A 71,848-nucleotide genomic window follows, 5' to 3' on the forward strand; every position below is an offset into this window, starting at 1 on the left:
AAAGGTCGCTTGTTCTGTCTTTCAACCCAGCGGAGGCTGGTGGCTCCGATGTCAGTGGGGCGGTGAATCCACTCTGGGTTTCAGAATCAGTCAGAACTCTAAAGGAGCTATCCAAGGTGCTGAACCCCATGGGGGCAGTGGCTTAGATAGCTGCTTCAGATTTCTGACTGCTTCTGACTGAAACCCAGAGTGGATTCACCGCCCCACTGAAATTGCAACCACCAGCCTCCACTGTTTCAACCTTTTCACAAGACCGACCGCACACGGAAAAGCAAAGCTGAGATGCTCAAGCTCTGCTCTCAATCCTCCTAATGTGCAGACATGAGGTACAGGCCTCCCCCACTATTGGTTTAGGGCTACAGTTCAGGGTATGGCCCATGGCTCGATGTTAGAGCCTCTGCTTTGCAGGCCAAAGGTCCCAGGTTCGAGCCCGGCATCTCTAGGTAGGGCTGGAAAAACTCCCTGGAGAGCCATTGCTGCCAGTCGGTGTCGACAATACTGAGTTAGATGGACCCAGGGTCTGACTTGGTAGAAGGCAGCTTCTGAAACTCCTATACTAAACTAGAAGGCATAAGAACATGAGAAGAGGCCTATTGGATCCGACCAAACGTCCAATGTAGTCCATCATCCTGTTTCCCCGAGTGGCCTTGCCAGAAGCCAAAAGCAGGGCATGCCACATTTCAAGATGAACAGATTTATTATGGCATAAGCTAGTTGGTTTGTCTTTAAGGCGCCAAATTCCTGAAACTAGCACTGCCTGGAACTGGGTGAGACAAGCCCCTGGGCTTCTCACTGCTGATGTTCATCCTGTCATGTTGGGAGGTAGGAATAGTGATGGATGAAGCAGTCAGTTTTACTTCCTCCCACATTACATTCCCTAGTTCCTTCTCTCCTGAATATGACGTACTTTGAGAATTTTGGTAAACCTTCTCAAAAACAAACTGAAGCAGAATTCCCATCCATTTGCACCAGCCAATTTCAAGAGGTACGCTATTCCCAGCACGGAGAGGGCCATGATGAACCATATAGCTAAGCGTTGCTAGGCACTTAAAAGGTCTTGGGCACATTTAACTATTTTTATTATTTCTTTATTATTACATTTATATCCCACTTTTTTCCTCTCACAAGGAACCCAAGGCAGCTTACAAGGTTCTCCTCCTCTCCATTTTATCCTCACAACAACCCTGTGAGGTAGGTTAGTCTGGGAGTCAGTGACTAGCCCAAAGTCATCCAGTGAACTTCTTGGCCAGATGGAGACTTGAACCCAGATCTCCTGAGTCCTGGCCCAACACTCTAACCACTAGACCACATGTGACACAAAATTGCATATGCTTATGCGTGCAAATTTAGAATGCCTGGAATTTATTTACATTTCACCAATGTTAGCAACAAAAAATAGTGAAATAAAAAGTGCCCCTGAGCATATGCAGAATGCTTTTCTCTCACCACTGAGTAATTTCAGCTCCCTCCACCCCACACACTTCATAGTGAGGGAATATATTCTACAGACATTAAAACCTTCTGAAAGATTAAGCACTGACCACGCCTGTTGCAAGAAAGCAACAACCAGATCACATATATTCTGTTCCCCGACACACAACAATACCTCCTCATTTTTTGCATTCTCCAGCAACTCTTCATAAGAACAGATGTTTTGTTTTTTGCAACCCTACTCGATCTCCTCTTTATGTGCAAGCCCTGTAACTTTTAATTTGTGCCAAGACTTCACCAGAATTCAGTAAGGAGTCTGTTTTCAATAGTATGGCTAAGTTATAGAGAAAACACCTCTGGCCATGTACCAAGTGCCTTTCCTTCACCTTCAAACATGCATAGGATTGGGATGGAAGGGTGGCCACATCAGTGGGGTGGAATGGGGTTGGGTGGGCAGTTTATGAAAGCTGTAATTCCATGCTCACAACTCAGGGCTTACTTGTGAGAAAACAGGCGGGGGATCCGGCTGCAAACCTCCCCACCAAAGTAGCTTGGGTTGGAATCTCATGTCCACTTTCCTGGGAATCAGTCCCATAAGGGCTCTTACTTCTGAGTAGACATACATAGGATTGTATAAGTGAGCAGTATCTATATCCCCCTACAAACACACATACACACACCCCTCTCCTATTTTTATTAAAGCTTGTCATTGCCTCACTTGATAAGGGCAACTGAGAAACAAAAATGCCCCAGACGCCTTCCTCTGCAACCACCATGTGAACCCACTTTTCTCAAAGAGTTGGGGGAGGAGGAGGAGGAGAAAAACAAACCCTCTTGTCTGTATATATAGTCAAATACAGTTCAGAACTTCTCTTACCCACCACTTTCCAGAGCCCAGTGGTCGTAGCTCAGTGTGCTTTCCATGCAGAAGGACCCAGGTTCGATCCCCGGCAGCATCTCCAGATAGGACTGGAGAAACCCCTGCCTGAAACCCTGAAAGCCATTGCTGCCAGCCAGTGTTGACAATACTGGGCTAGATGGGCCCAGGGTCTGGCTCAGGAGAAGGCAGCTTCCAGTGTCCTGTGCTCCCCTCTTGAGAATTGCCTAAGATTTGTTCTAGATCTGTGGATCATAGAATGATAGAATAGTAGGGTTGGACGGGGCCTACAAGGCCATCGAGTCCAACCCCCTGCTCAATGCAGGAATCCAGGTCAGAGCATCCCTGACAGAGGGCTGTCCAGCCTCGTCTTGAATGCCTCCAGTGTGGGAGAGCCCACCACCTCCCTGGGGAATGGGTTCCGTTGTCATATTGCTCTAACAGTCAGGAGGTTTTTCTCTGCCTGCAAGGCCAGGCTGAGGCACCCACCTAGTGACTTCCCCATATCTGCAAGTGAATGGAGCTATTCCTCCATTCACTTGTACAGCGGGGGGAGTCTTCCTTGCCTAAAAAAGGTTGGAGTCGGGGGGGGGGAACCCAAGATCACCAAAGATCCTGTTGCCCCAAGGTGGTGGTGAAAATTGGCTCCAGTCCATTTTCAGCTGATTTTCTTGCCACATCCATGGGGGTGGGGGAAGAGAGAGAGAGAAGCCAGAGAGAGAAGCCAGAGTGGAGGAAGGAGAGAAAGAGAGAAGCCAGAGGGAGAGAGAAGGCAGAGGAGAGAGAGAGAGAGAGCAGAGAGAGAGGTAAGCTGGGGTGGGGTGTGCGGGAAGAGCCAGAAGGGAGACACACACACATACAGAGAGAGAGAGGGAGAGAGAGAGAGAGAGAGAGAGGAGCCAGAGGGAGGGAGAGATAAACCAGAGGTTGCACATTTATACACACACACAAACATAAAAAGGGGGCACTCTCAACATTTTTATGATTGCCCCCCTCACCCCCTTACAGTAGCCAATTTGTGCTGGTGCCTAGGGCACTTTTTCAAAATGCCAAATGTGCCCACAGGCCCACAGAGGGTGGGGACCCCTGCTCCAGATGGAACAAAGAAGAGACAGAAAGATGGGGGAGGGATGACAAGAAAACGAAGAATGGTGACCGTAAATGGAGGTGGGGGAGAGAATTCCCCAAGTGGTTCCTTCCAGAGGGGTAGCACTTCAGATGATTTTGGGAGGAGTGGAAGGGATGGGAGAATTGTACATACCTTAATGGCTTGTATGGGGGTGAGGTGATTTTATTATGTTTTTATCATGTTGTATCTTCAATTTTAATTTCTGTGAACTGCCCAGAGAGCTTTGGCTATTGGGCAATCTAGAAATAAAATAAATGAATGAATAGGTGGCTGAGAGCTTTTTCTTGCTCTTTTTCTTTCTTTTTTTACACCATAAAATAACTCTGCATGCAGCCTCCCCAGCACTTCCTGGAAGTGAGAGAGAGAGGAGCCAGAGGCTAAGAGAGAGAGAGGAGCCACAGAGAAAGAATGAGACGGAGAGAGACAGAGAGTAACCAGACAGAGAAAGAAGAGTCAGAGGGCCAGAAAAAGGTGTGTGTGGGGGGGGGGGTGAATAGGTGGCTGAGGGCTTTTTCTTGCTCTTTTTTTTTTTTTTGTTACACCGTAAAATGTATGGAAAAGCCCCATACCTGCTGGCAGAGCCATGAAGCCCTCTGCATGCAACCTCCCCAGCACATCCTGGAAAATGATGTCCTAATCCTCCGTTTGGCATAATCTGTTGCCTGCAGCTATATGGGAGAAGTTAAAGGTGGAGGGGTAAAGAAGCTGGTGGAGGCTAATTAATCCTTTTCTGTGCTGAAGCGACTGAGCTTCTGCAGAAGCCAAAAAAGTTTCAGTTTGGCGCAGTAAAATCAGATGCTGTGCGAAATACCAGCGTTTCACAGGAAGCTCTAACTGTTCCCCTCCCTCTTCAGACCTTCGTTGCAGGCAAGCAACGAAGCCAGCAGTGGGCATGTAATAGAACATATTATAGAAGAAAGGTAGGGAGAGAAAACAAAACCCAATGAGCAGACTGTGGACGGAAAGGTGGCAGTGCAGTTTATCCTTTCCTATACTTCAGACGGCTGCTGTCTCCATGCTACACCCCCTGTTGGTCTGCTGAGGGGCTGAGTCTTACGGCCTCCTAGTCACCACAAGGTGACTGAGCTCAGAGGAAAGAGGCAGGCTTCTATTACGACATATGATTGCTTTTGCAATTAATTTCTTATTAGAACATTTCAGCAAAACAGAAAAGAGAAAAGAAAAATGTAGCTATATGTGTTTAAATGTATCACTTTCACTGCATGGGTATTAAGGCAGATGATGTCATGGGGGGAGCTCAAAAGATCTGGGGCACAGCTCAAAAAGATCTGGGGCACATGCCCTGGTGTACCTGGCATAACAACGCCCATGACAACAACCCTGTGAGGTAGGTCAAGCTGAGAGTCAGCGTCTGGCCCAAAGTCACCCACTGAGCTTCATGGCCAAGAGCGGACTTGAGCCCGGATCTCTCAAATCCCAGTCCAACACTCTAACCACTACACCACACTGCCTCTTATCAAAACCAAACTGAAATGAGCTCTTCACCTATCACTAGATAGGAAGCATGTGGCTAAAAGGAGCAGGATGCCGGCATGACTGGGCCTTCGGTCTGAGCCCCCAGAGCTCTTCTTATGTTTTGAACCAGAGCTGCATTTTCATTTTTATTTCTTACTGCTAAAGGAAACTGCTACAGCTGGCGCGAGCAGCATCCGGCGCGGGTGTTGCGCAAACCAGCCCTGGTATCCAGCAATCCAGCTCTCAGGCTGAAACTATTCTGGCTGCCCGGCCTCCCTTCCCCGCTCTTTCTCTCTCTGCATCGCATCCATTCGAAGCAGCCTGGAAGCCCGCAACCCAAGGGCAAAGAGCGTTGGAAACTTAACCCCTTCAAAACTCCCGCTGATGTGGCAGGCAGAGAGAGAGAGAGCGCGCATCAGGATGGGCAGATTTCATGCATTTCCATGGTGGAGTAGTCTCGAAACAAGAATGGGACATGGGTGCATGCGTGCGGTGGAGGGAGGACAAGAAAGCTTGAAAGTCTTTTGACATTCCACAGGGGCAGGTTGTGTGTCGGGGGGGGCTCTAATTTCCTTTGCTTCCACCCCTCTGTCTCCCCATAACTCACCCAATTGTGTGGAGTTGCAATGGGTTCGTTTCCAGAGCAGCTACCTCAAGTAAGGGAGAGGCTGTAGCTCGGTGGTAGAGCCCTGCCTTGTGTGCAGAAAGTCCCAGGTTCGATCCCCAGCAGCATCTCCAGGTAGGGCTGGGAAAATGCCTGCCTGAAACCCTGGAGAGCCGTTGCTGCCAGTCAGTGTCGACAATACTGGGCTAGATGGACCAAGGTCTTCCTTCGTGTAAGGCAGCTTCCTATGTTCCCACTTAAATCACCCCTTTTTCAGAACTATGAGGACTAGAATCTTGCTTTATTTTTAGGGGAAGATCCATAGCTCATTGGCAGAGCCCCCGCTTTGCAGGCAGAAGGTCCCTGGTTCAATCCCTGGTGTCTCCAGATAGGGCTAGGAAACAATCCTGCCTGAAACCATGGAGACCCATTGCTGCCAGTCAGTGTTGACAATACTGGCCCTGATGGACCCAGGGTCTGTCTTAGTAGAAGGCAGCTTCCGGTGTTCCTATCACCGAGCTTTTTAGGAGGGATTAAGATGGCCACGTGATGTGTCCTGTATTACAGTGGAATGTCCTCTGTTTTGAAGCTGTCCTCTGTTTGAATGGCCATCCAGTCCAAGTCCAATAGAAAGATAAAGAACCCTCTGAAGGAAGAGGTAAAGGGCCTCCAAGTTCCCCATCAATATTTCACACCTGGCCAGCAGACTGAGCAAGGCACACAGGTCACCTGGCCACACTCTTCCCCACGGAGCTAGGATTCACAGCGCTTCTATTTAAATTGCAAGGCTTATTTCTAAATGTGCAACCCTTCCTATAAATTAGCATTTGTATGCGAACTGGCATCCTCTTCGTTTTGAGTGGGGGCGATGCTCATCCTCGCTTGAGGTGATCCATATCTGGCCACCCTGGACGGCAAGTGCTTGGCCACTCCATCCCACATCCCATCCCCATCCCACGCTGAAGACACTGGCCATCTGCACCTCAAAGCAAGGAGTGTGCTTGACTCAACGTCAGCCCATGGGTCCATAGTGCAGGTCTTTCCAGATATTGTCCTCCACACATGGAACAGTCGTGTTGAGAATGGGGTGTTCCTTCCACCCCTGGCACCGCCACACCCCAGTAGCCCTGGCCCCAGAACAAAGTTCAGAAAAGGATGCCCTGGAAGCATGCAGATTTCTGTCCGTAGGGGTGTCACACAATTGGTAACCAGGAATGTAGCAATCCATTTTGAACTGCAGACAACTCATCCTGACAATCCCTGTAGATGCACCCCCAAGGAGAGTCCAAAAATGCAGGCAGCTGTGCTGATCCACTCAAACAAACCTGTTCTAACAGTTTTCATCTCCATCAGGAGCAGGTCTTTCCTGATTCTGAAGGGTCTTGGTTGCCCATTCAAGACCAAGAGACCCCAACATACTTTGCGCTACAACAAAGACCGTTCAGAACTTGCTGCTGGAAACATCCTTCTTCGCCAGTCAGCTACCGTGAGGATTCATTTCATTTCATTTATTCCATTTCATGTATTTATTTATTTGTTCATTCATTTATTTTCATTTCATTGATTACACTTATTATTACATTTTTATTACATTTATTTCATTTATCACATTTCATTTATTGCATTTACATTTTTTAGTGATTTCTCTACCGCCCAATACCCAAAGCTCTCTGGGTGGTTTACAGAGATAAAAAATCTGAAAAATGCAGTAATTGTACATACATACAGACATATAAACAGACAACAGACACACACACTCACACACATATCCAAACGATTCTAACCATCAACAATAAGGAATCCCATAACAGATTAAAAACCTTTTCTGCCAAATGCCTGAGAGTAGTGGAAGGTCTTAACCTCATGCCAAAAAGATAACAATGTTGGCGCCAGGCAGGCCTCGCTTGGGAGTTTATTATTATTATTATTCCAGAATTGGAGGGCCACCACTGAGAAGGCCCTGTCCCTTGTTGCTGCCTTCTGAGCCTCCCTCAGCAGAGGCACCTGGAGGAGGGACTTAGACAATAAGCATAGTGTATGGGTAGGTTCATGCCAAGAGAGGCACTCCATCAGGAATTGCAGTCCTGAGCCATGCACACCTTTATAGGTCACCTTGAATAGACCTTCGAAACTTACAGGCAGCCAGTGCAGGTGGACCAGAATCAGTGTTACTGTATATATTCGGATCTTCTTGTCCCTTTCATCAGTCTGGCTGCTACATTTTGCACAAGCTGCAACTTCTGGACTGTCTTCAGATTGCAGCTAACCTCCAAGGGAACAGGGAAGCCTGAGAGAGGGGTGTCAACCCTGCTAATAAACTGTCCCTGCGCTTTATCCCTGTGAGCCCTGACTCCACTACATCACTCTCAGTAGCCCTGAGCACATAGGAGCACCTATGCATGTTAGTGCTCCCTTTCTCATGTTCAGGTGCAGAGACACTGGGGCAGGGCTTGCAGGCATGATCCCGCTCCCCTCTCTAAATGTCTGCTTTATACATTCGGGAATTTGTGGACAGGGTTTACATGTCCTCTGGAGATCAATGTCCTTTTCACCTCCAAAGGGAGAAGGAGGACACATTGGATTGCCTTCTGTGATTGATAGACCTCTTGTGTTGTACTGAGGGTGTGAATGTGTCTGTGAACATCCTGCATCAGTGCATCAACAGAATCAGTGGGAAAGCATCCCCCAGCTCTGCCCCGGCCCCCAAAAGCAGGAGTGATGTGGTTAAGGTCGGAACCACACAACGTATGAGGGGAAACTCACAGGGGAAACATCTTACAGTATATCAAACTGTTCACAATGCTGAATGTTATCAGAGGACAAGAGGAGAAAGAGACATTTTGGCAGGGCGGTGGGTGGGATTTTGTTTCATCCACAATTATAAGTGAACCAACCTAATTTGCACTTTCTGAACAAATACTTGGACCCCATTCTGTGCTCCCTTGAGTCTTGCAGAGAAGCTGGTAGCAAGATCAAGGCAGGGACAAAGTAGGACCTTGAATAGCAGCCTGCTGGCTGGAACTCTCTCCCACTAGGGCAATAGAAGGATGTTGTCTTAGCAGGGAGCTGAGGCCAACTGAAGCCTTATATAGGCTGCCAAGACCTGCAGCATGGTCGGCTCTGCCCCTACCAGAGGAGCTGACAGGACTGTTAAAGGGCCCTAGCCTGAGATTTCTGCAAGGCTGGAGAGATGGAGGTTCTACAGGGGACTCATCCTCTAAGCCAGAGGACAATGGCAGTGCTGTGACTTCTGGCCAAGGCGGCCCTGAAAAAGGTAGTGACTAGCCTCTGCTGCACACTGGAAGGCCCCAGGGGTGGGGGTCACAACCCCACACAGGGAAATGCACTTATTCTTTGGACTGTGCACTTCTCCAGAGATTTTGCAATGCATTTCTCAGCTCTAGAATTGTGTGCCAAAATGCATAGTGGGGGAGATTCATACAAGAAACTGCAAGGAAGTTTCAGAAGGAAATTGCACACAAAAAGGCATCTCTTAGGGAAAATGTGTGTGTATTAGGGGAAATGTGTACTAAAATATATGTGATTTTTTGTGTGGGTGCTATTAAAAAAGAATATTTGTGGACTGGTGCAGAAGAGGGACGGAATGGACCTATGACCTGAACACATGAGAAACTGACACAGAGTGAAATATACAACTTCTGCCATCCCTACTTTCACGTAGAGCCACACTTGGGCCATAACATCTACTTCCAGCCAAATGAACGGACAGACTTAATTTTTTTTTCCCTCTTCCCTCCCCATCCCTTTTTCCTTGTGTGTCGTGTCTTTTTAGATTGTAAGCCTGCTGGTAGTAGAGAATGTTTGGGCGTACTGACTGCATGTAAGCCCCCTGTGAGCCTTTTTGGATGAGAAATGGAATAACAACAACAACAACAACAACAACAATAATATCGCAATTGCTATCACTCTGCAGACCACACAAATATGTCCATCAGCCATGGGGGTGGAGGGGTGGGGACAGCCCTAGGCCAAACATATCCTGCATGACTCACAGGGCTGGGATGCGTTCAGAAGAGCCCCCCGGATTCTCTTCACCTCCTCCACTCCCAAAACTGGGCATTTGCAACCCCATCTGTGGGGAGAGTAGAGGGCCCCTTACCCAATTCATTCCACCACTGCCTCCACCCCTAAAAAAAAAGAAAAGAAAGAGGAGAATCTCACACTGCTCTCTGCCAAGAGGCCAAACACTCCAGGAAAAAAAAAACGCCACCAAATGAACAAAACTGAGCTGCAGCAGGGAGATAAGACGAAGGAACTGTGCCGAAGGAAGTCCGTGACAGAATCTCAGCTCCTCTATTAATTTCAGCTAATTTCCTGCAAGCTCTGCCTTCATTTGAGTTTTTTTTCCCCTCCCTTTCCCCACCAGCAGATACAGGACCCAGAAAGGTTAACGCGTAACCTTGTCTGGCTGCTTTGCGATTCGTTTCATGCAAATATCTACCTACAGCCTGGTAATTATATGCATTTCCAGAGAGCCAATCAGCTGTCCGCTTGACAGATACCAATCTTCCTGTTTTATTTTTAGCTCTGTGCTTCCCCCTCTAGATCCCCCCCAAAAATTCCTGTTTGTTCCATCTCTCTCCCTTTTTTTCCTTCTCGCCCTTTTTGCTGCAGTCTCTTGCCTTCGTTCCTCCCCCCACAGTGCTCGAGCAAAGCTTGAGTCAGCACGGGCGAGCGGAGAGGAGCAATGCGGGCGAGCGGGAGCCCCTGCAAAGCGGGAGACCTTCACGGCTCCCACCCAAGGTGGAAAATACTCCACCCCGCACCACCCATGGAGAGGTGGGCGGGGAGAGAAAGGACGCTTCCTGCATGAGCATAAGACAAGCTGAGTCCAAAAGGTATCTGTTCAAATTCAGCACATGCATGCCCTTTTCTGACCAAGACAACCCCCCCCCCCCCGCGTGCAAAAAAAGACGGTGGAAAACGGACGGGAGAGGAACAAGGGAGGGGAAATATCCCAGTTTGGGCCTTTAACACCAGTTGGAGTGGCAGCCATCAGCAGGAGAAGGTCTGCATAGATCAGCCTTCTCCAAACTGGTGCCCTCCACATGTTTTGGGCTCCAGCACCGAGCATTCCTGGCCATTGGCCATGCTGTCTGGGGCTGATGGGAGTTGAAGTCCAAAACACCTGGAGGGCACTTGGCTGGGGAAATACAGCGTAGACTGGGGCGCGTGGAACAGAAGATCTCCAGATGTTTGGGACTTCAGCTCCCAGAAGCCCCCGCCAGCCAGTCCTCAGGCATGATGGGAGTTGAAGGCCAAAGCATATGGGGATCTCTGTCCTGCCCACTCCTGGGGCTGATGACCAAATTCACCAGCTGTTATCTGCACACCACGTTCTAAGTGCACAGGAGCACAATTCTTTTTTTAAAAAAATGGCTGGCGACTGCGAGACACATGGCTTCCAGAGGAAGCATGGCTCTGTGGCTTCAAGACCCATGCTCGGCCTCTGAGGCTCACTGTGGCTTCAAATCACCCATTCGAGGGGAGAGCGGAGACTCTGTCTTTATGTTCTTGGTGTTTTAAAAAAAAGGAAAAGATTTGGCACATTTGCAGTGCACTAAACTACAAGCAATGGCTAAAACGTTCACACACACACACACATACACACTCACACACACACACACACTTCCTGCCCTGTGTGTGGTCTTTCTGGAAGCACTTGTCAGACCACCGTGGTAAACAGGATGTTGGACTGGATCAGGGGCATTGTACCTCTCTCAGCCCAGGGGCTGGATTCCGTTTCAGAGGAACTCTCAGGGGACCACATTCCAGGAAGCCAGCTTGGCCCCATCTCACAGGCCCCCCTTCACCCTCCCTCACCGGATGGACAGACAGAAACGGGGGAGGCCGATCGAGTGTGAACTGCAACAAAGCATTGCAGTAGGTCCTCAGCCCCTAACACAGGAGTGTCAAACAACTCTTAGCTCAAGAGTTTGAATTCCATTTCGAAGAAGCTCGGGGCGGGTGCATTCCAGTGGTAGGCAAGGCTGAAGGCAAAGAGGGCGTGGTAAAAGGCAAAAGGGGGTGGGGCAAATACCAAAAACACCAGCATGTTTTAGTGCAAAACTCTTACTGCTGGGGACTAAGCCTTAGGAGAGGCAAGCCAACCTTTCAGAAGGGGGGAGGACGTGCAAAAGCCGAGAAATCAATGGTGTAGTGGAGTCAGGGCTCAGAGGGACGCAGTCCTGACACGTTTTCATTAGCAGGGGCGCTGATGTCATCTGCCATAACCCTCAGACTTCCCTGTCCCCTCGGAGCTTAGCTACAATCCTCGCGGTAGCTGGAGGGGGGGAATTTTCAAATGCGGTTCAGTGTCAGCAAGCGTAAAGTTATACACGCTGGCCATAAAAGCCCAGCTTCAAGTATAGCCAGATGGGATCCGAGCTAGCGGTGACCAGCCAGGAAAGAGGTCTTGGGGTTGTGGTGGACAGCTCGATGAAGATGCCCACCCAGTGTGCAGCCGCTGTAAAAAGGGCAAACTCCATTTTAGGCTTAATAAGAAAAGGGATTGAGAATAACACTGCCGAGATCATGCTGCCCTTATACAAATCTGTGGTGCAGCCACACTTGGAATGCTGTGTCCAGTTCTGATCACCACACCTAAAAAAGGATATTGAAGAGCTGGAAAAAGTGCACTAAAATGATCAAGGGGCTGGAGCATCTCCCCTCTGAGAGCAGGTTACAACAGCTGGGATTATTTCGCTTGGAAAAAAGGAGGGGAAGGGGAGACACGGTAGAGGTGTACAAAATTATACCTGGTGTGGAGAATGTGGAGAGGGAGACATTTCTCTCCCTCTCTCAAAATACTAGAACCCAGAGGGGTCATTCCATGACACTGAGTGGTGGGAGATTCAGGACAGACAAAAGGAAGGGCTTCTTTACACAGGGCAGAGTTAAACTAGGGAATTTGCTACCACAGGATGTAGCGATGGCCACCAGTTTGGATGGTTTTAAAAGGGGGTTGGGCAAATTCCTGGGGGAGAAGGCTATCGATGGCTACTAGTCCTGATGGCTATGTGCTACCTCCAGAACTAGGGGCAGTCAGCCTATGTACACCACTTGCTGGGGAACATGGGCAGGAGGGTGCTGTTGCACTCGTGCCCTGCTTGTGGGTTCCTGGTTGGTCACTGTGGGAACAGAACACTGGGCTAGATGGACCCTGGGTCTGATCCAGCAGGGCTCTTCTGATGTTATGTTGTAATGCAAAGGGTTTGGGACACCTCGATCGTGAATGGGCAGTTAAGGCCCATTTGCTTTTTTTAAAAAAAACTGCTCCTGGTAGAGAGGAAAACTGCTAGAAGGGTTGGTAGATACGGATCAACACAGCTGCCTGTGCTTTTGGACTCTCCTCGAGGGCGTAGCTACGGGGCACCCACACGTCAAAATTTGCCACTACACCACTGCAGGAAACCACCAGGCAATTGATAGTCAGAGGCAAGGTAGGGTCTCCTCCACCTCCAGTGGCATCTGGTTGTCTGCTCTGGGAAACAGGATGCCGGACTCAGTAGGCCTTCTGTTGGATCGAGAAGGCGTTTTCATTAAAGAAGAGGTCCTGCTCCGTAGGACATGCTAATAAAAACCCACAGCTTTATTCGTATAAAGATTTGCATATGTTTGCTTAACCTTGCATTATTTAACATGTTCCTGTTGCAGTCTTTTCCCACCAAAATCATTTTGAATCTTCAAGCAAGGAAAGAATGCTGGAAGGGGAACAGCACGGAGAAGTTTGTAAGCATTGCTGCATAACCATGAGGACTAGTAACAGCTTTTGAAAAATGAACGCAGAGGATCTCTTAACCAATACTCTGCACCAGCCCTGAGGTCTGACAGTCAGGCAGCAAACTTGCAAGCTGAATCTTGGAGAGCTCCTTTAGAGTTCTGACTGAAACCCAGAGCAGATTTACCATCCCACTGACATTGGAGCCACCAGCCTCCACTGGACTACACATCCATTTCCAGTCATATCTAGGGTGGGGAAGGGTGCAGCAAAAAATCTGGATGTTTCTGTAATCTGAAAGTTTCTGTCACCTTGTGGGCCTTCTCTGAAACCTGCTCTTTCATGCCATAAACAAATGCAGAGTTCCTAGAGTTCAGGGAACTTCTCCTATTTTAGACTCCTCCTTCGTACAGGGCAAACTCTTGATTATGAACATCTCCGCATTGAGTCCCTGTCCGGGGGCGGGGGGGGGGAGTTTGGCTGCCAATCCACAATTTTTGCAACACCCAGAAAAGAACAAGCCACTCTATTAAACCAGCTCAGCACCATCTAACTGGCACGCCCATCCCCGAACGGATGGTGAGATCCAAACCTCCCCCAAAAGGAAAGGCAACGGGAGGGAGGGACGCCCCTCCAGTGGGAACCGCCAACTCAAGGAAAACCCTGAAGCGCTCGTTCTGAAGGTTTCTCTCACTCCTAGCCATTATTGACGAGAAAGAGGGCAAGTCTGTTGTGTTTCTGAGCTGCACGGGGAGAGATGGGGGGTATATGTGTGTCTGTCTTGGCCCCACCCCCTTTTTGATTTGGCCCCACCCACTGATGGTATCCAGCCCCTAGCCCCTTTCCCCTGAGGGAATGTGGCCTGAGTGTGAAAAAAGCGTCCCTGCCCTTCGAGAAACTTACTGGCTCCAGCAAGGCCATTCTCCCTCACGTTTTACTTTTCCAAAGACGACTCAATCTTCCGTAGCTGCTAGTTAGCACTCAGCAATTCGAATACTCTTTGGACTGTTGGAGGGGGGGGGCTTTTTGCTCCCTTTGGGTTTTTTTTAAATGTTTCATACTTCTGCATACCTCAGAGCATACTGATAACTGAACAAGCACACCTCTTGTTTCACAGCAGCCCCATTTTGGCTTCATTTTTGTTGGCACGGAGGCACCAAGTTTGCTGTTAGAAGGAGTGGTCAATATGCGTGGAGGTGTGGCCGCACATGTCTAGCTTAGCTTTTTACTTTAATCTTGGGAGCGGGCAGCCTACCCAGAGGTTATTGTCTGGGGGCCATGCATTCATTTCATTTCTTTTATTTCTATACCACCCCATAGCCAAAGCTCTCTGGGCGGTTCACAAAAATTAAAAACCATTAAAATACATTATATAAAATATACAAACTATTCACATAATGACCTAAAACAAATAATATGCACAACAACAACATATATCTAAAACAATGCAAAGCAATCAGCCGGAGACTATCAAGACACTCATTCTACGCTGCCAAATGCCTGAGAGAAGAGGTCAGTCTTAACCTGGCGCTGAAAAATCACAATGTTGGCTCCAGGCAGGCCTTGTCAGGAAGATTATTCCAGAGACGGGGAGCCGCCACCAAGAAGGCCCTCTCCCTTGTTGCCACCCTCCAAGCCTCCCTCAGAGGAGGCTCCCAGAGGAGGGCTTCAGATGCAGAGTGTAGTGTGCGGGTCGGTTCATGCTGGGAGAGGTGTTCTGTCAGGTACTGTGGTCCCGAGCTATGTAGGGCTTTATAGGTCAAAACCAGCACTTTGAATTGGGCTCAGAAGCATATAGGCAGCCAGTGCATGTGGGCCAGAGTCTGTCTTGTATGTTTTAGTTGTGTAACGTTAATGGAAAACTGTATAAATATTTATGAAATTATTTAGACACATTTCCCTAGTGTCCTCCATCTGAAAAACATATGTGTGTTTTTCTTAGCCTGTCTTCTAAAGACAAATTACCTGTTTTACAAATGCTTAATTCCTTGACAATATGCCACTTGATGGGTAGTTTGTGGATAAGGTCATGTGCTTCATTTCATTTCATTCATTTCAATTATTACATTTCTATACCTCTCAATAGCCAAGGCTCTCTTGGCGGATTACAAAGATTACAAACCTTACAAATAGAGTATTATGCATAATATAAAAACAGTTTAGCCACAAACATATAAACAGAGCAGAGACGCATGCACACACATATCCAGTGACCTGGGGAGTTCATTCCATAATTGCTTGAGTTCTTGGTGATGTGTCCAGGTGTCGTATTTTACAGAGGACGTTTGTATTTGAAGAGCTGTCAGAGGACAACTTGCTATTTCAAGTCATCCTCTATTTGATACGCTGCCCCATGGAATATTTGAATGTTCCCAGTGAACGATACATTGTTCCTTGTAATGCAAAGTATTGGGGGGTCGCTTTGTCTCTAATGGGCAATTCAGACCCTTCCGGTTTCCGCAAGACCTGCTCCTGGTGGAGATGAAAACAATTACATCTGGTTTGTTGATCTGGATCCTCTCATCTTCCTGCAGTTTTTGACTCTTCTTGGGTGTGTGGCGAAGGTGCTGGCTTGCTGACCGCCTGCACTTCCAAATCATAGACACTTTGCAACTGCTTCTGTACTTATGATATGTTGGAGGAGCAGGCAAACAAAAACGTTTGCCAGCCATGAATGAGAATAGCAATGTGTGAAGGAGCAAAGCCTGAGCTTGTAGAAATTCACCAAATTCCACCTGATATGGACACCGACTCGTGTCCATATCAGATGGCGAGCTTTGAGGTTCGGTTGGTTTTCCTTTTCCCACGAGAACCTGCGCACACTTCCGTCTGTATTTCCCCAACTGTACGCATCAGTTAAAGCGTCTGTGTGCATGTTTTTCAGAAGTACATGCGCGCCTTACAGATGTATGTGTTTTTTGGAGGCATTTGCTTGCTTGTTCCCCGAATCACATCACAAGCTTGGAAATTGCGTTTGGTTCCGGCAGGGTGAATTCTGGTCAAAAACCAATTGAAACAAATTTCTCATGTGTCCCTGATTAAGAAGGAAATACTCAGAGCGTGTGCAGTTTCACATTTTAAACCCCATTAAATCCTAGCACCATCATGAGTACAGGAATGAAGTCAAGGTCACCCACCTAACCACCCATATTTTTGCAATGTTTATTTTCTACATAAGGAAGGGTGCTGCAGCAAGAAGCATAAGGGCCTTGAAGGACAATGCTGGGTTTGTTTGTCACTGTCCCCGGAGCTGGTGTCAAGGGTGGGTATGGTGGGGCACCTGCCAAGGGCCCACCCCCCAACAGGGGCCCCCTGACCAGAGTCCCCTGGACTTGCTTCTCCTCTTCTTCATTGCAACCTGCTTGCTCCCCTGCCTCTCGCTCTGGCCCAGACAGAGGAGCCGACCCAACGGCAGGATTTTTATTGGGGCTGGTAGGGTCAGATGAGAGGATTCGAGCTGGTGCTGGCGCTAAGGGGGGGGCTCTTGCACTATTAGATGGCCAGGCTTGGAGGGGAGGCCGAATGCTTGCTGATGATATAGACATTTCAGGGATGCTCTGCTCAGGGCCAGCATCAAGGATCAGCATGGCCAGGCACCTGCCAAGGGCCCGCGCCCCATCAGGGGCCCACTGGCAAGAGCCCATTGAAGTTGCGCCTCCTTTTCCCCATTGCAACCTACTTGTTCACCAGCCTCTCGCTCTGGCCCAGACGATGGCGGTGGGGACAAGGAGGAGCAGGAGATGTCACTGCTCCTTGCTCCCTGGCTCTCTGCCTGTCAAGCGAGTGAGTGGGAGCCATGATGAGGAAGAGGAGGGGGAGCAAGAGAAGCTGGTGATGATGGCAGAGAGAAGGGAGACTCCCTGAGGGAGGGGCCCTACTGGGGATGTCTTGCCCAAGGGCCCTCCAAAACCTGAAACCAGCACTGACTGCACCCCATTACCTGCCACTCTCTGGTGGTTAGTTGGAGGTCCTCTGATCTGCTGGGCCCTTATTTGGCCCTGAGATCCTGCCCTCCTTTCACCATTTTGTACTTTTCAGAGATGCTACATATCAAGCTTTTGACCTCCTCTGAGTCTTTATTTTCAAGCAGGATGTGGGCAATTGTGCCGGGAAGGATGGGGTTTTCCACCCCTGAGATGTGAGGAGCAGAGTTCACATTGCTGTAGTAACCCTAACAAAGATGCCCCCCCATTCCATTTTCACTCCCGCCCTCGTTGGCACCTGGGAAAGCCACACAAGGGATCAACCAACAAACATCTTTCTTAGATGTCAACATGGACATTGCTTGTGATACAGCGGGGGTGCAGAAATTCAGGCCCAGGGGCCAAATCCAGCCAGCCAAATCCAGCCCTCCCAGGTTCCACAGATGGCCACACCCCCTTCCCCTAGCTCCACCCCCTTTCCCCGACTGCTGATCGTTTGGTACTTTCCCGGCTTTTGCGCAGTTTCTTCCCTCATTCTAAAAGGATGAAATGAGAAGCCCTAAGGCTTCATTGCTGGCAGGAAGGGCTTCAGGCTCAAAGATGCTGGCATTGTTTTTATTTCCACCCCATTCCTTAGGCTTGGGCCCCATTCCTTTTGCCCCACGGTTTGCTAAGCTGTGTTCATGGAGACTGGGGTGGTAAGATTTAAGCCAGAACGGCAGTAGCTAGGGAAGAAATCACATCTGCAGTTGCTGGGCAACCAACCACACAAGCATCCCCTATTTGTTTGTTTGTTTGTTTGTTTGTTTATTTTTCCTAGGGTAACAAAAAGCCATGAGACCCTTTCTAGATTAATGCCTCCTAGTCAACTCATCATCGGGAAGGTTACAGAGCCACCACCTCCACCATTCCTTCATTCAGGGGTGGGTGCCATGTGTTTTTGGACTACAGCTCCCAGCATCCCTTACTGGATGGGGCTGATGGGACCTGTAGTCCAAAACATCTGGAGGGAGCTGGGTTGCTGCTGGGTTCCAGTGGATGCGGTGGGTGGATCGACAAGAGAGACGGGTTCTCCCCCAAATAATTTGACACAGCAGCAATGGTGGGTTTGGGTTTCTTTTCTTTCTTTCTTTCTTTCTTTCTTTCTTTCTTTCTTTCTTTCTTTCTGATGAAGCGGTTGCTCTGGATGTCCAATGGCCCAGTCCAATGGCACAAGGCCACAGTTACAGCAACGTTCTGTCCAGTCGGGCTCCTGTTCAGTGCAGGGTGAGGGAAAGACAGAAGGTATCCGGCCGGAAACGTTTTTATAAGGCCTGAGCAAGGTCCATGTGACCTGCCCTGGCCAATAGCTGTGGAGGTTTCCTTATTGGCCAGCAGTTTCCTCCTTTGGGCACACTTGAGGCCGCTGAAGTGACATCTCATGGGTCCAGACTCCTGGAGGTAAGAATCTTGATTCTCCTTGGCTCATAGAACCATGTTCTTAATTGCCATGCTTTCTGGTTGCCATGGGCTATAATTCATCTTCCCCATGAAGGTAATTCTGCTCTAAGTGGGAATAGGCTTCTGCCCTGAAAGGTGGCCAAGAAATATTTTAAATAAACAAACAGATTAAAAAATAGGCCTGGATGTCCCCAGACTAGGGATAAGCAGATACCCCCTGTTCCTTTCCTTTGTTGTCCGGTGGGTTCACACTCCACCCTGCATGCCAGTCCTTGTGATTCAGATTGGGACCCGAGTGTGTTGGTGGTGAGTGCTGGGGAGGGGGGCTTTTAAGATCTAGATCGAGGGCCCTGCACCTGCTCTAGAGTAAAGATGAACGAAGGCACAAAGGCACATATTTAAAGGAATGTTTATTTTGGCCATCAGGAGGATCTTAGTTTACTGGCAAGTTCATGTGTTGGCTGGCATTGTCCCTGCACCACAGTCACCGCTCTTGATGCCAGCCAGGCTCCCTTCTGGATTTCTGGGCCATGGACATCCCTACTACGGGGACTGTCATGATGAGTGGCTGCACTTCAGAATCAGCACTACACCACTAGCTGTGTGCTGGAAGCGCTGCGCCCATCTAGATGTTTCCTTGGAGCTCTGCTTGGGCCTTGCTTATGGCATGGGTAGGGCCTTGCACAAGCTGACCACAGCACACCAGCATCCTCTGCTAAATCGTGCGTAATATAAAGGTACAACTTCGAGGATCGCATACAGCAAGGGTGCAGAACCTCTTTCATCCCGAGGGCCGAATTCCATTTCAGAGAAGCTCTCGGGGGCCACATGTCTGTGGTGGGCGGGGACAAAGGCAAAAGGGGCGGGGCAAAAATACCAGCCACTTTTAGCATAAAGCTCTTACGGCCAGTAACTAAACCTTAGGAGACATATTTTGGACAAAAGCCTGGAAGCCACCAAGTGATCAGTGGTTAGGGGAAAGGGGTGTGGCCATTTGAGGGACCCTGGAGGGCTGGATTGGGACCCCGAGTGGGCCTCATTCAGCCTCCATGCCTGAAGTCCTGCACCCCTGACATACAGCAACGTGGCCCCTCTGCAGTGCTTCTGGAATATCCATGCGAGGGTTGGGGCCAAAACTCAAAGCAAAGGTGCTTGACTACATGAACACCCCCTGCTTAAATTGTCATGCGCAGAACTGAGGCTGGCACAGCTCGCCTTGATCAGCACCTGCACACACACGCGCGCGCACCTTGGTTCTCTTTGCGCACACAGGTACGTTCCATCAAAGTAGCAAACAGATGGAGACGACGTCTCCCATGATTTGCCTTGCACAGGAGGCCATTTCGAAGGACTGCTTGTGGGATACCTGTGACTGAGGGACACAATCTCACCCCCACACACACAGGTGCCTTACAATTAGAGGATCACTCATAAGAACATAAGACTGTAAGAACATCACAACAGCCCTGCTGGGTCAGGCCCAGGCTCCACCTAGGCCAGCATTCTGTTCCCACAGTGGCCGACCAGCTGTCGACCAGAAACCCACACGCAGGGCATGAGTGCAACAGCACCCTCTTGCCCATGTTCCCCAGCCACTGGTGTACAGGGGGGGGGTCTGGTGTACGGGGGGTGGTCTGCCTCCTACACCAGCAGCAGTTTTTCTAGGGATCACCCTTCAAAGCAGGAGTTTTGTAAGACCAGGGTTTATCAAGCATTCCTTTTGAGTACTGGCAAAAACAGCGGGGGGAATGTTTCCCCCTCAGTTATGGGTATATTTACCAGGCACAACCAGTCCCAGTGAGGACCCCTATAGAAATGTGTTTGGCACCTTCAGTCTTCGCCTTCAGGAAATGCTCAAGTTGAATGAACTAAAGTGTTCCTGGAGTGTGTGTGTGTGTGTGTGTTGCTTCTGTGTGTGTGTTTCTGTGCCTGTGTGTGTCTCTGTATGTGTGTGTCTGTCCATGTGGCCATATCTGTGTGTTTTAAAACTTGCTGCTGTGTGTTACACGTCTGATGATTTTATGTTGGATTGGATCACACTTTTCATCACGTTTGGTTGATAATATTTATGGTACAGTTTTAGAGTTGTATGGATTTTAGCTCCTTGGGCTCCTCTGGGCTCCTTTTTTTTCCACTTCCAGACGTCTCTTCCCATTAGGAAGAGCCTCATAACCCTCAGGAGGTGGTTGGCTCTCCTTTTTCACACCAGCAGAAACCAACTCTAGAGCAAATGAAAGGCAAGAAATAAAAGAGAATGGAACAAGCCAAGGTTGCTGGCCAAACTGGCAAGGGAGACAATTATTTCATCAAGTCCGTAGTTGTGGGGGGGGAGCCATTGGAGCCTGGCCTTTTCAGGATATTCCAGGCCACTGAATGTTCAACATTTCTTGAAACATTAAAAAAATAGAGCAAGTATCTTAATTACAGTATGTATGTATTCATTTATTTATTTATTCATTCATTCATTCATGTATGTATGTATGTATGTATGTATTTAAAATTCTCCTACTCCACTCTTCCTCCAAAAGGAAAACAGGGCAGCTTACACTATTAATAAAGCAAGTAGAACAACAAGAAAATCCTACTTGTACGATAAAACAGTTTAAAATACTCCAACAATAGTCTAAACTAAAAACACTGAAACCAATGCTTGTGTTAAAAAAGGCACCAAATGCTTGTGTCAAAGAAGGGACTTTGACTTACATTTAAAAGTGTTCACAAGTTGGGGGGGGCTATTCGCACCTCTCCTACGAGGTAGTCCCACAAAGGGGGGGGGGAGATGCTGAGAATGGCCTATTTGTGTCCCCATCCACCTGACCTCATTTATGGGGAGGGGGACTGCAAGAAGGGCATCTACTGCATTTCGAAAAGCCCTGGCTGGCTGGTAATGGGGGACATGTTCCCTGGGAGTCCGAAATTGTTGCAGTCTGTATATGCTAAAAGCAAGTCCTTAAATTGGGCTTGGGAGTTCACTGGCAGCCAGTGCAGCGCAGTGCTTTTGGGAGAGGTGTCATATGATCCCTCCTAGCCGCTCCTACCAGTTATAAGGGGAAATGTGCAGGCAATATAAGCTCTTGGAATCATAGCGTCAGAACTTCGGAAGGTGCCACAGACACTCTACTCAACACTCATGTGTGCAACTTGGGGAAAGGAGAACAAGCAGTGCTTGAGATCGCTAGAATCCTCTGAACGGCATCTCACCACTCGTCTCGTCCCCAATTCCTATTCGCGTTTGCTCTGGTTGCCCTGCACAAACAGAGGACTTGTGCAAATGGAACATTGATCGAACGGGAGATTTGCGCAGGTTTCCCCAAATCTGTTTGTTGTTGTTGTTGTTCAGTCGTTCAGTCGTGTCCGACTCTTCGTGACCCCATGGACCATAGCACGCCAGGCCTTCCTGTCCTGCGCACTCTCCCGGAGTGTGCTCAGGTTCATATTCATTGCATCGGTGATGCTATCTAGCCATCTCATCCTCTGCCATCCCCTTCTCCTTTTGCCTTCAGTCTTTCCCAGCATCAGGGTCTTTTCCAGAGAGTTTTCTCTTCGCATTAGGTGGCCAAAATATTTGAGCTTCAGCTTCAGTATCTGTCCTTCCAATGAGCAGTCAGGGTTGACTGATTTGACCTCCTTGCAGTCCAGGGGACTCGTAAGAGTCTTCTCCAGCACCACAGTTCGAAAGCATCAATTCTTCGGCGCTCAGCCTTCCTTATAGTCCAGCTCTCACAGCCATACATTACTACTGGGAAAACCATCGCTTTGATTAGACGGACCTTTGTCGGCAAGGTGATGTCTCTGCTTCTTACTATGCTGTCTAGGTTGGCCATAGCTTTCCTCCCAAGGAGCAAGCATCTTTTAATTTCATGGTTACAGTCACCGTCTGCGGTGATCTTGGAGCCCAAGAAAGTAAAATCTGTCACTGCTTCCATTTCTTCCCCTTCTATATGCCAGGAAGTGATAGGGCCAGATGACATGATCTTTGTTTTTTTAATGTTGAGTTTCAAACCAGCTTTTGCACTCTCCTCTTTCACCCTCAACAAGAGGCTCTTGAGATCCTCTTCGCTTTCTGCCATTAGGGTGGTATCGTCTGCATATCGGAGGTTGTTGATAATTCTCCCGGCAATCTTAATTCCGACCTCTGATTCATCCAACCCGGCATTTCTCATGATGTACTCTGCATATAAGTTAAATAAGCAGGGTGACAATATGCAGCCTTGTCGTACTCCTTTCCCAATTTTGAACCAATCGGTTGTTCCATCTCTGGTTCTTACTGTTGCTTCTTGACCCTCGTACAGGTTTCTCAGGAGACAGGTAAGGTGGTCTGGTACTCCCATCACTTTAAGGATTTGCCACAGTTTGTTGTGATCCACACAATCAAAGGCTTTAGCGTAGTCAATGAAGCAGAAATAGACGTTTTTCTGGAATTCTCTTGCTTTCTCCATGATGCAGCGAATGTTGGCGATTTGATCTCTAGTTCCTCTGCCTCTTCTAAACCCAGCTTGTACTTCCAGTAGTTCTCGGTTCGCATACTGCTGAAGCCTAGCTTGTAGGATTTTGAGCATCACCTTGCTGGCATGTGAAATGAGCGCAATTGTGCGGTAGTTTGAACACTCTTTGGCGTTGCCCTTCTTTGGAACTGGAATGTAAACTGACCTTTTCCAGTCTTGTGGCCACTGTTGAGTGTTCCAGATTTGTTGGCATATTGAATGCAGCACTTTAACCCCATCATCTTTTAGGATTTTAAATAGCTCAGCTGGAATACTGTCATCTCCGCTAGCTTTGTTGTTACTAATGCTTCCTAAGGCCCACTTGACTTCACTCTCGAGGATGTCCGGCTCAAGTTCAGTGACCGCACTATCATGGCTATCAGGGACATTCAGATCTTTCCTGTATAGTTCTTCTGTGTATTCTTGCCACCTCTTCTTAATCTCATCTGCTTCTCTTAGGTCCCTGCCTTCTTTGTCCTTTATCATGCCCGTCTTTGCACAAAACGTTCCCTTGAGATCTCCAATTTTCTTGAAGAGATCTCTAGTCTTTCCCATTCTGTTGTTTTCCTTGATTTCCTTGCATTGTTCATTTAAGAAGGCCTTCTTGTCTCTCCTTGCTATTCTCTGGAACTCTGCATTCAGTTGGATATATCTTCCCCTTTCTCCCTTGCTTTTTGCTTCCCTTCTTTCCTCAGCTACTTGTAAAGCCTCATCAGACAGCCACTTTGCTTTCTTGCATTTCTTTTTCTTTGGGATGGATTTCGTTGCTGCCTCCTGAACAGTGTTACGGACCTCCATCCATAGTTCCTCAGGCACTCTGTCTATCAGGTCTAATCCCTGAAATCTATTCCTCACCTCCACTGTATATTCATCAGGGATATGATTTAGGTCATACCTGAACGGTTTAGTGGTTTTCCCGACGTTCTTCAATTTAAGACGAAATTTTGCAAGAAGCAGCTCATGATCTGAGCCACAGTCAGCTCCAGGTCTTGTTTTTACTGACTGTATGGAGCTTCTCCATCTTTGGCTGCAAAGGACATAATCAATCTGATTTCGATATTGACCATCTGGTGACGTCCATGTGTAGAGTCGCCTCTTGTGCTGTGGGAAAAGAGTGTTTGCTATGATCAGCATGTTCTCTTGGCAAAACTCTATTAGCTTTTGTCCTGCTTCATTTTGTACACCAAGGCCATGCCTGCCTGTTATCCCGGTGATTTCTTGACTTCCTACTTTAGCATTCCAATCCCCTATGATGAAGAGGACATCTTTTTTTGGTGTTAGTTCTAGAAGGTGTTGTAGGTCTTCATAGAACCAATCAACCTCAGCTTCTTCGGCCTCAGTGGTTGGGGCATAGACTTGAATTACTGTGATGTTGAATGGTTTGCCTTGGATTCGTACTGAGATCATTCTATCGTTTTTAAGATTGTACCCCAGTACTGCTTTTCCCACCCTTTTGTTGACTATGAGTGCTACTCCATTTCTTCTAAGGGATTCTTGCCCACAATAGTAGATATGATGGTCACCTGAATTAAATTCGCCCATGCCTGTCCATTTTAGTTCGCTGATTCCCAAGATGTCGATGTTCAATCTTGTCATCTCATGTTTGACCACCTCCAGCTTACCTTGATTCATTGATCTGACATTCCAGGTTCCTAAACAATATTGTTCTTTACAGCATCGGATTTTCTTTTCACCGCCAGACACATCCACAGCTGAGTGTCCTTTCGGGTTTGGCCCAGCCGCTTCACTCTTTCTGGCGCTACTTGGAAATACCCTCTGCTCTTCCCCAGTAGCATATTGGACACCTTCCGACCTGAGGGGCTCATCTTCCGGCGTCATCTCTTTTAGCCTTGTGATACGTTCCATGGGGTTTTCTTGGCAAGAATACTGGAGTGGGTTGCCATTTCCTTCTCCAGTGGACCACATTTTGTCAGAACTCTCTGCCATGACCTGTCCGTCTTGGGTGGCCCTGCACGGCATAGCTTATGGCTTCACTGAGTTACGCAAGCCCCTTCGCCACAACAAGGCAGTGATCCATGAAGGGGCCAAATCTGTGCAACTCTCCTAATTTGTGCAACTCTCCTCCAGAGGCTAAAGCAGGGTTGATTCAGTCTACAGAGGAAATTTGCACAAGTTGGTAAATTTGCACTAATCGAACTGGGAATTGGGAAGAAAACAAATGTGAACCGCCCAGACAGCTTCAGCTATTGGGCAGTATAGAAATGAAATAAATAAATAAATGTGAGCACATGTTCAACAATTTACGAATATTTTCCGCAGACATGTGCTTGAGTTCAGAGCTTCAGATGGGGCATGCTCACATGTTTTTTGAGCAAAAACTACATTCTCATACTTCCCTATTTGCAACAACAGCATCCATGAGAGATGGCCATCCAACCGCTGCTTCATGCCCTCCAGTGCAGTGAAGGAGAGCCCACTGCCCCCCGGAACCATCTGTCCCACTCTCAAACAGCTCTTACTATTAGGACATTTCTCATGCATTGCACTGAAATTGTCTCCTACCATTTCCCATTGGTTCTAGTTCTCTCCCGCCTCTGGAGCAACATAGAACAAATCTACCCCCATGTTTGGAAGACTTCTGCATGATAGGCCTTCATATACTTGAAGACTGACAACAACCACAACCACAACCACCACAACAGAAGCATTAATATAGGTGGGCCAGAGTTGAGTAGGCCACATTTGGCCTGCATGGTTGAGGTTGAACACCACTGCTTTAGCCCTATCCAGGCATTCTTGTCCACACACATTTAGAATTGTGTGAGGGGAGGGGAGGGGAGGGGAGGGGAGGGGAGGGGAGGGACATGTTATCTAGCCACAGCCGCCTTTATCACGTACCCGCTGAAAGGCCTTGCTGCCCTCCATGAGGTGGAGGAGAAATGTTGCAACAGGGGACCTGATGGACTGACATAAACTCCCTGCACAATTTGGAACCCTGATCGTGCAGGGTTTTAAGCCGCATGGGGAACCTATGTGAGCACAGCAGCATCTCCCCACAGCAAACATTTGCACTCCAACATTGGGGGGAAGGGGCAGTGATGCAGAAGAGGAGGCAGAGCTACCATCTCCCTGCTCTCTCATCACATGATGCGAACCATGTGAAGAGACAAAATGCCTGAATAGGGCTGTACAGGTAACCATATTATACCTATGTGTAGGGCTGTATGAGAATTTCATTCCTGCTTTCTAATTATGCAAACACGTCCTGTTCAAAACCCCAAATGTGAGCAGAAAAGTATTTCTTAGGAAATTTTCCACAACTTCCTGAGCTTGCATTCACGTTTGAAAGTGCACAAGCGTGCACTTCTAAAAATGCACATTTTGCCCCCCAAAATGTATGTTCATGCTTTAGACAATGGGGATGCATACTTGGGAAAGTGTGTGTTTTTGTATTTGAAAATGTGCACTTTTCCTGTTCGAAGGGAAAAAGACGCTTGTGTTCAGGAGTGAGAACAAGGAAACATGGGCATCAAGGTGGAAAACAGAGAACTTTGGGGAGAACGCAAAGACAGCATTGGGGAGGGAGTGAGTAGTGTTCACAGTGGTTTACTAGTTTAAACCCCATCCCCGCAGAGACCCTTCAGGTTCTGGGTTCAGATTTGCTTTCCGAGCCCATACATAGTCATCTATCAGACCCCTGTAACTCACCAATGGGAAACTCTCGCGGAACAGAACACTTCCATATTGCTCAACAACCTCTCTCTGCCTTAAAAAATTAATTCATGAACTCATAAATGGTTTATTAATAAACATGCATAAAAACCAACTCAGCCTACATGTCTGTGTTTATTTGGAACCAAAGACTGCAAAATTTTGTAAAAAGTGGAAATGGTGGGATAGGGATGTACGGGTTTTGTTAAATCCATTCCGTCTGTGTTTCACAGATCGTCAGAAATCTTTTTGTTCCGTTGTCTATTCATTGACAGAATCGGGGAGGGGGGGAGTATGAGAATTTCGTTCCACTTGCACTAATGTGCATTAGCACCAGTGTGCATTAGTGCAAATCTCCCCCAAAAGTTGAAGATGTATCCACGGGTCCTCCAAATCTGTGCAGCTCGGAAAAAGCTGCTCCACTGCGGGTCAAATTCATAGAAATTCTAACTCATTTGAATCCATTGCGGATTTCTCTGATATCCCTATGGCAGGGTACAGGGGGTGGGAAGTGATGCAGTCAGGGAATATTCTGAAATGGGGCTCCTTCAGGATTAAGGCCTCCAACCTCAGAACCTCTCTTATTTTAGGAATCAACAGCTGGTTGTAGAGTCTGTCCTAATGGCCAGAAACGCACATAGTGTACAAGGGGCAGGAAGCCTAGGCAGACACGACATCTCGTTGCTTCTCGGCTCCTGCGAATGAGGCTTCTCAGACGCTGCCAATAGTAATCTAACAGGAAACAGAGAGCAAGAAAGACGGGAGGAGAGAGGGAGACAGCCATTGCTTCCAAATGCCCTGTGCTCCTTAGTAACACCAGGGGTCATTATATATACCCAAATCACCACTTTGTCTCCTATCGGCCACCAAGAAAAGAGGAGAAAGAGATACAGGTGGGCAGAAGGTGGGGGAGCGGCCCAAATTCCCCTCCCCTCTAGGAGGACATCTTTGTGCAGTTTTCTCAAAACCTCTGGGAGGGGAAGAAACAGGTGTGAAAGATTGTAATGTTTTCAAAATAAAACTGGGGTAGAGGGAACTCCTAAATGTATCAATGACTCACTAGTCAACAAACCAGCACAGCCAACACACCAAAGCAAAAGAAGAGCCCTGTTGGATCAGACCAAAGGTCCGTCTGCTCCAGGATTCTGTATCCAACAGTAACCGGCCAAAAAGGCTATCAGAGTGGCTTACACATAATCAGTTAAAAAAAAAAAAAGACAGTCCCTGTTGTCTGTAGGCTTACAATCTAAAAAGACACGATTTTGCTCACTGGGAACCTCTACTTCCCGTGCTCACTCAAAAAATCTAGTAGACACACAGACAGTTCCCCAAGAGGTCCTACTATCATAGAAGGGTCTTCTGCTCCCCTCAAGACAAGAGAAGAGCTTTCCGCCTTCCAGAAGAAAAACTGTTAGCTGTTGGTCACAGCAGCCTGCCTTCTCAACTCCGGTTGCCTGTGTCCTAGCAGAAGCTGGAAATGCCACTGTGTGAACTGCTCAGAGAGCTTCAGCTATTGGGTGGTGTAGAAATGTAATAAATAAATGAAATGAATACAAAGAGAGAAGCTAAATCAGCAGTGAGCAAAACTCTCCACATGTTCAAGATGCTACTGCATTCTTCTCTTCATTGCACATGGACCATGTAGGAGCAGGATCCCATTTCTTTAAGTGCTTAGTTCCTAGTTTTTTCCAGGATCTGATGTAGTTTGTGTACTAAGAAAAGCATCAGCTGAAGCTGTACGGGGTCCCAGGGCCTGGTCTGATGGCACCTGAGGCAGCCACCGTGCTGAAGCTAAGCAGGTCTGGGTCTGGTCAGTGCGTGGCCACCTTGAGTTCCACGATGGAAGAAAGGTGGGATATAAATGTAATAAAATAATATTTCTTTTTCTCTTGTCCTTCAGATTTGTCTTTTTATATCCCTTGCTCCAAAGAAAGTTTTGTTAGAGTTCATGATACCCCTTGTGTGAAACGTGAATAATATTCTTCTGTGGCTTCTTGTTGTTGTTCAGTCGTTCAGTCATGTCCGACTCTTCGTGACCCCATGGACCACAGCACGCCAGGCCTTCCTGTCCTGTGCTCTCTCCCGGAGTGTGCTCAAGTCCATATTCATTGCATCGGTGATGCTATCCAGCCATCTCATCCTCTGCCGTCCCCTTCTCCTTTTGCCTTCAGTCTTTCCCAGCATCAGGGTCTTTTCCAGGGAGTTTTCTCTTCGCATTAGGTGGCCAAAATATTGGAGCTTCAGCTTCAGTATCTGTCCTTCCAATGAGCAGTCAGGGTTGATTTCCTTTAAGATGGACTGATTTGACCTCCTTGCAGTCCAGGGGACTCGTAAGAGTCTTCTCCAGCACCACAGTTCGAAAGCATCGATTCTTTGGCGCGCAGCCTTCCTTATAGTCCAGCTCTCACAGCCATACGTTACTACTGGGAAAACCATCGCTTTGATTAGACAGACCTTTTATGTGGCTTACTTGTGTACAAATGGATGGCCGGTGCCCTTCCTTGGCTGAGAAAATGCATGCAGGGGGAGAGACATGGCTGGGAGACAACGCAGAAAACTGAGAAATTTTGCCTGCACCCTGCCTTGGCTTACATCTGAGTATAAACATGCATAAAACTGAGATGTGAGGTGCCTTGCTCTGGTTCATGTCTTAGCCTGAAATGAAATAAATTGGTAAAATCAAAACATTAAATACTTCGGTAGAATGAAAAAATATATTAACTCAATATGCTCCACCCCTTTTAACCATAGCCACACCCCTTCATTTTTGGCCACACCTACCTCTGGAATGTGGCCCCTGAGGCCTTCCCAACATTAGAATTTGGTCCTTGGGCCATAATGGCTCTGTGCCCCTGCTCTAAGCCATGCGAAGATCGTAGGTTCTCCGAGTGGCGTCAGGCCGAGACATTTTTCTGACTGAGATGGCACATCCACCCCCACTATGCACAAGTTAAGATGCTTACTACCCAATGCCAGCCAAGTTATTCTGACAGCTGAGGCAGAAAATCCCACAAGCATCTTTCCCCATCTCAGGCAGTAAAAATATGATACTAATAACTAAATTAAATCAGCTGTCAGTGACAACCACATCATTCTGCCAAGTATTACAGCCAGCCCTGCCCCCAAGCATGAGGACAAACAAGCTTGTTCAGTTTGCTTCTCCGCAAGACAAATCATGGCTAAAGCAACAAACCATTATTAATGTAAACCATGGCTTAGCGTTACGTGTGAATGCAGGCATTCCATGAAATGGCTCCCCTCCCCCCATTTCTCTGCCCACAGATACAGTGTAGAATTTCAACAGGTCATTTGCACGCAGCTCAGGGATGGGGGGGGTGTAAAGAGACTGATAGACAAGCAAGTTTTTCTCCCACAGGAAATGATGTCAGTGTGGGAGGAGCACAAGCCAGTGCACATTCTGAGAAGTGCACGTAGCAAGAGATCAAACACATGGCATGTGTGTGTGCGGATGGGCTATGCCACTGTGCAGCCCAGTAAGAAGAATTGTGCTCATCTGTCGGTTGACCTATGACAGGATCCAACCACTGAGCGCCTGGGACCAGGAACACCCCACAACAAGGACAAGATAAGGGGCCCTTCTGTCGGTCTGGTATTTGTAGCACTTGGGATGGCCTGAAAGAAAAAAATAAAATGGCCACTTTTCCAGTTTGGAGGCTGGGAATGTTTAATTCCCACACACACACCCATGCTACGTTGCCCTGATCCTGAGACCCCATACATTTGCGGTGTCGCCGTGTCGGAGAATCTGCATCAGATTCAAATGAGTTTGGATCTCTGTAAATCTGACCCATGGACTGGCTTTTTCCAAGTCACGTGGATTCTACAGACGTGCGGAGTGGGTTTTCATTTGGCGGGCAGTTTCGTGCTTATGCACATTCGCGCCAATGCACACCGCACACTTGTGCAACGGCACACTTGCACAGATGTGCATTCGTTAATTTGCATTAGCACTCATTCACATTACTTAATGCTCATTTGCACAAACGTAGAAGTGTGCATTAGCACTAATACGAATTAGCGCAAGCAGAACAAAATTTTGTTTTGTAAAAAAAATCCACTTCCATCAACAAGCAGACAATGGAACAAAAGACGCCTGGCAATACACAAAACACAGACAGAACTGATTTTGCAAAATTCGTACATCCCTACGATGCACTTATACAACGTTTTTTTTGGTTTTTGCTTTTAAGTTAGGCTCAGCAGCACGTGACGCTACACATTTGATGTAGCGTGTAGTTTATCCCAGGGCTTCCCTCTCTGGTGAACAGGCGAGTGGCTGTTTACAAGCCTCCTTATTCAACCCAGAAGTTAGATTTCCCTAAGCACAGAATTAAAATGCTTTGCACAGAATTAACCCCACATCAACCAGACTGGAATGTTGATGCACAAACACAGGAAGGGAACTCTTTCATCTGTCCTAAGAAGATTATTTGTGCTCCCTGCGCCTGTTCCTCCTGGGTAGCTTCAGATGTCTCCTTGAATCCACCCACTTCCCCTCGTTTCCCATGCCCCTGTCTGCAAAAAAGCCAGAACAATTCAATTCGCCATGAAAAGCCAACCAGCTGCGACAACGAAAAGCAGGCTGATCTCTTTCCCCACATGCACACCCTCCTCAAAGCGAGCTAAACAGTTAATCCAGCAAATCGACCAGGTGTCTCAGGTGCAGAGCGCCGATCCGGCTTGCAAATCACCTGCTGGGACTTGTCTTTAAGCAGAGGCTCCTTCCTCCCTTTCCCATCTCGCTTTCATCCGCCCAAGGAGGAGGAGGAGGAAGAGGAGAAGGGAGAGAGATGGGGGGGAGGAAAGGGCAGGGTACCAAATGGCAGCTTTTGCAAGTTCACAAGCCCCAACAAACCGAAGCCCGGAGTCAGTGACTCAGAGAAAGCCAAGACTCTGGAAGAAAAGGCAGGCCTGGGAAGGCCCAGAAAGATTTTTTAAAAACAAACCAACCAGCAACAGGAAACGAAGAGACGCTTGGTCCCTCAACTTGCACACTCACACACGAGTCACACACTGCCTAGGGACTGCTCCAAGACAATCTTGCCAACTGCATAAGGGGGGGGGATCGTTCAGTGTGCGTTTAACTGTGGACGCACCTCATTTCACAATTCCAAACCTCTTCACGAATCAAAACTCCGCCCCCCTTTGAAATTTGCACTTCTCTGAGCAGTGGGGTTCACCAGTCCAAAAACATGTACCAAAATGCATGTATTAGGGAAAATAATGTTCAAAAATTCATTCTATTAAGAAAGCAGCCGGGGGGGGGGGGGTATTTTAGCCAACAAGGCATGCATTCGGAAAAATGTGCACAGTGCCGGCTCCAGGCTTTGGGGGGGGGGCTTGGGCAAGACACCCTCAATGGGCCCCCTCCCTGAGCAAGTCTACCAAGGCCAGGAGTTGTCTCGCACATCTAGCAGCAAAAGCCTCTGGTGTAACAGTATCCCCCCGTGTGCCTCAGCATCGCATTACCTATTTCTTTGATTTGTTTGTCTGGCAGATTTATCGGCAGCTTTTCGGCAATTGTTCTCAAACTGGGTTGCAACTGAAATTTAGAAGGAATTAGCAATAAAATTGGAGCGATGACTATAAATTATCAAGACAGATCTAAAACAGGGACATGCTGTGACATGGAGTTGGCAGCATCTTAAGATACAAAAGGCTCACCAGAAGAGGAAAAAGTCTTGGCAGCATGTTGGAAAAGCCTAATCTCTTGGATCTGTTGCATAAAAGGAATTTATTCCAGAGATTGGGGGCTACCACCAAAAAGTCTTGTTCACCAATGACCACCAGTCTAGCAGGGGGAGGGACTGTGCAGAGCAGAACTTAATAGGGAGGAACATAAGAAGAAGGTACTCCATCAAGCTGCCAAGATCTGGGAAGTAATGACTGGGAAGTAATGACTGGGAAGTGATAGTTCCACTCTGCTCTACGCTGGTCAGACCTCACCTCGAATACTGTGTCCAATTCTGGACGCCACACTTGAAGAAAGATTCAGATCAATTGGAACAAGCTCAGAGGAGGGCAGCCAAGATGACCAGGGGACTAGAAATTAAGTCCTACAAGGAAAGATGGAAGGAACTAGGTATCTTTACCCATGAGATCAGAAGACCAAGGTGGGGAGAGATGATAGGACTTTTTAAGCACCTAAAGAGGGCCGCAACCTGTTCTCTGACATCCAAGATGGCAGGACATGAAATAACAGGCTTAAGCTACAGGAAGGCAGATTTCGGGTGAACATCAGCAATAACTTCCGAATGGTCAGAGAAGTTGGACAATGGGACCAACCGCCTAGGGAGGTGTTGGGCTCTCCATCCCTGGTGGCATTCAAGCAGAGACTGGACAGCTGTCTGCCATGGATGCTTGAAACTGGATTCCTGCACTGAGCAGGGGGGTGGACTCCATGGCCTCTATGGCCCCTTCCACCTCTAGGATTCTATGATCCAAGTGAGCATCCTTAACATAACTCAGAAGCAAATTGGCAACCAGTGATGTTCATACAGAGCATGCGTTGGGTGCTCCCTGTGGCTAACACCAGATATGGACCTGGCTGCTGCATTCTGGACCAATGGAAGTTTCTAGCATCACCAGCCTGTGTATTTGTTTCTGCACCCCTGTGGTTCCTATTCAACCTAAACATTTGTAAATAAACAGATGCCTACAAGGACATCTGAAGTCTCCTGTGCTCTTTCCTTCCAATGAAACTTGTCTGATGAAACAGGGGTGTCAAACCTCTTCCAGCCTGAGTGTGGAATTCAGTATCAGAGAAGGACTCAGGGAACGCATTCATTTCATTTCATTTATTTCATTTCTTATATTTCTATACCGCCCAATAGCCAAAGCTCTCTGGGTGGTTGACAAAGATTTTTAAAAACCTTTAAAATACATTATAAAAACCATTTAAATCTAAACATTTAAACAGACAGCACAAGAGACACACATACATCTAAAACAATTTTAAAAAATCAACAACAAGAAAAACTCCAGGACCTGATTGAAACCTCATCACATGCTGCCAAATGCCTGAGAGAAGAGGGAGATCTCTGGTGCCAAAAAGATAACAATGTTGGCACCAGGCGGGCCTCACTGGGGAGATCATTCCATAATTGGGGGACAACACTGAGAAGGCCCTCTCCTTTGTTGCCACCTTCTGAGCCTCCTTCGGAGGAGGCACCTGGAGGAAGGCCTTAGATGATGAACGTTGTGTACAAACATAGTAAACATTCCAGTAGTGGGTGGACCCAAAGACAAAAGGCATGGGGCCAAAGGGAAAACAGGGTGGACCACAAATACCAGCATATTTTAGCTTAAAGCTCTTACAGCCAGGAACTAAACCTTCGAGAGCTTACCCAGTCAAAAATCAGCACCTATTTCCAAGTTCCAGCCACTGTCTTCTTTGACATGGGTCTAAATAACATGTCCTTGAGGGGAGGGTTCAGTGTGTCCCACTGAGGATTCAGCATAGGCCTGGTGTCACCACACAGCATCCTCAGGCTGTTGCCAAGACCCCAGCACCCTGGCAAAGCCCACCATTAGCGTCTGCCCTGAATCCCCATTTTAAAAGGCTGGTTCAGGGAGCTGCCATGTTAATCTCCGACATTGCCCTATACACAGTGTCACTCCAGGGCATTGTGGGGAATTAAAAAGTCGGTTGACTCACCCATCCAGCTGCAGTGGCAGGGCCGGCCCTACCATAAGGCAGCGTGAAGCAGTCACCTCAAGTGGCAGATATGGGGAGGTGGCAGCAAGGTGTTGGGAGAGAGACCTGTATGTCATACAGACTGCTCTGTGCCCCCTAAGTTAGCCTGCTGCTTTAGTTTGGGACAGGAAGAAGGTAGATCTCCAGATGTTTGGGACTTCAACTGCCAGAAGTCCCTGCCAGCATAGCCAATGGTCAGAAATGCTAGGAGTTGAAGTCTGAAACATCTGGAGATCTACTTTCTGACCATTCCTGCAGTAGAGGATAAGGTCCCATCAAAGAGGTTCATCTGCTAGCCCAGTCAGCTTTTATACATGCAATGGGAGTGGTGCCATCTTGTTCTCTGCCTCAGGCAGCAAAATGTCTTGGGCCGGCCCTGTGCAGGAGCCCCACCAATATAGGAGAGGGTGCTCAGAAGGCACTTCGCCAAGGACACTGTCACAGCAGACCAAGGCTGGAATCTTGAACGCATTTGCTACTGCAGGGCCTTCCCAAACACTTTGGACCGGTGGGCACATTTGGAATTTTAAGTGTTGTGGGTTCTCTCGCAAAATGGCCACCATGGGGTGGGGCTTGCCCATTCATAAAATGGCTGCTGTCCCAAAAGACTCACTTCCCAGAAGGCAAGCTATTGAGAATAAAGGAAGATTAGTTGCCCAAAGACCCAAGTCCAAGGCCGAGGTGGGGGGGCTGAGCTCCAAAACCACAAAAAACTCTCTTTGGAACCCAGATCAAGATGGCCCTGGAGGGTGGCCCTCTGCTTCGCAACATGCCAGCCTCCCCGCTTCTCGACACTAATTTTTAAAATCTCAAGAAATAAGATAGAAATCCAAAGAGACAGCATGCCTAGTGGGCACCAAGAGAGCTATCCGAGGGTATATTGTTCCCGAGTAACTAGGGAATAAACTCCATTGGACAGAATGAGGCTTACTTCCGAGTAACTTGCCTGCTGCATGTTGCTCTCAACTTCTCAGCTCTTTACACACTTATGGCTGAAAAGCTGCCTTTTACCCGCTTCGGCTGGTTCGCCAGCTACGGCCTCTCCTGGACAGGAATCGCTTGGCCACAGTGGCACAGGCACTAGTAACCTCAAGGCTGGATTACTGCAACGCGCTCTGTGTGGGGCTGCCCTTGAGGCTGCTCCGGAAGCTGGAGCGAGTGCAGAATGCAGCAGCTCAGCTGTTGTCGGGAGCTGCCCCTTTGCAGCATGTAACTCCTTTGCCGAGGGAACTGCACTAGCTGCCCATTTGCTACCCGGCCAGGTAAAAGGTTTTGGTGCTAGTGTACAAAGCCCTAAACAACTTGGAACCAGGATACCTCAGTGAGCGCCTTCTCCTTTACCAACCTGCCCTTTCACTGAGGTCATCGGAGGGCTTGGTCCTGGTGGTTCCACATGGACCTATGGTCTGACTGGAGTCAACCAAGAGAGGAGCCTTCAGTGTGGTGGCCCCCTTCCTTTGGAATTCCCTGGCCCTGGCGGTCAGGCAGGCACCCACACTGCATTGTTTCCAGCGCCTCCTGAAAACAGCACTCTCCCAGGAGGCACTCCTTAGTTGCCCAGCCATGGTTTTTATTGGCACTGTGTTTTTTAAAGTATAATTTTAATGTGATGTTTTAATTTTTTTTATTCTTTGACAGTTTTATCTCTTGGGTTCACCACTCCGAAATCTGTTCTAGATATGGAGCAGTATACAAATATTGTAAGTAAGTAAGTAAGTAAGTAAATAAATAAATAGCCCTGGTCTTCAGATCACCTCTCTGATCAGTGGGGTCCCTTTGAAATCCAGGTACCTGTCCAAGCTGGTAGTTGGGGATACGTTCACTTGAATGGTTTCGAATGCCAAGAAGCAAGACTTCGTTAAGAAGAGAAAAGAGTCAAGAAATTAGCAGGGTGGGGGAAAACAAGGAAGGGGATTGGGCAATTATTGACATGGCTGAATACTTTGGAAGCCTGGTTGTAAAACAGAGTTGAAAACAAACCCCTGACAGATTGCTGACTCTCTCTCTCTCTCTCTCTCTCTCTGCGTGTGTGTGTGTGTGTGTGTGCGTGCGCGCACAGCGAGGAGCCATTCCTGATCCAGGAAGACAATTTACTCACATGTAAATAATCCTCCATTCTTTGAAGTTGAAAAGCTGTTTCCAGTGTTTGGCCGGAGGAGCCGCTAAAGAGGGAAACAGTCTAATAAACCTCGATGGCGTATGCGGAACAAGCAACTGCGCGTCTCCAAGTTACGACCGCAATAAATTCCAGACGTTGCAGAAAAAGCAGACGGTTTGCACGTCAGCGCCCCGCGTTCCTGGCAAGTGGCCCGAAAGGGGGCTTGCACGTTGCCCTGTAGAGAGGTGTGTCAGCTGTGCGGTGCCCACCCCCTAATCCGGAGCAGCTGCATCGCATTTTGGGTGAGACACACGGGCCCCTCTTTCCGACACTCAAGCAACAGCCCCCAAAGCAGAGGTCACTCGTGTGCATGCTTTCGACGGATGCACCTCTGTTTTAATTAAGGCAATGATCCTGAGCATTTCTTGCTAAGAAGTAAGCCGCAGGGGACCACCAGGAAGAGGGACTTGGTTCCAAGGAAGCGTTGTTAGCAGTGCCAGCCCCGGGTGGGGGGCCCTTGGCCAAGACACCCTCCGTGGGCCCCCTCCCTCAGTGGCCCACCTTCTCACTGCCATGGCCACCAGCTGCTCTGCTCCTCCTTCTCTTCCTCACTGTTGCTCCCACTTCCTTGCTTGGCAGGCGGAGAGCCAGGGAGTAAGTTGGCCACGGCCTGGAGGACAGCCAGGGAGTAAGTTGGCCAACTTCTCACCACCGCTGTTGTCTGGGCCAGAGCGAGGGGCAGGGGAACACGCTGGTTGCCATGGGGGAGAGCTACTCCAGGGGGCTCTTGTCGATGGGCCCCCATTAGGTTATGGGCCCTCTGCAGGTGCCTGGCCATGCCGACCCTTGACACCAGCCCTTGTGGTTGGCATTGAACTGTACATCTTCAACCCAAAGCTTAGAAGCAAATTCCACTGAAACCATTGTGAATTACTGGTTTTTCTTTTATTGCTGTTGTTGGGGATTTTTTAATAGTTGTGTTTCATATTATGAGTATTACTATCCTATGTTCTTATGGGACTGTTCCTTGCCTTAGGCCCTTCTAGAAAAAGCCAATTTAGAAATACAGTAGATTAGATAGATGATGATGAGAGAGAGAGAGAGAGAGAGAGAATATTAAGGCTGATTTCTTTAATTAAAGAAATCTTAGTTTATTAATTTATGAATCTGAGGTGGCAATCCTATGCACACTTACTTGAGAGTCCCACTGAGCTCAGTTGGACTTACTTTTGAGTAAACATGCATAGGATTGAGCTATTAATCAATTAATCTATCAAGGAAATCTGCATATCAGGAGGGAAATCATCATAAAGGGGGGGGATTTTTTTTTTATCCATTAATGTAATGGATCAAATGCTACAGCTGTGTGTGACCAAGAAACAGAACCCTGAGTGAGGCTATGTAGATGAAGGGGTGTGGCTATGCAAATAGGAACAGACTTGGTTCCGTCAGATCCAAGGAGCGGCATTAGCCTCCACCTGGTGCCTAATGGAATATTCCCCCACAAAGAAAAAATGACCCAAAGTGCGAGCTGTTTTATTTCTCTGACATGTTGCCATTCACTCCTACGGCAAAAAGTAAAGTTCTTGGAGACCCTGATCCAGTGAGGGCAAAATCTCTGTGTCTGTGTCTGTGTCACTCTCTCTCGTTCTGTGTGTATGTGTGTGTATCTCCATGTGTATGCATGTGTGTCTGTGTCTTGTGTGTGTGTGCATGTGTCCCTGTCTCTGTGTATGCATGTCTCTGTGTGTGTCCTTGTGTGTGTGTGTCTGTATCTCTCTTTCTCTTTCTGTGTCTGTGTCTCTCTTCTGTGTGTACGTGCGTGTGTCTTTCTGTATCTGTGTGTCTCTGTGTGTGTCTGTGAGCACAGCACACAGAGATACTACACTTCACATCCCAAGAGTCTTGCTAATATACAAGCCTTCCCTGCTCTTAGTGATGCACACACCCCATCCATCAATAATGACACTGGGCACTTTGCTCGTCATTGGGGCTGACTTCCTAGTAAACACATTTAGGATCAGGGCTGTGAATCTGTTCAGTGAAGATACATGTGCACACACACATTTTTGTATCTTAAGAAAAATCCTAGCCACCTTTCTCTAAATTAAATAAAACACGCATACACAAAGGCTTCTCCACCACCACCATCGAAGACCTTGCTTTGTTCTACAGGGTGGTCATTTCTTTTAAGGCACTGAAAGAAACAAGAGAACTTCTTTCTTCCTTTATTCCCCCCCCCTTCCAGGTCCTGCAGTTGCCTGTCTGTTTCGTTCCAGCGCCAATGAGCAATTTTTATCTGGGTTTTCTTGAAAAGCTTGTTCAGAGGATAACCTGTTGGGGGCAACCCTGGTAGCCGATACACACACTGGGTCTTCCTTCTCAATTCTCTTTTCCTTTTCCTTTTCTTTGTCTCTTGGCCTGTCACTCTCAAACGCACATGCCACAGCCTTTGCTGTCAAGTTCCTGCGTGATCCGGAGGGACACGGGTTTCTGGTTGCTCAAAGCCGCCCAGCTCCTACACTTTTACCGCGTTGCCCCCCACCCCTTGCCAAGAGCTACGGTAACCATAGAAACGGCAGCCAATCAAAGGGCTCTGTTGCAAAGGGGGTGTTGTTGCAGGGAACAAAACCCTAAGAAACACAGGTAAGGAGGAGATAACTTTTTTTTTTCCCTGCCATCCTACAGGCCAAATATAAACGGTTGCAATTGATACAAAATTAGCTGGTCCTATCAGTTGAAAGGGGTTCACCAAACACACACATGCACAAACACACACACACGCACACACCTTTGCATGGATGAAAATAGGGATTTCGGTGTACCCCTCTTCTTAAATCAACATCCACCGCCAAACCCAGCCATCACCCTTGCCTTTTATTACACGTTGCTAAAGGTTGTGTTTCTTTACTCTGTACTTGTTTACAAAGCCCTAAACAACTTGGGATCAGGATATGTAAGAGATGGCCCGATCCCCTACCCACCTGTTCCGCTGGTGTAGCTCGTGGTGGTACCTAGGGATGTAGGATAATTTTGTTCCAGTTCGCAAATCGCTCAAAATCCAGCCTTGAACGCAAATGGGAGCACGTGTGCTCTGAAAAAGTGTGCAAACTCATGAACTCGCATTGGCAATCCAGAAAATGCACACTTTAAGAAACACGCACTTTCAAAAATGCATGCTTTTAAAAATGCTTTTTTAAAAAATGGCTTTTAAAAAGGCACACTTTCAAAAACTCACATTATCACGCCTTAGTCAATGGAGGAGAGTGCACACTTTTGAAAGATGCACAGAGAAATGCACACTTCTCCCATGCGAACCAAAAACAGGTTGCAAGCTAGAACGGGAGCAAGCCCAACAGAGCTTTGAACTGAAGTTTGGGTTTCCGGCACCTACTGAAACATTCCTTTCCCAATAGGTGTGTCCAGGAAAGAGCTCTTGCCTTCTGTAAAGACCTTCTTCTTGTTGTTCTTTTTGTTCTTCTTCTTCTTCTTGTACATGGCATATGAATTTCTTTAACATTAGCAATCCAGAACTATTGTTAAATAAACAATAATAGCCCATCCTCCATTGACATCGGCAAAAAGAGTATTAGCAAATTGACTGTAGCTCTTTCATCTGCTCCAACATCCTCCCGACATACCAGGGAGAGCGCATTCTATTATTTTCTGATTCCTGTCCCTGGTAAATCGCTGCCTTCATTCAGCTATTTAACTTGGGGTGGGGGGATGCCTTCCTCAGATGTCGCTCGTGTGAGTTGCTAGGTTTGACAACCTCCAGCTTTGAGTCCCACATCTAGACGCACGTCAAACCCAGGGCAGGATGGGGAAGGCATTTTGTCTCTAGTGTACAATCACGTGCATGCACACGCACGCACTGGCGCGATCAGGGCGGTACTTCAAGGCACTTGGCGGCCCTCCTGCTTACTTTGCCAAGTGGGGCCCTCAAAGCCGTGCCTCCAAATAGCTTACCCTGTTCTGAAGTGGCCATTGGGCCCTGCTGGCTGGGAACTCTGGGAGCTGTCTGGGACCTGTCGTCCAACACATCTGGAGAGCAGCAGGTTGGGGAAGGTTGCATGAATTGGGAGAGGCTGTAACTCCCTGGTGCACAAAAAGTCCCAGATTTGATCCCCGGCTCCTCCAGGTAGGCCTGGAAAAACTCCTGCCTGAGACCCAGGAAAGCCATTGCTGCCAGTCAGTGTTGACAATACTGGGCTAGATGGACCCAGGGTCTGACTCAGTAGACGGCAGCTTCTGATGTTCCCATTTAAATCACCCCTTTTTTCAGAACCATGAGCGCTAGAATCGTACCATATTATTACGTGAAGGACAGTAGGTCACTGGTAGAGCCCCTGCCTTGCATGCGGAAGGTCCCAGGTTCGATCCCCGGCAGCTTCTTCAGGTGCGGCTGGAAAAAACCTGCCTGAAACCCTGGAGAGCTGCTGCTGCCAGTCAGTGTAGGCAATACTGGGCTAGATGGACTGAGGATCTGACTCACTAGAAGGCAGCTTCTGATGTTCTTAATGTCTGGCTCTGGGTTGTGGGGGTGTTTTTATCACAGGGGAAAATGCATCACCAGTACCCATTCAACAAACACTGCACACGTGAGTGATGGCATAAGAACATTAGAAGAGCCCTGCTGGCTCAGAACAAGAGTTCATCTCATCCAGCATTCTGTTCCCACAGTGGCCAACCAGATGCCTGTGCCAAGCCCCCCACAAGTAGGACATGAGTGCAACAGCACTCTCCCACCATGTTCCACAGCAACCGGTGTACAACTGGTGTACATCTTGGAGGTACCATATAGCCAACAAGACTAGTAGCCACTGATGGCCTTCTCCCCCTCCAGGAGTTTGTCCAACTCCTTTTTAAAGCCTCCAGGTTGGTGGCCATCACAACATCTGGTGGTAGCGAATTCCATAGTTTAACTCTGCGCTGTGTGAAGGATGACTTCCTTTGATCTGTCCTGAATCTCCCACCCATCAGCTTCATGGGATGACCCCGTTGGGTTCTCGCATTATGAGAGAGGGAGAAAAGTGTCTCTTTATCCACTTTCTCCGCACCAGGCATCATTCTGTACACCTCTAATTGTGTACATGATTATGCATTTGCACATGTGGATCCAACCTACATGCGCAGATTCATCCACTTCAATGATAGGTTAAATCACACATGCAAATGGTGCCTCAAAAAATCCAGGCATTTGGTCAAGGATCAGCCCTGGAACAGTGGAATGGAAGAAGAAATAATCACCGGGCCTTCTTTGTGGCCATGCACATGAGCTTATGTTTACATGTACATTAGCGTCAAGATGTATCCATCTCACCCAGGCTGAGATCCAAGGGAGGAATGGAAATCCAAAGAGGAGGACTCCATGTGATGTGCATTCACTCTAATAACATGGGTTCTCTTCCTCCTCCTCCTCTTCCTTCTTCCTTCTTCCTTCTCCTTCTTGGCATTCCAAGAGTCTTTGAAAGGTAAAACTGGAGTGCCAGTTTTCTGGGGACTCGCATCAGAAACCAGAGGCCATCACTGGTAAGTAGCGATGGTTGGAGCACAATGGCTTTAACCCGGCCTTCTTCAACCCATGCCCTCTAAATGGGTCAGACTACAACACCTAACATCCCCAGCTATCGCCCCTGGTGGGGGGGACTGGTGATGGGAATTGCAGCCCAACTCATCAGGAAGGGGAAGGCTGCTTTAACCACTGGCAGCTCAACATCAGATGTGTTGGTTTCTGAAACCAACAACAAGCCAGGCTGGTGCAAGTCCCAGAAACAGCCAAAGGTGGAGTGGCTCAAGTCAGGATTTGCCCTTCTGGAGGGGAACAGATCATTTCATTTATTTGTTTGCTTTTCATTTCTAATATTTCTTTGGCCTCCCTGCAGGACATATCCTCTCTGGGCGCCTTATGCATGTTTGTTTGTTTTTTAAAACCTCATATAAAAGCAGGAGAAAAGCGCATCTGCACCCATGAGGATGGTTGTGGTGTGTGGAGCAAGGAGGACGTGGTCTCGGAGGGGGGTGCTTCAGCCTCCTAAACTGTGAGACGTGTTCGAATGCCTCCTCTTTGTATTTTGACAGCTTGACTCCAGCAGCTGGCTGAAGGGGCAAACGAAAGGAAAAACAGATGGGAACGTGCAGGGTTTGGTTTCAGGGCTTTGACGTTCTAGGGGCGACCCCACGCACACACTCCAAGACCTAACAGATAAGCAACTGGCAGCCTGAGGGCTGAATCTGGCCCTGGTGGATGTTTGTCTAACCCACAGGATAATACAGGGTTCCTCACTGCAAAGCCCGAGGGCCACTGGACGGGCCAGCGCCAAGGGTGGGCAGGGTCGGGGCCCTGCCAAAGGCACATGCCCCAGCAGAGGCCCACTGGCAAGAGCCCCCTGGAGTTTCTCCTCCTCTCCTCCATCGGAACCTGCTTCTTCCCCTGCCTCTCGCTCTGGCCCAGGCAGCGGTGGTGGTGAGGAGGAGGAACAGGAGACGCAGCGGCCTATTTTCTCACTGGCTGTCTGCCTGCCAAGCAAGTGAGTGGGAGCAATGGTGAGGAGGAGCTGGTGACCATGGTGGGGAGAAGGTGGACCCACTGAGGGGGGCCATGGAGGGTGTCTTGCCCAAGAGCCCGCCAAACCCTGGAGCCAGCACTGAAGCTCTAGTAGGTACCTGTCCACACCAAAAAGTCGAGATTTGACTGCTCCGTCACTCCACCCCTCTACCTTGTCTGTGTGGCTGGATGCTGTTTTTATTCTGCTATTGTTGTCTTTTAAATTATGTTCTAATGCATTTGGCTCTACCAAGCCAAAGTCTGTGTGCAGCTATTCTAGGGCCAGTGCCAGAATTTACCCAAATTCACAAAGTTCTCCATATTCAGGACGAAAAGAACTTCAGATGTAAGTATCTGAATGTGGGAGAGACTGAAACTGTCACATTTGTCGGTCCAGGGCGAGGGTGCTTTGCTCTTAAAAGGCTGCATCATGGCCCTTTCCATGCTGGGAATAGCTGTATCTATTGAATGTGGCCAATGCAGACGGGTGATCATTTTGTTTCAGTTTGTTTTTCAGAAGAATTGGCCAAAATTCACAAATGTCTTCATATTTGGGAAAGAAAGAAATTGAGGTTTTCGAAGAATTGAATGTGGGGAAATGTAAAACTTGTCGATTCGCTTATCCCTACCCTATAAGGCAGAACCTTGGTGAACCCTTGTGCACTGTTCCCTCAAAGGGCATCTCTACACCAGCCTAAAATCCTGCATTTAAAACCGGGCTTTCTGCTTTCCTTTTAAATGCAGGATCACTGCAACTCCCTTTTTCACGTGCTTCCTTTTCCCGCACCCCCTTCTACCCCCTTCTCCCTGTATCTGAGTCTTCCAGTATCTTTCATGGATCTCGCTCCTCTTCTTGCCGCTTTTCCTCTTTTCACGGAGGGAAGTCAAGCAGGCCACAGTGGGGTAAATTGATAGCTCATTATCTGCGATCTATTTAAAAACAGAATAAACGGCATTTAGTGCAGGAGATGCCCTAGAGGGTCACAGCAGGGTCACGGCATCATGTAAAGAGCCCACAAACGTCTGTGAAGGAGCAATCTCAATCGCAGGATAAACGCTCCGTGTGAAGAAAGCCAAAAATGGGAAGGGGGGATTCCAAAGGGTACCCTGAAATGCTGAGGGCACTTCTGCCTAACTCTAAGCTGCCTAACTCTAAGCGGAAGCCAGCAGGGCAGGAGGAGTGGAGGAGGCAACTTTTGCCCCTCCACCAATCCTCTATTCTATGCTGTTTCAGGCACCTTGGAGGGGGAGGGAAGGAGGTTGGAGGAGGGTCCGGATAAATCGTATCCTGTCTCTCCAGTCTCTTCCCCTCCTTGTCCACTGGAATGCCCCCTTCCAGGTTGACTTTCCAACCTCGGAGAGGCGGGCAGCATGGTTCTCTCCATGCCGGCTGCGAGGGGGCGGGGTCAGGGGTCAGACATCCGACTCCCCCTTCCGAGGTCAAGCGCCGCCTCCAACCTCTGAAGGGATTGTCCAAGCCATCCTGTGGTCCCTGGGACACTCGCCCCAGGACCACGGGATTGCTCTCTTAACACAGGACACTGTGTTGATTATTGGGAAAAGTCCATGCAGGAGAACGTCTGTTACGCTGTGTTTTAATGTGAACTGCTTAGGGATTTAAATGTATTGAGCAGTATAAAAGTATCATAAATAAATACATAACATTTGTTGATGGAACCACCAAAATTCAGGGTGGAGAATTTTCCTCGTGACAGAAGCTGTCCCTCTGACACAGAACAAGCAAAACTGTACGAGGGGAATTTTGGGCACTTGGAGTTTGTTACATTTATATCCCATCTATATATTATCCTCCTCCTCTCCATTTTTTCCTCACAACAACAACCTTGCGAGGTAGGTTAAGCAGAGAGGCTGTGACTGGCCCAAAGTCACCCAGTAGGCTGCATGGCCAAGTGGGGACTAGAACCTGGGTCTCCCGAGTCCCAGTCCAATGCTTTAACCACTACACCACACTGTTTTGTTTGCCCATTTGTATACTTGTACCAACATTGACATGAGGGGCGACGGATCCAGGGGGGAGAGGGAATTTTACAAGTATGGAGAGTTTGTAAGTATGGAGTCTGCAAGTATGGAAAGATATAAACACACTAAATACAAGCAAAGCTCCTTCCCTGATAGGACATATATATACACACACACACCCCCCCTCCAGCAACACAGCCAAGAACTACAGTCTCCACCATCCGCCCACCCTCACGTCATCTCCCAGGCATAAATACCCTGGAAAAATAAGTCATCTGGACACAAACAACACCAGGCCTTTGAGACGGAGGGGCTGGTCAGGGGAAGAAGAAAAAAACCCTCCCTACTCAATTCCTATTTTTGACCGTTAACATGGTCAGGGCAGAACATGGTGCCTTCAGCTGTTTCGCTCCGTCCGCAACCACAGTCTCGGTCAGTCTGATGTGAAGCCTCGGATCCCTCCATGAATGCCTGTATTGTTCCCAGCTGGGGGATCAGCTGTGAGCAACAGACCAGCCCTGACAAGGAGACAGGAGGGCGGGAGGGGGCTCCAGCTCAAGGAGCCAGGATGGGCAGCGGGACCTCAGTGGCTTGCTTTGGAGAAAGCAGGGAACCACAGGGAAAGGCATGGATGAAATGGAGCAGCCATCCCATAACAAGAAATTTTGCATTGGGGGCAGGAGTGGATCACCTGAAACAGCAAAACACCTGGAATGTAAGCAGTCACAGGGCCAAAACGCCGTGTTTGCTCGTTTGTTTGTACGTTCATTCATTATACTTTTAAACTTAGGGATATATGAGAAGTTCGTTTGCATTCACAAAACAATAAGGAAGGACCGTTCACAACCTCGATTGCAAGCATGAGCACGAGAACATCTTCTCCAAAAATGTTCACGTATCCTTGAACATGCACTCGCAGTCCAGAATTGTGCACATTTCAGAGGAAAAAGCAGTTTGAAATTGCACAATGTTTAAAAATGTGCAGTTTCCTGCTTTCATCTATGGGGGAAAGTTGAGCAACTTTGAAAAATGTCCAAAAAAATTTGCAGTTTTGCCATTGGACCACGTTCCATTTGCGCCATTTTTCCATCTGCACAAATCGAACAGCGATCGCAAGGGCTTGTGGAAATCGAAAGATAGATGAACATCGCTTCCTCGGTCATCCCTATTTAAACCATCCAGTTACCCATGTTCTCTGGGTGGTGGACAATGGTAAAAGTTATACTACCTCATTGGAACACACGTGACTTGCAGTGCACAGAATCTGCAAGCACTGAAAAAGTTGTCATAAAAGTAGTTTGGGGAAAAATCATGGAATATTGAGGGAGAAATAGCATGAGTGAGCCAGATCAAATGTTCGTGTAGGTTGGCAGTTTAATTATTATTTTCACTTAAACCTCACCTTTGTAGAAAAAGTATACAAGGCAGCTTACACAAAACTAATGTAATAAAAGTTAGATAAAAAATAAAACCTTTAAAACAAACCCACACAAAGTAACAAGCAAAACCAAGAAGGAGTTCAGATAAACAGCAGCGGAGAACCCGTTAGCCAAACTCCTGAAAGAGTAGGGATGGCAGAGAATTCAGCCACGGATCTCGGTGAGGCCGAATGCACTGGCATTCGGCCAAACCGAGATCCGTGGCGGAATTTTCTGCCCCCGAAATCTGTGGCGGAACGGCCTGCCACCCCCCCCCGCCACCCCGCAGATCCCCGCCCCGGGACAAGACTCACCTGGGGCGGATCTTCCGGGCGGAGGCAGCTGTGGCGGCTGCAGCAGCTGGTCTTCCGACTGGCTGCCGCCGCCGCCATTTCCACTCTTGTAAAAAAAAAAAAAAAAAAAAAGACATGATAGGCTACGTAAAGATTTACGTAGCCTATCATGGCTAGGTTTTAAAAAAAAATGATGTGATAGGCTATGTAAATCTTTACATAGCCTATCACGGTTGGGTGGGTTTAAAAAAAAAAAACTGTGTACGCAAATGGCAGCAGCTACGGCCACCGCCATTTGCATTCCTTATTTTTGCCCTCTTAATCTACGTAAATATTTATGTAGACTATGACGGCGAAAATAAAGGGGAACGCAAATAGCGTAGCGGGTGCTATTTGCGTCCCTTTTTGATTCCCCGTATTAGCCTATGTAAATATTTATGTAGACTAAAACGGGGAATCAAAAAGGGACGCAAATAGCGCCCGCTACGCTATTTGCGTTCCCCTTTATTTTTGCCATCATAGTCTACGTAAATATTTACGTAGATTAAGAGGGCAAAAATAAGGAATGCAAATGGCGGCGGCCATAGCCACCGCCATTTGCGTACGCGTTTTTTATTTTGTTTTGTTTTGTTTTTTACCCAGAGCCCTCTGCGGCCGGAAATCCGGCTGCGGACGGCTCTGGCCTAGCCGGGCCTGGCTGGCTGCTCCACGGAGCACAGCTGGCCGTGGAGGATTCCGGGGGGGAGGAACGGAGCGCCTCCCCCCCAGCGAGGATTCCAGGGGGAGGGACGGAATGCCTCCCCCCCCACCATAAACATAATCCGCGAACAGATAAGTGACTTTCGTACATCCCTATGAAAGAGAGCAGGAGAAAGTTAACTTCTTAGCGAGTAGAATGCATGGACTGTACGGTTTTATTTACTTCTGTGCAGTCTGCTGGAGGTTTATCCTTCCCAATTCCACCACACCCACATGTCATTTCAGTTCCTACCCCTCAGCAGAGGCAACGATCACAAATCTTTGGTGCTAAGGAATTCATAGACCCATCAACCTACTTCAGCCAATCTTTGTAGAAGTTTTTTTTTTTTAATAAAAGGACACGATTCAAGTGAAACATGTTTGAGTTCAATGGGAGAGAGTTCGATGACTGAGGTTCGCACTTTCAGCATATTCCTGGATTCAGCCCTTAAAATGGAAGCCCAGGTTTCGGCTGTGGCCAGGAGCGTGTGCACCAATTATGTCTGTTCCTGGAGTTCTCTTATCTGGGCTGGCCATAGTCATGCATGCTGTGAAGGTCTGAGGCCTACAGAGGCAAGGAAAGGAAAAAGGTCAGGCCTAGAGGCTGGGGTTTTCTGTTGGGAGGGGGTCCCCTGAGAGGACTAGTTTAGGAACATAGGAACCTGCCTTATACTGAGTCAGACAATTGGTCCATCTAGCCCAGTATTGTCAACACTGAGCGGCAGCAGATCTCCAGAGTTTCAGGCCGGATTGTTTCCTAGCCCTACCTGGAGGAGCTGGGGATTGAACCTGGGACTTTCTCCATACAAAGCAGGAACCCTACCACTGAGCTATGGCCTGTCCCCAAAGTTTCATTTCCCCAGTTCTGTTTCAGTTTCATTTCCCCAATTAAGTTTCATTTCTTCAGGTTTGAAATGTTACTTTCAGTTTTTGAGAGAGAAGGGTATCTAAAGAGAGCAAGGGAGCCAGTAAGAGCAGAGTCAGGGAGACCAGAGCCTGAAGAGAGAGCAGGAAGAAGCAGCCTGGAGAAGTTTAAGTACAGCTAGGGTAAAGGAACTTGCATTTTAAAACATTTATTTTCTCTTCATGCCTTTTGTATCACTCAGCTCTATTCTGCAAATACCGTTAGTTGTGATTTGCTTACTTTAATTGACGAGTAAACTGTTGTGGTTAAACCCTGTGTCTGGTGTGTCTGTCACCCCACACCTACAGCCTAAACCCAACATTATTGGAAAGGGGAAGGTAAAAGAAGGAGGGTGGGACTCTAAAGGAGGCAAGAGATCCTTCAGGGGTTGCTCAAGGGGTCCAGCTCAATAGCGAAACCCTGACACATGCCTTAGTTAGGGATGTTTAACCTCTGTCAGTTCCAGGGCCAAATTCTGTTTTGGAAAAGCTCTCAGGGGCCACATTGAAGTGCTGGGCAGGGCCAAAGGCAAAAGGCTCAGAGCCAAGAAACAAACATACTAGCCTACTTGAGCATAAAGTTCCTACTAGTGGTAACTAAGCCTTAGGAGAGGCATTTCAACCTTTTAGAATGGGGGAGAACCACGCAAAAGCTGAGAAACTACCAACCTATTGCTGGGTGGGGGGAAGAGGGTGTGGTTATTGGGTGGACCCCAGCGGGGCAGATTGAGGCCCCCAAAGGGCCAGTTTGACCCACGGACCTGACCTTCTGCACCTGTGCCTTAGTTACATCCCATTTGGACTACTATAACACTCTCCCGATGAAAATTATTGTTCTCTGCTTCACAAATGTTGTAATACACGTGGCCACCTATAGGGTCTCTCCACCCCCTCCCCCTTGTAAGACCGTTACATCCAGGGTCCAAAATTACCTAGCTGCATCACTGAAAGTAACTAAAAAGCCAGTATAGACAACCATCTTGCTACATGATAAGGTTCTGTCGGGAATGAATCTGAGCATGTGGAGATGCCTGGCAGCTCAGATACGGAATCAGAATGGGGACAGCCAGAACAGAAGGAGGCACCCTCCCCAGTGAGCCCTGATACAGTGAGACTTTCTTCCCTTGACACACAGATGGCCCAGCCTGAATGGCTCCCCCCTTTCTCCCCCATGAGAACTCAAGTTTTGGAGGAGGAGGAGAGGAGGGAGAGAGGCGTGACTTGAGGGATGCTAGGCTCCGTTGCAGAGCAAAGCGGGAAAAGGCAGGGGCAGGGCTCAGACGCGGAACCCAACATAGGAGGGACCCACCCTGCAGGAGGGGCTTCTCTGCGGAGCTAGTCTGGCTGTGATGTTCATACCCAGACTGCTGGCAACTTCTCTAACTTCCACTTCGTCTCCTCTACTGATATTTGTAGATGTGTGGATTACCTGGTTCTATACAATCTGAGAGTTTCCTAGAATCTGCATTTGTAAAGGAGCTAGTCCTTAACTAATAAAGTAGCATTAGCCCGAAGCCTTGTTTCCTGGAGTGTGTTGATTGCGAAGGGGGAGGACGTAGGAACGTGACAGGTTCTCTATTTCACACGGTGGCTTTTGGCCATCCATATGGCTATAAACATGGCATAATATTTGTTTTTTCTGCCACATCTTCTTACGTGTAGTGAAGGTTGGTAATCGTTAACCAAGTGGCAAGACTATTCCACGTTTCACATGTGGTCGGATCCATAGCAGTGGTGGTGTTGTGGAACCAGGGCTCACTAGGGTGCAGCACTGGGACTTTTTTATTAGCCAGGACGCTGGTGTCATCCGCAACCCTGCTTAGAATTTCCTGTTCCCATTGAGCTTAGCTGCACTCCTCACAGTAGCTGAGCGAAAATGAACTTGGGTTTTGCTGGTTCACGCATCCCTCATTCCAGTCTATGGCAGTATCCCACAGGACCATATCCAGCAGATATTCCATCAGCCTGCAAGGGGGGGACAGCAGCCCCACCCCAGAAGCCAGCTTCATCAGGCACTGTCTTTCCCCCAACAGCCATCCCACAGCCATTCCATTGGGCTGTGGCAAAAGGAGACACCGCTCCCTGTCCTACAGCTGAAAGCACAGTGTCCCCGTCAGCTCAGCTAAGAGACCAGCAGCTTTGGTCCCCTTCTGACTCGTGTGGTGCCGACGAGAGAGATTGGGATTCTGGGACCACGGGCTATACTTCCTGGAAGATGGGCTGATGGCAAGGGACGGGCTGCACCTCACAAAGGATGGGAAGAATGTGTTTGGCCACAGCATGAGGAACTTCATCAGGAGGGCTTTAAACTGAATCCTACGGGGAAGGGAGATGTACTGTTGGGGGTAACAATGGACGTAGGCGCATGCACTGCAACGGAGAGAACAGCTCTGACAGCGCCCAATAATAGTCTTCAGACACATGTAGGAAGAAAGCCAGACTATGAAGCACATGGTCTTCGATGTCTATATACTAATGCCCAGAGTATGGAAAACAAACAGAACGAACTTGAACTCTTAATACAAGAGGGAAATTATGACTAGATAGGTATAACTGAGACTTGGAGGGATGACTCTCATGACTGGAATACAGCAATTGAAGGATATAACTTGTTCAAAAAGAACAGGAGGAACAGAAAGGGAGGTGGGGTTGCACTGTATGTGAAAAATACATATCTCTGCACAGAAATACAGGAGGATGAGCCTAGTAGCCCCATCGACAGCTTCTGGATCAAAATAAATGGAGCAAAGAATAAAAGGAACCTGGTGGTCGGAGTCTACTACCGGCCACCCAACCAAGGAGAAGACAAGGATGAAACTTTTGAAAAGCAAATAGCCAATGTTTTAAGGAAGCATGATGTAGTAGTATTGGGGGACTTCAATTTCCCCGATATTTGTTGGGAGCAAATTCTGCAAAACACGGCCCCTCCAGGAAATTCCTGACTTGTGTGGCGGATAACTTCCTCCTACAGAAAGTAGAGGAAGGAACTAGAGGATCGGCTATCCTTGACTTGATCCTAACCAACAGAGATGACTTAGTGGATAAAGTAGCAGTTACAGCAACTCTGGGGGAAAGTGACCATGTTGTACTTGAGTTCTTGGTTCTAAGGGAAGCAAAAGCCGAGTGTAGTCAAACGCGTACCCTGGATTTTAGGAAAGCTGATTTTCATAAACTCAGAACAATGATCAGTAAGGTCCCATGGCAAGCGACGCTAACGAGAAAAGGAGTCCAAGATGGGTGGGAGCTTTTAAAAAAGGAAATTCTCAAGGCACAATCACAAACAGTTCCAACAAGAAGAAAAGGTGGAAGACAACAGAAGAAGCCAATGTGGCTTCACAAAAAGCTTAGGGATGACCTGAGAACAAAAAAGGACACATACACGAAGTGGAAAGAAGGCGAAGTAATAAAGGAAGAGTACAGGCAAGTAGCACAGAATTGCAGGGATGGTGTCAGGAAGGCTAAAGCTGAGAACGAGCTGAGGCTAGCAAGGGATGCTAAAAACAACAAAAAGGCTTTCTTCAGCTACGTGCATAGTAAAAGGCAGAGGAAAGAAATGGTTGTTCAGCTATTAAATAAGGATGGCAAAACAATAACAGATGACAAAGAAAAGGCAGAGGTGCTCAATTCCTACTTTGGCTCAATCTTCTCCCAAAAGAGGGTCTATGACCCCCCTGGCAAAGGCGAAGTACAGGCTGAAGGGGCAGGATTGCAGCTTGAGATCGACAGGCATATGGTCAAGGAACACCTAATTACTTTCAATGAGTTCAAGTCTCCAAGGCCAGATGAACTGCATCCTAGAGTCATAAAGGAGCTGGCAGAAGAACTCTCAGAACCGCTGTCTATTCTCTTTGAGAAATCATGGAGGACGGGGGAAAGTGCCAGATGACTGGAGGAGGGCTAATGTTGTCCCTCTCTTCAAAAAGGGTAAAAAGGAGGAACCTGGGAACTACAGACCAGTCAGTCTGACATCAATCCCTGGGGAAATTCTGGAGCAGATGATAAAGGAATCCATCTGGAAGCATCTTGACAACAATGCCGTGATTACTCGAAGCCAACATGGATTTGTCAAAAACAAGTCCTGCCAGACAAATCTGATCTCATTTTTTGATCAAGTAACCTCCCTTGTAGACCGTGGGAATGCTGTAGACATCATATCCCTCGACTTCAGCAAAGCTTTCAACAAAGTGCCCCATGATATCCTGATGAGCAAACTAGCTCAAAGTGGGCTAGATGAAACAACGATCCGGTGGATCCACAGCTGGCTACAGAACTGGACTCAAAGAGTGCTTATCAATGGGACCTTCTCCAACTGGGGAGAGGTAACGAGTGGGGTACCGCAGGGCTCAGTCCTGGGCCCAGTGCTCTTCAACATTTGTATTAATGACTTGGAGGAGGAGGTGCAGGGAATGCTGATCAGATTTGCAGATGACACAAAATTGGGCGGGATAGCTAATACTTGGGAAGACAGAAACAAAATTCAAAGTGATCTGGATAGACTGGAGCGCTGGGCAGAAAACAACAGAATGACATTGGATAGGGATAAATGCCAAGTTCTGCACCTAGGAAAAAGAAACCAAATGCACAGTTACAAGATGGGGGATACGTGGCTCAACAACACTACAAGCAAGAAGGATCTTGGAATTGTTGTCGATCACAAGCTGAAGATGAGCCAACAATGTGATGTGGCTGCAAAAAAAGGCCAATGCTATTTTGGGCTGCATTAATAGAAGCATAGCTTCCAAATCCCGGGAAGTACTAGTTCCCCTCCACTTAGCACTGGTTAGGCCTCATCTGGAGTCCTGTGTCCAGTTCTGGGCACCATACTTTAAGAAGGATGCAGACAAACTGGAAAGGGTTCAGAGGAGGGCAACAAAGATGATCAGGGGACTGGAAACAAACCCTATGAAGAGAGACTGAAAGAACTGGGCATGTTTAGCTTTGAGAAGAGAAGACTGAGAGGAGATACGATAGCGCTCTTCAAGTACTTGAAAGGTTGTCACAGAGAAGGCCAGGATCTCTTCTTGATCCTCCCAGAGTGCAGGACATGGAATAATGGACTCAAGTGACAGGAAGCCAGATTCTGGCTGAACATCAGGAAAAGCTTCCTGACTGTCAGAGCAATACGAGAATGGAACCAATTCCCTAGGGAGCTGGTGGGCTCTCCCACAAGGGGGGCATTCAAGACGAGGCTGGACAGCCATCTGTCAGGGATGCTCTGACTTGGATTCCTGCATTGAGCAGGGGGTTGGACTCGATGGCCTTGTAGGCCCCTTCCAACCCTACTATTCTATGATTCTATGATTCCTCTTTCCATTCCAGTTGGTGACCAACAAATTCTGGCTGCATTACAGCTATTCCAGCATTTCAGCTGCACCGGTCATGATAAGAACCATATAACATTAAGAATGGGCGGCGAAGCTATCTTGTCTTCCTCTTCCCTGCCCATCCTGGTTTCCTTTTGTATCCCACCTTTTTTTTAGATTTTTATCCTTTTATAGGCAGGGCCTGTTTTGCTTTCAATTGATCTGGAAGCCGCCCTGGAAGCCTCTCCAGCTGAAGAACGGGCTACAAAAATGCTATAAAGAAATAAATGTGTTGTTCGTCAACTGCCCCACCAGCCAACACGCACAGGGACCCACAAGTAGAGAGTGGCGAACCAAGAGCAGGCCACTGAAATCTGTCCAGCAGACAGACCGCAATTCCAGAACCTTCATCACGGCTCCATCAATGCCTTCATCAATGGCATTTTTATTTGCCAGTCCAAACGGCTTCCGTCATTTCAGGTAGATGGGAACGCCGTGCCGCCCTCGAAGGCCTTTTCGCGCAAGCAGATACTAATGAGGCATTAGCCAGCAGGGGGTCATGGACTTGTAATGACCCCTCACGCCCATCCCATCATTTAGCCCCATTGTCCTTCAACTGCAAGCCTTCTGATACATTTGGGAGGGGAAAATAATAATTTGTGCTTTTGAATGACTTGACCTCTGAAACTGGTAGCATGAGACCTTAATCCTCAGTGCTCCCCAGCCATAACCATTGAAAAAAGAGATAGATTTGTGGAGGATCAGGCCATCAATGGACACCAGTCATGATCAGGGCCGGCGCCAGACTCCAGTAGTCCCTTAGCGTAGTGCTGCTGATGGGACCCCAACAATGCTGGGGGGGCTGCCATCAAAGACCCCCTGCTGCCACAAAAAGGCCAGCCCGCACAATGCACCACTGCAGCCCACTGCCCACGCACCCGTGACATGGCCCCTCACCCTACCAGCCACGACTGCTGCTGCCCTTCACCCACCTGCCTGCCTGCCTTCTGCCACACACTCCCACTGATGCCACCCACCCTCCGTTCCTCCAGGTTTGTTTTTACCTGTGGGGCAGGAGCTCCTCCTCAGCTGGCCAGCACCACTGCCGAAGCACCCACAGCACCCAGCCAGCCAGGCCTGCAGCCCCCATGCATGATTTTCACAAGTTTTCTTTTTAACTTATAAGTTGAGTGGCAGTGATCTGAACCAATCATACGCTTCCTTTTGGGGGGGGAGATGCAGCAAATGAGGGCACAGGAGTGATAGAAAGACTGCCCTGTGCCCTCATTGCCCCCCCCCAAAGGCAGCATCTTATTGGCTCAGTTCACTGCTACTCAAAACTTAAGTAAAAATGCAAGTAAAGGCTTGGCTGTGGCCCTTTCTTTCACCAGCAGGGGCCAACCGGGTGGGCAAGGAGGAGGCTCAGGGGCAAGGGCGGGCCCTTTAGTGATTGGCAGCTGCCTGTTCATGCCTCTTCGTGCCGACCCCTGACGCCAGGCCTCATCATGACACCGTCTCCAGTATCAGAGGCAGTATGCCTCTGAATAACGTGTTCCTGGGACAAATCTGTTAATTTCACTTTCTCTCGTTTTTTCCAGTCTTAAATTCAGATCGTCCCAAACTTTGGGCGTTGTTGGTTTTTTTAAGTTCACCTGAAAATTCATAGGAAGTAATTAATAGTTTATTACGGTCACAAGACCAGCAAAGTGAAGTAGCACTATAAATACAATAATATGAAAGCAATAAGAATTAGTTAAAAGGCAAATAAATAAGAATTACACATGACCCTCTCATAATAGTAAAATATTTAACAAATTAAAACATTATCAAACAATTGACATCATCCCACGCCAACAAACAATTGCAGCTGCACAGAATCTAGCCACCTTAGAGGTTACCTGAGAATTCTGGTCAGCCAAAAGATAATCTGTATAAAACACATCAGATCTCCCAGGTCTTCCTTCCTGAAAATTCATAAGCACTTCTGTCCACATTTCTCTTCATACGTGCATCTCTGTAAACTTTTCGTAAGACACACACGTCCTTTGCAAGCAATTGTCCTAATATTATGAATCTCTGCATGCATTTTTTGATAGGCGAGCTCCTTCGCAAAATTCGGAGCCGTGCGAATTCCCAAAGAGACTTGAGTTCCACTTCACAGAGTCGTTCAAAAGGGTGAGAAGTGCTGTTGAGGTCGTGTCCTGGCCACTGTGGGAACAGAATGCTGGACTACATAGACCTTTGGTCTGATCTAGCAGGGCTCTTCTTATGTTCTTATTTTACCACTCCATGTACCTGTTGCAGGTACGTATCAAAACCCATATTATTTGGCTCATTGTGAGAAAGGGTGGATGATGATGGGGATGATTGTTGTTGTTGTTATTTGAAAATGACAGAGGAAGCAGGGTTGGAAATGGAGGCTGGGTAAACAGGAATGGGCGATGCTTTCAGTTTAGTTACACAAACATCTTGGGTTGGGATGGCTGCCATAGGAAGAGCTCTGCTTGTAGAAGGCCCCCCTGCCTGATTTTTGGGGATCCCCCCTCCCCTACACACACCACAACTTACCCTATTCAGCAGGGTCTCCTGACTCTCAGGGGACCAGTGGCTCCAGCAAGGGAAAGAGGGGGTGGGAAAATCCATTTCCATCAGCGCCACTGATCCAGCATAAATCTGGATCCAACCCCTTAGATGTACTTATTTTATACATCAACACACACGCCAATATATTTATAATTCCCCCTCTCAATCAAGTATTCCCAAGATGGGCTCTCTGGAAATGTATTTGTGGTGTGAAATGAAAGTTTTGAACCTGTCAGACAATCCCCTGTATTTTGTTTTTCAGGTGAGATGGGGGAAGGCAGAAAAGAGGGGGCTGCTTCCACTGGAACTGGACGGCCTCCAGGTCCACCCTCCCTCAGCAGTTACGAAAGGCTTTTCACAGGGGACAGCTGGTTGCATGTGGTAAACGAAGCAGATGTGGCCAAGAAAATGCGTCAGGAGGAGCAAATATTTGAAGAACCATTTTTAGCCCTACAGCAGGCTTTTGGGGACGTCGACCGCATTCCCATCTTCTTCTGGAGTGGTGACGGAGTCTCTGGACTGTTTGCTGTTCCTACCACGGCAGAAAACAGCTTGGTTGTCGCACTGGGCCCCCAGCCAAACAACCTCCATGCTTGTTTTATTCACTCTGGGCTCAAGGGAGAAGTTAGAAGGGAGGGATTTTCCCCTCGCAAGGGGACTCGATCACTTTGAACCAGGGGTTTTGAATCTCTTTCCACCTGAATGGTGAATTATATTTCGGAGAAACTCTCGGGGGGGGCATTCTGGTGGAGGGCAGGGCAAAAGGGGTGTGGCCAAAAAACAGGAAAATGTCAGCATATTGTAGTTTAAAGCTCTTACGGCAGCTGCAGAGATCAGTAAGGACGTTTACCATCACCTTGCTTTGAAGCACTGAGCAAAGGAGTGCACACAAACCCCAAGAAATCCCCAACACGCACAATTTGCTACCACAGCATGTAGTGATGGCCACCAATTTGGATGGCTTCAAAAGGGGGTTGGACCAATTCCTGGAGGAAAAGTCTATCAGTGGCTACTAGTCCTGATGGCTCTGTGCTACCTCCAGGACAAGAGGCAGTGAGCCTATGTGCACCAGTGGCTGGGGAACATGGGCGGGAGGGTGCTGTTGCACTCATGCTCTGCTTGTGGGTTCCTGGTCGACAGCTGGCTGGCCGCTGTGTGAACAGAATGCTGGACTAGATGGAGCCTGGGTCTGATCCAGCAGGGCTCTTCTGATGTTTGTATGTTCTTAATTTTGCATTTAGGATACAGGCCCACCAATTGGAAGTCCCATACTGATGCATGCGGTCTATCATTCGCCTCACTTGCTAAGAGTCGTAGGACATTTCGGGGGACACCTCCTTTCACAAGGGCAGTTCCCTTCCCAAGGGACTTACAATGTTGTTTTTTTCAAGAGGCACTGTCTCCATCCAGACGACACTATGTAATGTGTTGCGCATGGTGCTGACTTCGAAAGGCACTGGGAAAGTCAAAAGAGAAGCTTGAAAGCAGAACAGAGGGGCGGATGGGAGAGAAATTCAGTTCACATGACCAGATTTCACATTTTTGAAACACTATGGCAAGGGCAATGAACCTCTCTCCGCCCAAGGGCTGAATTCCATTTTTGGAACACTTTCGGGGGCCGCATGCCAGGGGTGGGCGTGGCCAAAGGCAAAGGGGGTGTGGTCAAAAACACCAGCCTATTGTACCTGAAAGCTCTTCCTGCCAGGATCTAAGCCCTGGAAGAAGCATTTCAACCTTTTAAAATGGGGAGAAAAATATGTGGGTTTTGTGGCTGCAAAAAAGGCAAATGCTCTTTTGGGCTGCATTAATAGAAGCATAGCCTCCAAATCCCAGGAAGTCCTAGTTCCCCTCCGCTCAGCACTGGTTAGGCCTCATCTGGAGTACTGTGTCCAGTTCTGGACACTGCACTTGAAGAAGGATGCAGATAGGGATGTCAGAGAATTCCGCCACGGATCTCAGGGAGGCCGAATGCCAGAGCATTCAGCCCCCCGAAATCGGTGGCGGAACGGTCTGCCACCCCCCTGCCACCCCCCCGCCACCCCCCCGGGACGGGACTTACCTTCAGCGAATCTTCCTGGTGGCGGCGGCTCCAGCGGCGGTTCGGCGGCGGTTCGGCGGCGGTTTGGCGGCGGTTCGGCGGCTGCGGCGGCTGGTCTTCTGACCGGCTGCCGCCGCCACCATTTCCAGTTTAAAAAAAATGTGATAGAATTTTTAAAAAACACCGTGATAGGCTACGTAAATGTTTACGTAGCCTATCACGGCTGATTTAAAAGAAAAAAACCGCGCGTACGCAAATGGTGGCGCCCATGGGCGCCGCCATTTGCATTCCTTATTTTGGCACGTCTTAGTCTATGTAAACATTTACGTAGACTAAGACGGCGAAAATAAGGGGAACGCAAATAGCATAGCGGATGCTATTTGCGTTCCCCCTTATTTTCGCCATCTTACTCTACATAAATATTTATGTAGACTAAGAGCCCAAAATAAGGAAAGCAAATGGCAGCGGCTGTAGCCGCCGCCATTTGCGTACACGCATTTTTGTTTTTGTTTTAAGTCAGACGTGATAGGCTACGTAAACATTTACGTAGCCTATCACGGCATGTGTGTTTTGTTTTTTTTTAACCTAGCCATGATAGGCTACGTAAATCTTTACATAGCCTATCACGTCTTTTTTTTTTTTTTTTTTTTAACACTGGAAATGGCGGCGGTGGCAGCCGGTCAGAAGACCGGCTGCCGCAGCCGCAGCCACCACCACCGAAGCTGCCGCTGGAGCCGCCACCGCCCGGAAGATCCGGCCCAGGTAAGTCTTGTCCCGGGGGGATCCGTGGGGGGGCAGGCCGTTCCGCCATGGAGTTCGGGGGGACCTCACCGAGATCCGTGGCAGAATTCTCTGCCATCCCTAACCACCACCCTCTTCTGAAAGGATGAAATGTCTCTCCTAAAGCTGAGTTACTTGCAGTAAGAGCTTTAAGCTCAAATATGCTGGTATTTGGGTTATTTTGGTCACACCCCTTTTGCCTTCAGCCCCGCCCACCACTGGAATGCGGCCCCTGAGAGCTTCTCCAAAACTGAATTAGGCTGTTGGACTGCAAGGTTCAACACCCCAGCTTTGCCAGGTCCACTTACACCCTGTTGTATAGGTAGTAGGACTTGGAAGTCCTACTGCTGAGAACTTAGCAGAAGCTCCACCCACTGCTGCTGCTCCCAGCTCCACAGGAGCTGCCAAGGTTCAAAAACAATAACTAATCCATGGTACCCCCCTCCCCCAGGATGCATAACAGACCCACAGTGCAAAAATTAAACTGACGTAAATTAGTCAATGTGGTTCATTAAACCGAAGGGGATTTAAGCACAAGGAACTTTTTCTGGACTGGGATTCGTAGGGTGGGATGCAATGTAGTTGCTCCATGAACAGAAGGTGCTCCAATCAAGTTCCATGTACCCATGGAAGGGGTTCTTCTGTGAGCACAATTCTCCATCAGGTACCAGAGACGTCCATCTGTGGGACTGGATTGTACCCATATTGTGGTGTAGTGGCTACGCTACCAGGCTAGGACTGGAGTCAAGTTAGGGATGTACAGACTGCATAAAATCCACCCTGTCTGTGTTTCGTAGATTGTCAGACACTGTTTTGTTCCATCATCCGCTCACAGACGGATGCGAATTATTATTTTTTGTCATGCGGAAAAATACACAAATAATTACATAAGAAGTTTCATAACAATTTACCTTAGTATGTAACGTTTAGCGTATTGTCTCCCATTCCATTCAACATTTCTTCAGCAGAAACGTACATATTTTCCTACGAATAAATATGCAGAAATTTTGAGAAAGTAAAAAAAAATCCGAAAGTCCACAGACTCTGCACGGCCTGAGGGGGTCACTCCGCAGCAGATTCCGCAGGTCTCATTCTTAGCAATCCGAGCTCATTTTAGTCCATCTCAAATTTCTCCAGCATCCCTAGTTCAAAACCCTGCTCAGGTTCAACTCCCTGCCCAGCAACAAATCTCAATGGGTGACCTAGCACCAATCACTGTATCTCAGCCTAACCTACCTCACAGGGTTGTTGGGAGGATAAAACAGGAAGAACCACATACACAAAGACTTCCTTGGAGGAAGTTGGATAAAAAAATCCAACTAAATATAATAGTGGTTTTGCTTGTTATTTTATCGAAGGAGCTGGAAGGGGCAGGATAGGAAAGAGCATCCAAAACGTCAAAGAAAAGAAGCTGAGGGCTTCTGGTTTATTCGTTTATTTATTTAGGACAATTATATCCCACTTTTCGACTACAGTCCACAAAGTGGCTTATGATATTTATAAAACACAATGGGTACAACCCTGGTTTCACAAGGACGAATCCGTCAGTGTCATTTTCTCTTGCAGTCGGAGTCTTTAAACCTCAAGTTCTTCCTCTCCTGCATATGAAGAACTTGGTGAAGGCTGGGCCAATTCTTCTCAAAAATGAACGGAAATGAATTCTTTTCCATTCACATCAGCCCTGTTCCCAGCATGGAAAGAACTGTGATGGAACTGCTGGCCATATGGCTGTGTAAGATGAGGACCCGGTCTGAAAAAAAGAAGTGGCGAGCCTAATTCAGCACCAGAAACATGGCAGAAAACACAAGGATTAGAGCCCAGGCTTTTAAGGGCTAAGCCAGGGGTACAAAGCCTGCAGCCCATGGGTCACAATCCCAGCATTTGCCATTGCTGAAAGGGGGGGGGCACTCTAGAAACAGGCTCTATCGTTCCTGCCATAGAATCCTCATTCCTAGAGCATCCTTGGAGAGTCCTAGGAAGCAGTGCTTGATGGATCTTGCCAACTTCCTAGGATGCTTTGGAGATACCAGGAATGAGGCTTCTATTGCAGGAACCACAGAGCCCATTCCTTGAATGTTATTTCCTGGAGGGAGTGGATAGGGGTTGCTGAGGAGGGGAGGGGGTTCAGCACCTTGATGCAGTGACATGGAACAGATGCTGTCGCTACAAGACTAAGTTCTGCTCCTGCTGGAGTGGTACGTGTGCGTGCGCGTGTCTGTGAGTTGTGTGTGCATGCATGTTCCAGGGGGATTCTGGGGCTCCTAAAAGATTCAGGGCCTAGACCCACAGGACACAAGTTAACATAAAATTTGCACATGCTAATTTATATCTATTTATGCACATTGAGACACCATGACTAGGATTGATTTAGATTTCACAGCAGGCAAAGCCAGCCAATTGCTCATCCAAACCCACGCAGATAAAATAAATTCTTCTGTTAATTTGCTCACGTGCCTCAGATCTAGGGATGTACGAAAGTCACTTACCTGGTCTCGCAGCTTGCTTCGCGGTGGGGGGGAGGCGCTTCGCTTCTCCCCCCGAAGTTCAGGCCGGGGGGGGAGGCTTCCCGCCTCGCCCGGCCGAAATTCAGGCCGGGGGGGGAGGCTTCCCGCCTCGCCCGGCCGAAATTCAGGCCAGGGGGGAGGCTTCCCGCCTCGCCCGGCCGAAATTCAGGCCGGGGAGAAGCGCCCCGTCTCCCCAGCCGCGACCTTCAAAAGAAAAGTTAAAAAAAAAAAAAAACGCCCCTGTGATAGGCTACGTAACGATTTACGTAGCCTATCACGGCTAGATCTGCAAAGTCAGCCGTGATAGGCTACGTTAATCGTCACGTAGCCTATCACGGGTGACTTGGGGGGGGGGGAAGCGTGTGCGCAAATGGCGGCCCCCATAGGGAGCCGCCATTCGCGTTCCTTATTTGGTCCCTGTAGTCTATGTAAAGATTTACGTAGACTACAGCGAAAATAAGGGCAACGCTATTTGCGTTGCCCTTATTTTCACAGTAGTCTACGTAAATCTTTACGTAGACTACAGGGACCAAATAAGGAACGCGAATGGCAGCTCCCTATGGGGGCCACCATTAGCCGTACGCGCTTTTTTTTTTTTTTAAGTCACCCGTGATAGGCTACGTGACAATTAACGTAGCCTATCACGGCTGACTTTGCAAATCTAGCCGTGATAGGCTACGTTAATCGTTACGTAGCCTATCACAGGGGCGTTTTTTGTTTTTTTTTACTTTTCTTGTAATGGCCCCTGCCCCTGACGAAGACCTGCCGAACTGCCGCCGGGACCCGCCGCCGGGAGGGACATTCGTGAAAGGTAAGTCCCATCCCGGGGGGGCGGGGGGCGGAGAATTTATCCCCGAACGACCTTCGGAGGACTGAATGCGTGGCGCTCGTTCCCCCGAAGTTTCGGGGAGAAATTCTCCCCCATCCCTACTCAGATCATTCGAAATCAGTTGTTCCTCTTCCATTACAATTCCTTTGCTAGGGCATGAAAAAATGCAAAGAGAGAGAGAGTAGCTGGTAGGGTTGTTTTCATGAGCAATTCACACACACCTAAAAATGGCAACGTTTGCACAAAAATGGAGTTTCAAAAATTGTAGAGAGTGCTAATCCAAAGGCACTGTGTTTTGGGGTGTGTTGAAGCAGCTGCCATTCCCTTAAAAATTACACACTCACACACACGACAAGTAGGGATGTATGAGAAATTTGCTTAAGTTTGTTTTTGATCAGGATTTACCCCGTTCGCACCTCCCAGACCGAACATTGACTCAGACGCGATCTGCAGTCAAAGTCCATACATTTCTGAGCTTGCAAGGTGATTCTAAGACCCCCCCCCAAAGTGCATCCAACAGCATGCGTGCATTTGAAAAATGTGCCTGAAAAAATGCAGACTTTTGAAAAATGCAGACAAGTGCGCTTTAATCAACGGGAAAAGAACGTGTACATATCAAAGGTGCGCACAACTGATGCGTGCATTTGGAAAAAATATGCACAGATTTTCGTGCACCAAGAAAAAAAAACCACAGCTTGCAATCTGATATGGACTCAAGACGGAACGAGATTCAAGACGGAATTCAGAGGACTTCAGCAAGCCCAGGTTTTGCTGAATTACACATCCCTACAATTAAGCTAAGTAAAAAAAAAAAACACCTTCCGTTGGCATCAATAGACCCTCAGGGCTCTGGAGGATAGATTCAGGCCCCTGAGAAACAGATTCGGGATCAGGAACCCATGGGCACAGGCCTAGAAATGCCCCTGGTATGCGCACAGATGTGAGGCCCCTGCCACCTCAGCGGACACCTGTTTCAGCCCCAGAGGGTGAAAAGGTTGTGCATCCCTGGGCTAAGTGCTCGAAGCCCTGGGCCTGGATGGACAAATCTGTCCATTTCAGCTTATCCCACATTCAGTGGTGTGCTTTTTAAAAAAAATCTCAAGTTCTTTCTCTCCAGAATGTGGAGAAATTTCAGGATTTGGGTCCATGCTTCTCACAAACGAACATAAATGAAATCCTGAACAGACCCGGATTTTTAGACCCACGCGATGTCTCTGTGAGATGCCGCAGTAATGGACGAAGAGCTGCTCTGCAGCATCAGCTCGATTGTCGCAATTGCTTTGGTCGAGTTCAGCACTTCACAGCTGTCCCATCTGGGAACCTCCTCCTTCCTACCGGAGGACGCTTGCTTCCGGCCGGGGGACAGGGCAGGCCATCTGTGTTGTAGCTGCCAGGCCACACATGGGGGAAGCCGAACGGGAAACGTCAACTTACCAAAACTTGGCTCCTTGAGGAAGAAAACCGCAGACTGGCTTCTTTTGACCCTGGGGTAACCGTCAGGGTTCTTACACAACTTCCCTCACCTCCTAACGTATTTTTCACCGTTTTTATTTTTTAACTTAAAAAGTGGTGGCAGTAGAAATATGTGTAGATATCGGAGAGGCCCAGAAGGAGAACAAACGCCCCCCAAAGGAAATGCATCACCGAAAAAGGGGGAAACCTGTGTGGTGCAGTGGTTAGAACATTGGACTGGGACTCAGGAGATCCAGCTTCAGCCATGACGCTCACTGGGAGACTTTGGGCCAGTCGCTGACTCTCCGCCTAACCTACCTCGCAAAGCTGTTGTGAAAATCAAATGGAGGAGGATTGTGTAAGCTGCCTTCAGTTCCTTGAAGGAGAAAAGATGGGCTTGAAAGAAAATAACGAATAGGTGAATGAATGAACAAGAAAAGGTGACGCCCATTTGCAGAACATTGGCATATGGTAATTTATATGAATCAATGCACATTTTAAAATTATTACTATAATTTAAATAAAAAATCAAGACATCTCACCTTAGCCCTCCCTGTTAGGAAGTTTCCCCTAATGTTTAGCCGAAATTCGCTTGCCTGCAGTTGCCACCCGTTTGTTCTAGCCCAGCCCTCAGAAGCTGCAGAGAAGAAGTCTGGTCCTTCTTCTCCATGGCAGCCTTTCCGATGCCTGAGGAATGCTATCATGTCTCAGTCATTTCTTCTTCAGGCTAAATACACCTGACTCTTTCAACCGCTCCTCAGAGGACTTGGATTCCAGACCCCTTACCACCTCTTCTCTGGACACGCTCCAACTAGTCAATGTCCTCCTTAAAATGGATGCAGTGCTCCAAATGCAAGCCGAATGCAGAACAGAACAGAACGATTACTTCCCAAGCCCTGGGTGGTGTCTCCATGAGCGATTTGCTATGAGGTTGCTGCGTTCAGAGGTCGATTAGGGCACATGACGGTGTGGCCATCCCAGATTTTCACTCTGAAAAACCGCTTCTTCTGAAACTACCTTTAGTCCAATTGTTTCCCTTAATTCAGCTTCTCTGCACTTCTGTTGTGGTGTGCACCAACCCTCTGCATTTATTCCAGCATGATAGCCCTCCCCAGGGGTGTGTCTTTCACCTGGCCATGCCCTCACTGACCCGGTCAAGGGTTGTTTCCTCAGTGTAATCCCTGCCTGTGTTTCCCCAATGTTTCCGCCATTGTGAGGCTGGCCGTCAGAGTTCTGAGCTACCGCATGGCATTACTTTACCTTGCCAACCACTAAACTCAGGTGGCCATCCCTGCAAAGTATAGGTGTGCTCCAGGGAGCCTCTAACTTCTTTTAAAAAGTAAAGGATTAAAGCAAAATAGCACTTTACTGGGCCAAATTGCCGTCTCAGATGTAGTTACTGCAGAATCCGCAGTTGCACATTTAAAAGCTATCCCTATCATGCAATAGCAAAACAGGGCATTGTCCTTTATCCTCCTATCTCGCTGTAGCACTATCAGGAAATAGCGCCATAGAGAAGTAGCACATTTGTTCAGGAGTAGCTGCTAATATGGTACTGCGGTTTTAGAGGGAAAATTTAAAAAATTGAGGGAATCGAGCCTAGGTTGGGGAGGCAGGCACTAACACACACTGGCCAGAGAAAGCAGAAAGGGTGGAACAAGGCGAGAGAGAGAGGGAGTGGGAGGGAGGGAGAGAGGGAACAGGCTAAGTGATGACGTGATTCAGACTCCTCCCGGTAGCAACCCAAACAATTTGCAATAAGGTGCCATGTGACCTGCCCAGAGCCCCAGGCTAAGCTGTGGGACAATTTGGGCTTTCCAGCTCTGTGTCCCCCCAGATGGAGCAGATTCAACTCCAGTAAAAACTGCAGCAAAGTGGAGAATGAACTCAACTCATCGCCATGGAGATCCCCTAGACTATGCTTCTGTTAATGAAGCCTAAAATCACATTAGCTTTTTTAGCAGCTGCGTCACACTGCTGGCTCATGTTCTGCTTGTGATCCATTAAGGGCGCAACCCTATGCATGTTTATACAGAAATAAGTCCCACAACCCCCAGCATTTTCCTCGTGGGTAGGAGGGCACTGCTCACAAGGATCCTTCCTTTGCACAAGGGCACTTCTCACAGCGGTTCTTCTGTCCTGCCTCTTGAGACGACAACACTCTCTGGGGATAGGGGCTCACCAAGCCTCTGTTCTGGAAGCTAAGTTCCTTTGTCTTGCAGGGATGCACCCATGGTTATTTCCTGCAAGGGCCCAGACTCCTCTATGAGGAAAGGTTACAACAGCTGGGATTGTTTAGCTTAGAAAAATGGCAACTAAGGGGAAACATGACGGAAGTGTACAAAATGATGCCTGGTATGGAGAAAGTGGAGAAGGAGACATTTCTCTCCCTTTCTCATAATACTAGAACCCAGCAGGTTCGTCCCATGAAGCTGATTGGTGGGAGATTCAGAACAGATAAAAAGAAAGACTTCTTCACACAGCGCCGAGTTAAACTATAGAACTCGCTACCACAGGTTGACGTGATGGCCACCAGTCTGGATGGCTTTAAAAGGGGGTTGGACAAATGCCTGGAGGAGAAGGCCATCAATGGCTACTGGTCCTGATGGCTATGTGCTGCCTCCAGAACCAGGGGCAGTGAGCCTACGTGCAAAAGTTGCTGGGGAGCATGGGTGGGAGGCTGCTGTTGCACTCATGCCATGCTTGTGGGTTTCCTGTGGACAGCTGGTTGGCCACTGTGTGGACAGAAGGCTGGGCTAGATGGACCCTTGGTCTGATCCGGCATGGTTCTTCTTACGTTCGTATAAAAAAAGAGAGAGAGAAGCCTCCATTGACACCAATTTTCCTCTATGTTTTTAGCCTCCACAAGAGTGAGGAGTCAATTTTGGGGTAGGAAGGTTTGAACTTTCCCACCCAGCTGCTTCCACCCACCCCAGATTCCCACACACGTACTGTGGGGTCGACAAAAAGAGAGAGAGAGAAAGCCTCCATTGGCACTAATGGAGGTTGTGTTCTCTTTCTTAAGCCTCCACAAGAGTGAGGGGTGATTGGGTGGGGGGAGGTGCCTGGGCAGGAAGATTTAAATCTCCCTTACCCATGTGTGGTGGTCCCAATCCAGATTGGGTCCCTGTGTGCTTACGCTAAGGTAAACACAAGGCTGACATTCAGCCACATGCTATGCATTTAACATTGCACTTAGTCTCGCCCTCACTTGACACCGATATTGGTCTAAAACCTACCTGTATGCTACAATCAGCATCTGAGTGCTTCCTCCGAGGGAGGTTTGGAGGACAGCAATAAGGGAGAGGGCCTCATCGGTGGTGGCCCACAATTTTGGAACACTCTCCCCAGCGAGCCCCACTGGGGAGGCATCTTTTTGATGCCAGCTTAAGTCTTCCCTCCGTTCCCAGGCATTTGATGGCATACCATGGGCTCTTTCAGGCATCCGTTGAATTGTTTATGGTTCTCATTGATGCTTTCATTGTTTTATGAGGTGCTGATATTTTAAAGAATCATTGTTTCTCTCATTTTTAAGTTTGTATGCTTTAATTTTACTGTAGGATGCCTTTTTTGGAGAACAGCCTCTAAGAAATCTTAATAATAACAACAACTGCAACAACAAGAACCTGCGTTTGGAGCCACTGGGTTACCTTAGAGCCTCAAAGCTTCCACTGGTCACTCCTGGGATTGTGTCTATCAACCCACTACTGTACAGAGGCTGCTTTTGCTGTAGCCACCTACTCTGGTATGCATAACTCACACACACACACACACACACACACTTTGAAAGGAGGGTTTGTATTAGCTGTGCTAATGGATCGGTTCGGAACATCAGCCAGACACTGTCATCAGCCTTTCCATTCATTGGAGTCTGTTTGCCATCGTGGAAAAATCGAGTTTCTCTAACACATCTCCTCCTTCTTTCACCGTGTTATTACTTGGAACTAGAGGGCTGTTTTCTTTTCTTTCTTTCTTTCTTTCTTTCTTTCTTTCTTTCTCTCTTCCTCTCTCTCTCTCTCTGTATTTCTTACTCTCCTAATGTCTGCTGCGCAGCAGAGACAGCAGAGTGGGAGTAGAGGAATGGGGTGACATTTGGAGCAAGAGCAGAGTGACTCACTATCCCACTTGGGTCCGAAGCCCACACACGGCAGCCTCCGTCAGTTAGGAAAGGAACAGCCGGGCGACGTAAACAGGGCCTCCTTGTCACTTTTCCAAAGATGCTGTTTTCTAAAGCATGGAGCGCCCCAGGTCAGATGCCGAGCTAAAGGATGGGATTTGAATCAGGCGGAGCCAGGAATAAAGAGAGCTCTCTTGGGGTCTGAATTAAAAAGTTCCCTGAATTGGTATCGCAGCAGATGTGGGCGTGCTCCCAGGAAAAAAGATGCCCTCCATCTTGCTCGTCATGTCATGTACAGTGTGACATCACGGTGCCCCAAAGGATTTCCCCTCCCCCCTGCCCCCGGAAGCAGCAGCCAATGAGGGATAGTGGGGAAACGCACGACGCAGGCATAGTGACATCACATCGTGGCATGGTGACATCACAGCCTGCTGTTTCCAATCACCAGGGATTGCAGGGGAGAGATGGGGGGGTACGGGGGCAACTGCTGTTGATACCACCGCTGGTGCCGTGAAATGGACGCATTTGGCAAAGACTGCAGAGCGGGCTGAAAATAAAACAGGGAGTTCCTCGCATCATGCCATTCTATCGGGAGTGCTGAACCTCCTTCAGCCTGAGAGAATTTCAGAGAAGCTCTCAGGGGCCACATTCCAGTGGTGGGCGGGGCTGGAAGCAAAAGGGGGCTGGCTAGAGGCAGGGCCAAAAAGACTAGCCTATTTGAGCTTAAAGCTCTTCCGGCCGGTAATGAAGCCTTAGGAGATGGGGAAAACTTTTTAGGATGGGGGGGATGCACAAAGCCAGGAAACCACCAAACAATCAGTGTTTGGAGGAAGGGGGTGGGGCCAGAGGAAGGGGGCATGGCCCTCTGGCAAACCCCAGAGGGCCAAATTGGGGCCCCAAGAGGGCCAGATTTGGCCCACGGGCCGGCGTTTCCCTACCCCTGCACTACACGTTAGACAGACACCAACCCTTCTGGGGCTTTGGTGCCTACTGAAAACATACTTTTTCCAACCTGCGTTCCCAAGAAGGTAATCTTGTCTTCTGTGTGCGCTAATAACATACAGGACTTAATGATGCATTTATACTGGATGGTTTTGTACATTGCTTAGAAATGTCTATTAATCTAAGAGATTCATACAGAGTGCAAAATAAATAAATTAAATTACATAACTGTGAGCAAGCTTTCAGATTCTTCAGAACTCTTAATCAATCCAGGTGATGCAAAAAGCAGGGAGTAGAGGGCAGAATGCCCCCCCCATACAAAAATTGGTTCAGGTGCTGCAGCCATGAGGTTTGAAATTTTAGACCCACGAGATGGAGGTTGCAGACTGAATGAATGCGTCACTGCGAGGTGCTGCGGGTATCAGGTGACACTTAGGATTCTGGGACAAAGAACCAAGGGCTGAACACCAGTTTTGAAACATAACATCCAGCTGTTACCCACATCTGTCTCCAGCCTTGGGTGAAATGTGCAGGTGCCTGAGAAGACAGAGAACAGAAGTAAAAAGAAACACAATGGGCTTTATATCAACCAAGCCAGGGATAGGTTTTAGCTGGTGCACTGGGTTATAAAGTCCACGGAAGTCCAACATTATTACAAATTGTGTAGTATTGCCTAGTGGTGAGAGGGAAAATGCAAAGTCCCTCTTCAGGTAGTAGAAAATCTTCCTCTGGTTGTAGATTCCATGCTGAATGGCTAAGGGTGCACTACGATGCATGTTTATAGAGAAAGAAAGTCGTACAACTGCCAGCATTCCCCTGCCACCTCGGAGTTATAGGATATTTCTCTGTCTAAACATGCATAGGACATGCACCCTAAATGAGGGGTTCTTCACAGCACATAAAAAAGCTCTGTTCTGAACTATGATCCAGCAAGGCAAAAGTCCTCATGCTGGCTGGAGAATGATGGGAGCTGTAGGACTTTTCTCTGCTTAAACATGCATAGGGTTGCAACCTAAATAAGGTGTTCTTCAAGGCACATTTAAAAAAAACCTCTGCTCTGTGCATCTGGACTATGATCCTGCAAGACAAAAGTCCTCATGGCCAGCAACGCCAATGGTTGGAGAGGATTGCCTGGGCTTTGACAACAGAGAGTTTACCTGCATGTGAGGATGAGAGTCACCGCCTCCCATGTGAAGGACACTGCCCCATGCAGGGGAAAGAGTGTTAGAGCAATACAGTTCAGACAAGACACCATGTTCACATATGTTAAAGGAATTCAACGGAGACACGGGAGAGAGTGTAGTAGTTAGACATTACAGTATGTGTTCCCCCTTTCCTTGCTTACCTGTATGGCTGACATAGGGAACTTGGCTCATGGACTAATCCAGTCTGCCAAATTCCACAGTCTGGCCTGCTAAACTTCCCAGGATAAGATATTTTTGCTCCAGACACCTGGACAGATGAGTTAGCTAAAGCCTGATGTTAGGAAAAGAAGTTGATAATGATGTGGAAGATATTTAATTATTTGATTGAAATATACCCTGTCTTTCTACCACCATCACCCCATGGCACTCTAGGCAGCTTACCAAAATAATTTAAAATAGATTAAAACAATCAAACACATGAAAATACAATAAAAACATAACAATTACAGGGGGGGGGAAACCTAACCCACAGACCCTCTTACAGGCCAAACACCTTCTTGAATAGAGCCATCTTTGCCTGCTGGCAGAAGGACAGCACAGAGGGAGCAAATGTAGCTTCCCTTGGGAGGGATTTCCACAGCCTGGGAGCAGCCACCAAAAAGGCCCTGTCTTACATCACCACCAAACACACCTCTGATGGTGGTGGTCTCAAAAGACAGGCCTCTCCCAAAGATCTTTAGAACTGGGCAGGCTCATATGGGAGAAGGCAGTCTTTCAGGTAGCCTGGTCCCAAGCCATATAGGGCTTTATAGGTCATAACCAGCACTTTGAATTCTGCCCAGAAACAGACTGGTAGCCTGTGAAGCTGCTGTAACAAGGCAGTAACCCTGTAGCTGGCCCTGGTCAGCAGTCTGGCTGTAGATATTGTTAACGGAGTTAAAGAATTGGATAACGGGACAAGACATAATAATATTAGACTGAGAGGGCTCAAGCAGGGAGTAAAAGGTAGGGATCAAAGAGGTTGTTTTGTAATTCTGTTCACAAGATGGGTAGGACTGGATTATGATGGACAACATGATTAAACTGCTGGAACACCAGATTGAAAAGAAACTACTTTTCACTGGGGACCTCGCTGCTATAATACGTCAAGACCTAGACATCTCAAGGATAGATCCAGTTCATACATAAAGTACCATAGAGTCCCTCCAATTCTGAAAGATTAGTTCTCTGTGTGGTCCCTTGCAGGCGCATGGAGATATTTTCAGCCAATGGTAGCGATGGGAGAGCCACTCCCACACCATTGCAGTACCCTTATAGGCCACATGTCCAAACAGACAGCATCTATTTGGTTCAACACACTACTAATTCAAGGTAGTAAAGAAAAGAAAAATACCGCAGTTTAAAATGGCACGTGCAGGGTTGCAGCCTTCACCGGCCGCTGCCACAGCACTTTCCTTCAGTGCACAGGGGCAAAGAGAGGCTGGTCAGGTGGAGCTCCCCCCACCCCAGGGATGGCAGAGAAATCTGCAACAGAGTCAAATGAGTTTGGATTTCTATTAATCTGACTTGCAGTTTCTGCAGCAGACCAGCTTTTTCCAAAACACACGCATTCCGCGGACTTACGGACCAGGTTTGCACTTGGAGGGGCGGGGTTTGTGCTCATTTGAATTCACTAATGCACATT

At 48.1% G+C, this 71,848-nt stretch overlaps 1 protein-coding gene across 1 annotated transcript; it reads left to right on the forward strand.

Annotated features, from left to right (window-relative positions):
• The first annotated feature begins 3,777 nt into the window (after window positions 1–3,777).
• Window positions 3,778–14,601, forward strand: LOC146335552 (uncharacterized). The gene is made up of 3 exons (XM_084821275.1): window positions 3,778–3,908; window positions 10,153–10,376; window positions 13,195–14,601. Exons 1-3 carry the CDS (start codon window positions 3,846–3,848, stop codon window positions 13,217–13,219), a joined length of 312 nt encoding a protein of 103 aa, XP_084677401.1. The 5' UTR covers window positions 3,778–3,845; the 3' UTR covers window positions 13,220–14,601.
• Window positions 14,602–71,848: the final 57,247 nt, after the last annotated feature.

This window comes from Heloderma suspectum, chromosome 14, assembly GCF_057233095.1.
Source record: "Heloderma suspectum isolate Gila_16-S chromosome 14, 16-S_ref, whole genome shotgun sequence".
NCBI lineage: Eukaryota > Metazoa > Chordata > Lepidosauria > Squamata > Helodermatidae > Heloderma > Heloderma suspectum.

Bases quoted from the DNA above. Each gene is read 5' to 3' on its own strand.
- LOC146335552 (XM_084821275.1), top strand. From the start codon at position 3,846: ATGAGACGGAGAGAGACAGAGAGTAACCAGACAGAGAAAGAAGAGTCA. The intron at 3,909-10,152 runs GTGTGTGTGGGG...TTTTTGCTGCAG, and splicing joins AGTCAGAGGGCCAGAAAAAG to TCTCTTGCCTTCGTTCCTCC. The intron at 10,377-13,194 runs GTATCTGTTCAA...TTCCTGTTGCAG, and splicing joins AGACAAGCTGAGTCCAAAAG to TCTTTTCCCACCAAAATCAT.